Genomic DNA, 72,089 nt, shown 5'->3' with positions numbered 1-72,089 from the left:
TTATATTGTTTTAATGTAAAAGCCGAGTGTAAATATTTATATTGTTTTAATGTAAAAGCCGAGTGTAAATATTTATATTGTTTTAGTGTAAAAGCCGAGTGTAGATATTTATATTGTTTTAGTGTAAAAGCCGAGTGTACATATTTATATTGTTTTTATGTAAAAGCCAAGTGTAAATATTTATATTGTTTTAATGTAAAAGCCGAGTGTAAATATTTATATTGTTTTAGTGTAAAAGCCGAGTGTAAATATTTATATTGTTTTAGTGTAAAAGCCAAGTGTAAATATTTATATTGTTTTAGTGTAAAAGCCAAGTGTAAATATTTATATTGTTTTAGTGTAAAAACCGAGTGTAAATATTTATGTTGTTTTAATTTAAAAACCGAGTGTAAATATTTATATTGTTTTAGTGTAAAAGCCGAGCACCATAGACTGGGTTGACTCAGACAACATTTTGAACTTCATAATTGTGCCAAATCAACAAAAGTCATTGTAAACTCAATTTTTTAAATATATATTAGAGTGACTGATCGTGTGCATCAACTGCATAGCTTCAAGGAGTAAATTCTTTTATTTCTATGTAGCACATGCCCATTTTGGTGCGGTCTTAGTCTCTCTGGCATGGGATGACTAAGACCACACTATCAAATTCTCTTATAAATCTCATTAAAACTGCATGGTTTTAGTAACCCTTCCTCCCTATGGGCTGACAAAACCCTTTACATGATCAGCTTTTTATGGCCTGACAGAATTTTCAGGTTCAGAAAATGGCTAAAAAAACTAAACCAACACGGATACCATTACAACAAACAAAAATGAAACCACATATGCAGGTTTTTCTGATAAATTTACAAAAACCAAATCATAAAATGATGATATAATAACTTTAACACTGGCATCAAAAATTGAAAGTTGCAAAAATGTTCCGCCATTCAGTCTCATTCTCAGAGTTGGTTCCCTCCCCCTCAGTCAGTCACAGTTTTGTTGGCCTCGTCAACAGCCTCTCCACTTTTTGAGGCCGCTTGAGCCACTTCCTCATCCTCCGGTGCTGCTGGAGCCTCCTCCTTATTCCTCCAGTGCTCCAATGCTTTTCCCGGGAATGACATCTACCTGTCTTCGTTTTTCCACTCCTCACCATGTCAGAAAAGTCTCAGGTGGTTTAGAAATACCTCTGAGACTGAAGTGTTGACTCTGTCAATCTCCTCAGATTCTGCAGTCTTGGGCAGGCGATTGAGGATTGGCTGTGGATCCATGGGGTGAAAGCCACATTTGCAAAAGCCTGCCATTAGGTGCTCCCTTTGATTTGGGAGCTCAATCATTAATTTACAGAGCAGTTTTGGAAACCTGTCTTTAGGAACAGTGACTGCAGTTTTGCTCCCTGATTGTTTCCACACAGTGAGGATAGACCTCCACTTCCTTTTCATTGGACCAAAGAATGCCACAGCAAGGGGTTGGCACAGATGTGTGGCGTATGGGGGTATTCTCAGTACATTCATGTAAAATCTGATTATGTTGTTGATACGATCAGGGTATTTTTCACCACGTTTGTCTTGTGATTGATGAAATTCTCTGGAGGGACTCGTTCTAGTGTCCTGCTCAACTCTGCAAAATATTCGTTGATCGAGCAAACCCTAACACTAGCTCTTTTCTTTTAAATGTTTTGACACATGCGGTTCTTTATATGAACTTTGTGCCGCTTCATAAATGACTGCACCCAGTTCTCACCAGGGACATTGTCCTTGAATTTATTCACAGTCATTCGTAGATCGATGATGTCGAATGGGAATCCCTACTTTGACACAGCCAGCATGTGCTCGACAATGGCGTTCTCCATTAGGGATGAAATGATGGTCTGTCCACCTGGTGACTGCAGTAGTCTTTCACCCTAAGTCACCTGAAGGTAGTATTGCAGCTTTGCACAACTCAGGCCCTGCAGGCTTCAACGTTGATACTTTCCTCCCTTGATGTCTGCTGCAGCCTTGATGAGGTTATCAGAGTCGAAAGCTTTGTTGTAAGCCCTTGCGCCAGGTTTTGCCTTGTAATCTCTCGACATAGTGGATGAAGGTCGTTCGGTCGGTTCTTCAGTTCTTCTGGTTTTAATTGGAATGACGATGCTGAGGATATAAAAGAAAACAATATCCGGTATATTATATTCCAAAAATAAACTATTCCCCCACTATCAAACAATCATGAGGTTGCTTGCACGGCAACTGACAAGGCTAATCTGCTTGCCAGTCGGTTTGCTTCAAACTCCACGCTGAACACGGTACACCACTCCCTCCCTGATTTTCCTCTGCGAACAAACGCCACACTAGACGATTTGAAAAACACCCCTTCTCAGGTACATGCTATTATAAGACACCTAGACACCTCAAAAGCATGTGGAACAGATCTCATCCCGGCTGTGCTATTTAAAAAATGCTCTGCCGAGGTTGCTCCAGTTCTCTCCAAACTTTACAATAAATGCTTTAACGAATCTTGCTTTCCCGACTGCTGGAAAACTGCTTCTGTGGTACCAGTCTTCAAGAATTCTGGTGAATGAATTGACCCACTAAATTATCGCCACATTAGCCTCCTCCCACTTTTCGCCAAAATATTTGAGTCCTTAGTTAATCAAGCCCTAGTCCAGCAACTAACAGCTGCTAAACTCCTGACTGACAAACAATATGGATTCAGGCAAGCCCGTTCAACAGCAGATATATAAACTGTAGTTTCTGAACGTATATACCGTTCATTGGACAAAACAGGGGAGGGTAGAGCGGTAGCCCTTGATATATCGAAGGCTTTTGACATGGTATGGCACAATGGTCTTCTAAGGAAAATTAGATCATATGGAATCACTGGAAGAATTCATAACGTAATTAAATCCTTCTTAAGTAAGAGAAAAATCAAAGTTGTCCTCGACGGTCGTACATCTAAACAATATGACATAAATGCGGGAGTACCTCAGGGGTCTATCCTTGGACCTCTATTATTCCTGATATTCATAAATGACCTCCCTAATAAAATTGTTTCGGAGATGGGTATATTTGCCGATGACACCACTCTCTATAACAGATATGAGGGGAAAACAAATGAACACATATCCAAGGAAATGGCAGAAACACTAGAGGATGACCTCCAATCTGTAGTGGAATGGGGACAAAAATGGATGGTTACATTCAATGTTGCTAAGAATAAGCTTGTTTCCTTCAATAACTACAAGAAACTTCTCTACCACCAATAGCAATGGCCAAGAACCCATTGCCTGAAAGTACTTCTTTTAAAGTCCTCGGCCTAACGTTTACAGGGAATATGAACTGGAATAGATACATTGAGAGCATTGCCAAGGCTGCTGCTCGGAAGGTTGCCTTCCTCTACCGTGCTAGAAAACTACTTACGCCTGACAGTATCCTGTGCCTCTATAAGGCCACCATTTACCCATGTATGGAGTACTGTTGTCACATCTGGGCTGGTGCATCTGCTGCTTGTCTCTCGCTCCTGGACAAGGTTCAAAAGATAGTCGCCAACCTGATCGGTCCTGAACTGTCATCTTGACTGCAGCCTCTGTCCCATCGACGAGATGTTGCATCCCTCTGCCTGTTCTACTAGTACTTTAATGGTGAATGCTCTGACGAACTGCAAACACTTGTACCTCCCCGACGTAACGACCCCTGACAAATCCGACAAGCTACTAAGTCTCATCCCTTTACAGTAGAGATCCCTAGGTGCAAGAAAGCCTTTTACTCCAATAGTTTCTTCCCCAGAACTGCGGGTCTTTGGAACTCCCTTCCGGGATTCTGCTTTCCCAACTGCACTGATATGCATAAGTTCAAGTGTAATGTTAACAAACATCTTTCTACTCATCTCCCTTCATAAGGACCCTGCTAATTTAGTCCCTGATAGTGCTTCAATGTGGCATTGCGCCTTGTTTGGGGTGAAAATTGAATATAAAAACAAAAAAAACACATCTAAATGACAACATTGGTATGATATGAAGATTGAAATTACTAGGCTTTGGTAGGGATAGGACTAGGGTAAGTTTTAGGCTAAGAGTTTGGTCTAAAGTTCGGGCTTGGGTCAAGGTCAGGTTTAGGGTACCATTAAGGGTCAGAGTTACCTGGTAGTGTAAGAGTAGGGTCGTTTTTATGTCGGGACCCCCCCCCCCAAAAAAAAGAAGGCACTTTGACAGTATCCAAATAAATAGTAATTGTCTCAGTATGAAGGTCAAGGTCATATCGCAGAAATACCTTGACCTTGAGATGTGTAACAGGTTCCATTCAGTTCCTTTCATAGAGATCTATAAGTGTAGCAAATTTGAAAAAAATCCGTGTCAGAAATGGTTTGTGCTCCCCCCCCCCAAAAAAAATTGTCGATTTGATATGGAATGAGCCTAGATTATTGTTTATTTTACTTAATTGCATAATTCGTTTATCTATTACAAAATACTATGAATAATATTAAACATTTAAACAATATGAATTAAATGTTTATTTTTGTGATTTTTAAATGCTTTATAAAGTTATGTTTCTTGTTTTGTTGGCACGATTAAAATAAAAAATGATATTAAAATATTAAATTTTATTTTATTTTTTTACAGATGTTCCTGCCTGAACGTTTTTAAAGAATTTTAATGATCATCATTTTCCTAAAACATTATTCTATAGACAATTTGTGCCTTACACGGAAGACAACAAAAACGTATGCACAAAAATTTACGAAAAGTCAATATTTTAACTTTTACATTATAAAATATCTCTCATCAATTAAACGATAAATGATACAAATTAAGGCTTCTTTAAAATAAAATCAAACTCGCATCAACAACTGAATTACAATAGAATAAGTGAGGAAATAATTCTGTATTGCTTATAACTAAGTAGTGATAATCTTTTTCCAGGATCAATTCTATTTAAATATGTATGCACAGAGTAAAGAAAAGCTGCATCATTGTAAAATGTGTGGATATTTTTGTTCTAAAAAATCGAATTTAATGAAACATATGAGAACTCACGCTGAGGGAAAGACACATTTTTGTGAAGTGTGTGGCTATTCTTTTTCAAGAAAATCGAATTTAGTGAGACATATGAAAACTCACCCTGATGGAAAGCCACATTCTTGTAAAGTATGTGGCTATTCTTCTTCTACAAAATCGAGTTTAGTGAGACATATGAGAAGTCACGCGTGGGGAAAGCCACACTTTTGTGAAGTGTGTGGATATTCTACTTCTATCAAATGGAATTTAATCATACATATGAGAACTCACACTGGGGAAAAGCCACATTCTTGTGAAGTATGTGGATCTTCTTTTTCTGTAAAATCTTCATTAAAAATGCATATGAGAACTCACACTGAGGAAAAACCACATTCTTGTGACGTGTGTGGATATTCTTGTTCTAAAAAATCAAAGTTAGTGACACATGTGAGAACTCACACTGGGGAAAAGCCACATTCCTGTAAAGTGTGTGGATATTCTTGCTCTGGAAAATCCATGTTAGTGAGACATATGAGAATTCACACTGGGGAAAAGCCACATTCTTGTAAATTGTGTGAATATTCTTCTTCTGAAAAATCAAAATTAGTAAGACATATGAGAACTCACTCTGGGGAAAAGCCACATTCTTGTAAAATGTGTGGACAATCTTTTTCTGAAAAATCGAATTTAGCTACACATATTAGAACGCACACTGGAGAAAAGCCTTATTCGTGTGGAGTCTGTGGATGTTCTTTTCGTCAACAATCTATTTTAATGAGTCATATGAGAACTCACGCTGCCACACAGTTGTAAAGTCCTGTTAGGGGGGGGCTATTATACAATGCAATACAATGGTGTGTGTAAATATGTCCACTGGAAAATCTGTAAAAACTTGAATATATAATGTTGTAGTAAGTCTTGGTAATATGTTTATCAGAAAGAACAGTTGGAAATAAGTCATACACCATCTGCTATGACTATTAAACACCTACAGCTACATACCTAGAAATGGGGTTATTAAGCCTGACATAGTGATATGAGACAAGAGAGGAAAGTGGCAACCCTAGTCGAAGTAAGCGTCCCTAATGGATCTGAGTTTAGATAGAGAAAAACAAAATACCAAGAACTTATATACGACATGCAAAGAAACTAAAATCTTAAAAAGATATCCATTTTACTAGTCATTATAGGAGCAAGTGGACTAATGGAAAAGAATTTCAAAAACTATCTGGCAAATATATCCTGTGATCCAAGTGCAAGAGATGTGCAAGTGTATGGATATTCTTTTTCTGAAAAGTCATATTTAGTTATCCATATGAGAACTCACACTCAAGAAAAAAATCCATATTGTGTGGATATTTTAGTCTATAAAATCTTGATTAAGCCCCTTGATTTCTTAAAACTTAGTGAAGTATTAAACGCTGCCAAATAAGGTCTCCTCAATATGCCTATAAAATCTAGTTAAATTAACCATATAAATGCTCACAGGAGTACCTTCTGATTACTTTCCTGGTGTTCTCGCTCTGAGCTAACAGTATGAGGACGTATCACGATACGAATCCAGCGAAGACTTTCATGAAAATCATGAATATGAAGCCAGATAAGGAAAAATACTGCCGGGAAATCACTCAGTATAAAAAGGTCACCATAACACGTTTATGCACCAGCGCGCGTTAGGAAAGCTATTGTGCAACTTCTCCCAATGCTGAAGGAGGATATATTTCCACCAGCAGCAATCTACCCATGAAATATCCATAATGGGACCTACAACAGATGTAATTCCAAACATCCAGATCTTTACTGAACCACCTGACTCTTCATCATTAAACTCTGATGAGAGTGAAGATAGCACATCTGACACAGAAGATGCCATGGTTGACATCGAACCTAGTCTACTTAACAGATGACGAACCCAACCAAGACTTAATAGAGGACCATCACCACCAAGATCTTTGGATCAAAAGCTAATTATTAACCAATCAATTGAACAAGAAATAGAAGAACTTGCAAATAAAATTGAACTGACCAAAACAATGGAGATTGAAGAACGACTCAAATTCAACCATAACTGAGATAAACCATGCTAACTTCGGTGCTGCAGGTTATATGCAAATTTAAAGACTAAAAGAGGAAATGAGGAGGAAGAAAAATAGATACTTTCAGAAAGGAAGTCTCCCAAAATAATTTCCTATACTGTGAACCAAACGAAATCCCACATCTCCTAAGAACAATACATAGAATGGAGAGAAAATATAACATCAAATATCATCAGCGTCTAGAAAAGAAAGCAGAATATGAAACTTTAATTAATGGATTAGTTGAATAGATCAGGGGTAAAGACAATAAAATTAAAACTAAACAAATGAATGGCCAGTTCGATCAAAACCCCTGATTTGTGCACCGAAATCTAACGAGAACCACAATTTACCAGAGTTCAAACACCACCAAACAAAGAAGACGAAGGATGGCTCTATTAAGACCCAAAACAACATCAAGAAGCACAGTGCATTGAAAATGTGGGAGAAATCAACCAGAAAAAAACGCAGATGCCAGAAATTATTTTTACTTTGGAAAAAATAAAATTCTGCAATTTCACATCCCCTGGCATTGATAAATTGATAAATTACCAAATTTCTTCTTAATTAAGTAATATCGCTATATCCACATTATCTACTAACTTCAAAAAGAAAGAAGAGGAGACACTAATACTGGCATCACAAATCTCCTTCCCAAGACCGAAGAAACCCATCGTCCTAGAATATAACCTAATGTTAAATATATTGTTGGAGCGATTCTTATTCACAAATTCCTGCATAGATAACCAATCAAATATCACTTAAAATATATAAATCGCCTTAATCAAATTCTGACATCGGAAATATCACTTAAAATATATAAACCGCCTTAATCAAATTATCACATTGGATATATCACTTAAACTATATAAAGTGCCTTAATGAAATTCTCACATTGGAAATATCACTTGTAGAGAAATATACTTGTTGTGGTAGGGTAATTCTCCTTATGAAAAATATTTGAAATCGAGCAGAATCTTTGCAAATGTATCAAAACTATTTTAGATAAACTATATTATTTGTAGTGTGTTTTTGCCTTTTCAACTAATGAAAAAATATTTTACATTATGCAGAATGTTTGCAAGTGTATCAAAACTATTTTAGATAAACTATATTATTTGTAGTGTGTTTTTGTCTTCAACTAATAAATATTTGTTAATGAAACTTTGTCTTGTTTATATTTTTAGTTATTATTTTATCTGCAGGACACAACCTTGTTTATATTTTTAGTTATTATTTCATCTGCAGGACACAACCTTGTTTATATTTTTAGTTATTATTTTATCTGCAGGACACAAACTTGTTTATATTTTTAGTTATTATTTTATCTGCAGGACACAACCTTGTTTATATTTTTAGTTATTATTTTATCTGCAGGACACAACCTTGTTTATATTTTTAGTTATTATTTTATCTGCTGGACACAACCTTGTTTATATTTTTAGTTATTATTTAATCTGCTGGACACAACCTTGTTTATATTTTTAGTAATTATTTTATCTGCAGGACACAACCTTGTTAGAAAAAAGTGTTCAGCAATTAATTAATATTTACCTGTTTTTACTTCTTTATTTTTTCATGAATTTTGAATAAATAAACCGTATGAACGTCATTTAATATTGGCATCAGTGTTGTGTTGTTATCTCTAATAAGGGATTAGAAGAGATGACGCATATTATATATTTGTTGTATCATAAAGAGCATCGTGTGTGATCGTCTAATCAGCCTTATGTTGTGTGTGATCGTCTAGTGGTCCAGTCTATTAAATGATATGTTCATATGCCGTTGTGTGTGTGATACATGTATTTTTCAGACATACCTTCCACGTCCTGGATGTTGGTCCATCTGGAACATCTCTCATCTTTGAGGGGACACTGGTACTTGTTTTAGACGAATATTTATCCACTCCAACACGATGAATTGGTTTGATAGTTTTTATTTCACTTTCCAGATGATGGAAAGTGAATCTGGCTTGTGTGGTTCTCTTTGTCTCGTTTCTATACACGTCAGCGTCCCCCCAGTGAACGGGTGGAGACAACGGTGAAACTGTTTGTCCTTTTCTAAGCCCAAACAAAATCTCACCAATTCAGCTAACCTGATCACGTGACTCACACAATCCGATCAGCTGATCTTGACTTCCGGTCAACGGGTCTACCATATAATTTACCCTCTCTCTCTCTCTCTCTCTCTCTCTCTCTCTCTCTCTCTCTCTCTCTTGATCCATTCTCTAACAATCAGTAACGTAACAATAAAAATACTTCAATACTGATAATCTTGATATTAACGTTTAAAACAATTATTTTTACAGCCATTAAAATATGTGACTTTTCTTTACGTAATTAAACCATAAATAGATATATTGCACATATTTTGAAAATTACATATTCTTGTCATAAATTTATTCATTGTAAAAGCATTGAAAGATTATCTGATTTAATAGTTCTGTCGCAAATATCATATATTAAAGATTCTGGTTGGTTTAATCGATATGTGTACATTTGCAATATGTAATATTTCAAACGTTTTGTAATTTTTATGTGAATCAAGTGTTTATATAAACTAATAATAACAATTCTTTTGAGTCTGTGATAGTATGAACAGTTACCTCCCCTTAGCGAACTCTCTATGGAACAGAGTTTTAAATATAGAACGACTTCCGTTTAGGCAGGTTTTTCAGAAGAATAAAAAATGGAAATCATATGACTCCTTTAACTGTATCTCATGCGTTGTTGTCCTTCCATAAAAATGATCTTATTTCATGGTGGCAACGATTGTTATATTTGCGATATCCTACTGAACAGATGAATAGGTTACAAACATACGAGCAACCTAAAAAAGAAAAAAAAACGAAACAAATGAAATGAAATGGCACGCGAAAGAACCACATGGTGAAAAGTAAAAAAAAACGGACAACACTATGCTACGAACTGTGAGTAAACTTTATTTTCGTCTTTCAAATGTAAAATTCTTTTGAGATGATAAAACAAAAAAAGGTAAATTAATATATATATATATATATATATATATATATATATATAACTGAGCCGCAAAAAAAATGGATTTAGTATCGTCGCGATAAAAACAGTAAAGCAGTGGCTACAAACGAGCCGTTTATGTGGTGGACATTCGCGGACCTAACTGAAACATTTAGATTATTTAAACAGCGTTGTAACCTTTATTTTTCAGTCCAAAATATCCCGTTGGAAAACAGGTTGACCACATTTTATTACCTTCGGGAAAGGAAGGCATTTAAAGATACAACACTTGGTCATTCGAAAACGAAGACAACAGAAATAATCTAGAAATAATTTGGCAAAAATTCGAAGAAACACTGAAGCCACAATTAAATTTACACATTGCTCGTTTGTATCTGCGTCAGTATAAACAATGGGCGTCAGAAAGTTTTGATGACTTTTTAGCTCGATGTAAATTGCAGGCATTAAAGTGCAAATTCCGGAATATCCAGGAAACAGGAACAACCCATCGAGCATATCATATCTGAAACGAAGCACCCAGAACTTCAAAAACAACTTCTAGTGAAGGGTGAAGATCTAACACTGCAGGAAGCTATAAACTGTGGCAGGACATATGAAGCTTCCATAGACCATATGAGACAGCTAGCTGAACTAGACGAACGGAAAAGGCAAGATATGTATGCAGTGCGATGCCAGCATTGTAAATGAGGTGAAGGCTCCCACCCGAGCGGAAAATGTCCGGCATGGGGTACCATATGTTCATCTTGTGGACGACAAATCATTGGGCCAACGTCTGCAAGAACAAAAATGAAAAGGCAGCGAGGTATGTGCCGACACGCACAACATGGAAAGAAAAAAAAATAATGCAGCCTCCCAACTGTTGACAATCTTCAACCCCCTTTTGGAAGATTTTGTTTCCAACGGATGCCTTTTGGTTTGGTTATGTGTAAGGATATGTTCATTCAGAGGATGAACATGATCCTGGAAAAGTGTCATGGAACTCTAGGGATGATCGATGATTTCATTGTCTTTGGAGAAACCCAAGCAGACCATGACACAAACCTTAATAAGAATTGAATAGAAGGACACAATTGCACAGAAAGAAGGACTTTGTTTCAACCGTAGAAAGTGTGCCATCAATTAGAAACACATTAATTTTTAGTGCAATCTACGACCAGAATGGTGGGCACCCTGATCCCAGCAAGGTAACATAGATAAAATTTTATTTAGTCCATTGAACACTGACCTGCAGAGAATGCTGGGAATCATGACATATATGGCACCTTTCATTCCACACCTGTCAGATCTCACAGCACATTAAAGAGATCTTCAAAAAAAGAAGTGGAGTAACAGTGGACAGAAAATCCCCAGAGATCCCTCCAGCAAGTCAAGAATCTCATTTGCAAAGATATGCTTCTGTCATACTTTGACCCTTCAAAGCAAACGGTTATCCGGGTCGATGCATCGAGTAGAGGGCTTGGTGCTGCTCTTCTTCAAGAACGTATGCCCATAGCATTTGCATCCAAATATTTAACAGAAACTGAGCAACGATATCCCAACATAAAGCGAGAGCTCACTACAGTTGGTTTTGGCCGTGGACGATTCCGGACTTATATCTATGGATGTGCGTTCCAGGTGAAAAGTGATCATAAGCCTCTGGAAATGATCAACTTAAAAAAATTGGTTGCAGCTCCGCCCTCCACGCATGCTGTTCCGTTTGCAGGGATATTACATGAAAATCGTATATCGCCCTGGGAAAGACATGCCACTGGTGGATGGGTTCTCAAGGTTACCAAACAAAAAAGCTAAAGAAGCTATTGACTTGGACATGAGGGTAGATTTTGTACAATTTTCAACCCGAAAACTGGACCAGTGAAATCAAGCAACAAATGAGGATCCACACCATGGGAATTGAGGGAGATTATTTTTAGAGGATCGCCCGACACACTCAGAGAAGTTGACAAAAATATAAGACCTTATTGGCTATATCGAAAATGGCATATTATTAAAATCAAACCGACTAATAATACCTAAATCAATGCAACAAGAAGTATTACAGAAAATACATTACGGACACCAGGGGATGGATAAATGTAAACTCCGAGCAGAAAGTTGTGTTTTTTTTTTGGCACAAGATTAACAAAGACAACCTGGTACAACAATGTACCATTTGTCAGCAGCACCAAAAACGCAGAGTGCTGAACCCCTGATGCCCCACGAGATTCCGGTGAGGCCATAGCAGATAATGCCCATTGACTTATTTCAAATTGACGGTCTCAACTTTATGCTCATTGTGGACTATTATTCCAAGTTCCTATTTGTAGGATATCTAAAGGAGTTCTCCAGTTATTTGAAGAACAAGGAATTTCAGAGATTGATAAGTGACAATGATCCACACTTCAGCTATATTATTTCAGGCAATTCGCAAAAGAATAGGTCTTTGAACATTACACGTCTTCACCCAGGTTCCCGCAGTAAAATGGCTTCGCAGAGTGCTGTATCCAGACAGGGAAATCTGCATTAAAAAAACTGCTTCAAGTGGTCCTATACTAAAGGAAGCTAGCTGGGAACATCCCAGTCAAATGCACCAACCAGAACGCTAACAAAGAGAAAATAATGGCACGGCTGTATCAGAAGCAAGAAAATCAGATGTGCCACGATCAACATGCAAAATATCTGCCCAGACTGCACATCTGACAACGTGTACGTGTGTTAGATAAAGAAGCAGACAAGTGGTTCCCTGCACTTGTTACACAAATGGGCCGAGAAGCGAGGTTGTATATAATACAAACCCCTTCTGCAAAAACTACGTCAAAATCGTCAGCACCTTAAAATAGGCTCCTCTAGAAGCACGTCACGTCCAGAGGTACACTCCACTGGGGGTTTTCAGGAGCCTGCCAGAGACTGTTCGTCCAGTATAGAAACAAACAACACACAATGGCAACAGTCGCCTGGTAAACAAATAACCTGTGGGGTAACAGACTCAGACAACCATACAACCACCAGATCTGGGCGTATTATCAGACCCCCAAAATGATTTAGAGATGAAACAATTACTGATTGACTTTTCTTATTTATCTTTGATTTTGGCTCATCGGTTTATAACGATTTTCCTTTATCCATCTTTTTATCGAATTATTTAAAGAAGGGGGTGTGATAGTATGAACAGTTATTTCCCCTTAGCGAACTCTTTAACGAACAGAGTTTTAGATATAGACCCACTTCCGTTTAGGCGGTTTTTTGAGAATAATAAAAAATGGAACTCATATCATGACTCTTGTAACTGCATCTCATGCGTTGCTGTCCTTCCTTCAATAAAAATGATATTTCTATTTAATTGACTTTCTATATATAAAGAATCTACAAATCAATTACACGTAAAAATGAACGAACTACAAAAAAATCCATCATTTATACACAGCATTATTTTAATTATAATAAGTAAAAAACAAAAGTAAACCATTGAATATTTAATACAAAAAACACAAAGTAAACAAATAGTTCAACAAAATAAATAATCTTTTCTATTTTTTTAAACAGAAAACATCTTTGTGTTACCTTGTTGCTCTATAATAAAGTATTGAGTGTTTGTTGCGTCATATATTTATGTTGTATCATAAAGGGAATCGTGTGTGAGTGACATGTATTTTCAGAACCTACCTCTGCTTCTTCGATGTTGGACCATCTGGAATTTCTCGTCCTGGAGGGAAACTTGCTACCTGTTTTTGGATGAAGATTAAATCACTCCAAGATAAGGAATTTGTTCTATCGTTTATTTCACTTTTCCAGATGTCCTGCAGAAGTTGGAAAGTGAAATTGGCCTGTGTGGGTTCTTCTTCTACACACGTAAGAGTTCGTTCCCACCAGTGAAAAGGAGGAGACAACGGGAAGCCGTCCGTTATCTTCTGAGTCTAAACTAAATCTCAACGATTGAGCTAATCTGATCACATGACTCACACGCAATCAAATCAGTTGATCTTTTACATCCGGTCAACGTGTCTACACTATAATTCACCCCCCCCCCCTCTCTCTCTCTCTCTCTCTCTCTCTCTCTCTCTCTCTCTCTCCATTCTCTAACATTCCTTTCCCCCTTATTTATAAAAATGTATGACGAAGACATACATTTTTTTACTACCCACTTTTACTAAGGGAATCCTAAGCTCACCCCACTGGCAGAGGAAATGTCATACCATTATTCAGTAAATCATCAATCAAATAAAGAAAATTATATCTACAAATAATACCATGTGGCGCGAATCCTTGTGCCCTCGAAGGTCAACAACTCTCTGTAAGCCCATGGCCTTCATCTCGCATCTTCGGATCATGCAGAGATCACGATATCTCTCGTCACGCTATAACGCGTTTCCACAAGCACATGACTCATACGAGATAAAAAGATTTGTCTTATAATATTACGAGAGTATTTCCCCATGTCTCCCGCCGAATTACGCATCCGGAGAAAAATCCCACGAAAAAACGAAAAAAAAAAAAATTCTACAACCATTTCGAAAATTAGAATAAATATCGACTGAACCTTTGACTCTTCCAAACTTAAGAACTAGTTGACCCCTTATTCAACCCAGTAGTGTATCTTTTTTCTCCTACACTGCTTAAATCTTATTGCTTTCTCTTTTTTCCTATTTTATCATTATTATTACTATCATTATTGATTAATTAACAACAGTTTCTTACTTATAAATTAATCATTATCTGAAAAAATCCCACAAGGCAAAATTCACTCCTCCTCCTTCTGCGAAAAAAATACATGTCCAACAACAAGAAAAAACCTGCACAATTATGCTGTGAGAAAACATCAATCGCATGAAAATATAAATTAAAAAAAAATTCTTACAATCATTCACAAAGTCTCATCTCACCAATAAAAAGTTACAAATAGCAAAAACATAGATGCGTGGAAACCCAAAATTGTCCACGTCAGCACATTTTGAGGTCAGGTTACATAACCTTTTACAACCTCACAGAATCTCAAAAATATTTTTTTTTAATCACAGTCGTTTACAAAAACTACATAGACATTTACAATTAAAATACATAGTCGTTTCCAAACAAAAAAAAAAACGACTCACTTAAAATTTTCAGACAATCCTTCAAAAACAAAAATTCAAAACTAAAATAACAATCGAGGGAAACTAAATTTGTCCATGTCACCCAACACTTGGGATTTTCTGAAAAAAATTATCACCTTTTACTCATCCGAGTGATTTCTATTATGGCCTTTTCTGCCATTTTCTCTGCTGCCACTTATGCCACGTCAGGGGAACTCCATTTGCTCCCTTATGTTTGACAGAAATATATTTCGCTTTGCTATATTGATAAAAAAACTTTTTTCCAGGTCGGTAACCGCGACTGCCTTTCAAGGCATATAGCTCAGCGAAACATATCGGGATTCCATCCATGGATTTTTCCATGTTGATCCTACTCGAAATCATAGAATCCCATCACCCTAATACAACACTTGTGTTTTTTTTCAGTTTTTTTTTAATCTAAAAAAAAAAACATACATTTTAACATTTCATAAAACAATTTACATACAATAACATTTTTCCGCACCAGAAAAAAAAATTCTCACGAAAAAAACCCGTACAATTAGTGAAAAAACAACAATTCCACATTAGCAGAAAGTATCCATTGTTTCTTAACAAACAAACAAAAAATACACATTGTCCTTTCCCTAAAAGTACGCAAAGCTTTTACAATTTTGCAACATTCTAACTTTATAATTGTTTAACCTATAAATTCATAACAAATATTTGATTGATGTGTTTCTCGCAACGCTGACAGTCATCTCATTCACCTCTGTAACTAAAGTTTATATGTTCTATTTCTTCTTTTTTTCTTTCTTTTTGTTTTTATCAGTATGTCGATTTAGCTATCTGTTTTTTTTCTTATTCCTCTTAATCTAGCATATAATATCTAACTATACATAATTTTAATATGTCTTTTTTTCATCGTTGTTCAATGAAAGGACCCTACGTTGTTGTTGTTTTTTTTTCTTTAATTTTCTTTATCTTTTCCTTTTTTATGTGTAGTGTACACTATTTTTTCTTCTTTCTTTTCGTCGTGTCTATATATATATATATATATATATATATACATACAAATATATATATATATATATATATATATATATATATATATATATATATATATATATATATATAGTAATTTATAAAATATATATGGCGATTAAGCTACACTGAATATTCTGCGTTTCATCCAACTATAGGATTCGTCAGGCTTATGCGCATAAGCCTGACGAATCCTATAGTTGGATGAAACGCAGAATATTCAGTGTAGCTTAATCGCCATATATATTTTATAAATTACTAACTAGCTCTACCTACGTATTGAGCACTTTTGAAGTAAATACTTAAAGTTTTCGCATAAATCTATACTTTCGTATATTAAATTTATGCGAATAAATGAAGTAGTTATATAAATATATATATATAAATATATATATATATATTATGGTTCGAGATTTTTCTTTTTTTTTCACACTCACGACACCAAATGAGCGTTTGTTGTTTTCGCCCCAGGTTCGGTATCGCATCGTGTGTGCGAACTGATCAACGGACACCAAATGAGTGTTTCTGACGTTGTCTCTATAATAAAGGGTTGAGTGTTTGTTGCGTCATCTCTAATAATGGATTAGAAGAGATGACGTGTTATATTATATATTATGTTTTATCATAAAGGGAATCGTGTGTGAGTGACATGTATTTTCAGAACCTACCTCTGCTTTTTCGATGTTGGACTATCTGGAATTTCTCGTCCTGGAGGGAGACTTGATACCTGTTTTTGGATGAAGATTCAATCACTCCAAGACAAGGAATTAGTTCTATACTTTATTTCACTTTTCCCAGATGTCCTGCAGAAGGGTGAAAGTGAAATCAGCCTGTGTGGGTTCTTCTTCTACACACGTCAGCGTTCGCCCCCCCCCCAGTGAAGAGGAGGAGACAACGCTTGTCTTCTGAGTCCAAATCAAATCTCAACGATTCAGCTAATCTGATCACATGACTCACACGCAATCAATCAGCTGATCTTTTACTTCCGGTCGTCAACATGTCTACACTATAATTCATCTCTCCCCCCTCTCTCTCTCTCTCTTTCTTTCTCTCTATCCATTCTTTAACAGTAACTACCACCGACAAACCTGACTAGCAACTAAGTCCCACCCCTTTACAGTAGAGATCCCTAGGTGTAAGAAATCCTTTTACTCCAATAGTTTTTTTCGCAGAACTGCAAGTCTTTGAAACTCACTTCCGGGATTCTGCTTTCAGACTGTACTGATATGCGGAAGTTCCAGCGCAATGTGAACAAGCATCTGACTGCTTATCTCCCTTCATAGTGCCCCTGCAAACTATGTGCCGGATAGTAGCCCCCTACTTCAAAGTGGCACTGTGCCTTGTTTGGGGTGAAAATTGAAGAAAAAAATTGTTTCTCTTTTATATGAAGTAGGATATAAAAATGGGTGAGCATTTCTAGAGCACGTTTTGGACACTACTCTTCTGTAGAGCACGGTGTAGTCTTGTTCATAATATATAAAAAAGTATATACAAAAGTAAATAAACATATACAAAAACAATTTACATATATTCTTATTAATAAAATACATAAAGGCATTTGAAAAATACAAAGTGAATAAACATTTATACAAAAAACCGTTTATGCATAATCTTATTCATTAAATATAAACACATTTTCAAAAAATACATGCCATACATTTACAAAAATAAATAAACATATTTATACAAGAAATTTATTAAAAAACAGAGTACGTATATTTTATTAATTATATTCTAAAACATTTGAAAAAATACATGCTATATGTTACTTTCACGTGTGAGAAGGACCGTGTATAAGACAAAGCACATTCAGGGGTTAAAATTTAAACGAATACGCATTACACATTATTAGATGAATTCTGTCAATACAATTGCAAGTTTATTGAGCAACTATCTGACGATAACAATCTCTTTTTTAAAATAATTTTAAAGGAAAAGTCAGGGCAAATAAGAGCAATGGTAAGAGTTTCGTTCAGGGGCGGCGTTTGTTCATTTTGTTTTTATTTACGTGAAAGGAGTACAGGCGGGATTTTGAATGGCAAAGTAGAGGAAGGTCCACCATTGCTAATTTCTTGTTGCATGCAGGTTTTCAAATGATGCGTCCTGTTGTTTATTCATGGATACGTTCTTCAGTTAACTCATCTTCCATGCCAATCCTTTCTCTTTGTGGCATAGTTTTGTGGCTGTATTTGGGACTTTGGGTGAGCATCACCTGCGTGTGTTGGTTGATGGTGTCCTTTTGACTCAGACTTTTTGGTTCGTTGGTGTAATTGTCCTCTCTTGCATATATTTCATAGGACTGCCGATCAATCGTTTTAGGAATGTTGCTTTCCCCCCACGCTCTCGTGCTGGGGTTGGATAGCGGGACTCGAACATTGTCACCAGCGTCGAGGCCCTTCAGTTCTTTTTTCATCGCATGGTGTCTGAGCCCTTCTTCCTGTTTTTTTTCCATGATTCATCAGTTGAGTGTTGGTTGAGGGGCTTACGTTTTAATTCGAGAACCGGCACTGTCTGTTCACTGTGCCCTTCTAGCAGAGAGGCTATGTGGGCGCTGGTGCCTTTTCCTTCGGTCACCACGCTTCATAGATTAAACAGCCATAAGAATGATCTTCCGACCTTCATGTGGATAAAGCATTTCCTGACACATAAACTATCGAATACCAATCCGATCAAATTGATTCAGCAGATGTTCGTGCAGTTGATTGATATATTAAAATAACAACTGGGTCACATACTGCATGATTGTGATCTGGATGGAGAATGCATGTTTCAAACTTTAGAGGAAAAGAAATCCTGGTACACGTAAAAAGTCCCAGTTGGTCACTACATCCAACTTAATAGAATTTCATTGAATTTGTACAAATCTCTGTTGTTGTGTAACGCATCCGATGTAAATCATAAGCACTGCAGTGTCTTTTTGCATCATGCTGAAATGTGCGCAAGCAAAATGCCTTTCATTCAGTAGTATCCCATTGTAGTCGATCCGATGTAAACCAACTGCAGTTTCTTTACGCAATGCAGCGAGATGTGGTTGGCCATTTTGATCTACACATTTCGAGAACATTTGCTGAAATGTGTGAAATTTCATTTCTTTTGGCATTTGTGTCAACCTTAATTTTCACATCTTTGTTCTGATTGTAGTATTAAATGTGATGAATGCCTCTGAGTTTTCTTTTTAACGTGCTTCTTAGCTGAATAAACGGACATATTCCCAAAATCATCATTTATCTAGTCCTGAATGTTAGTTCTATCGGGTTTTATAAGAGTGTTCAGTATAAAGTCTGTTTTAATAGACCTGTTAGTCTGTGTCAGGGCCTTTTTTTACCTTTTTACGGACATATTCTCAAAATCATCATTTATCTAGTTCTGAACATTAGTTCTATCGGGTTTCAGTATAAAGTCTATGTTCTTAATAGACCTGTTAGTCTGAGTCAGGGTTGCTTTTTACAGGATTAACACGAGCCTCTACCAGGTGTGTTTCCATTTTTAGGGCAGCTCCCACATTTACCGCATTGTTCATCGGTCTGTGCTTTATTGTGTTTTCTTGAATTTATTTGTCATGTTTTTCTTGGAGTTCACCCATCTTTCATATAATTCACCGACGCCTTGAAACTCTTATATAAATTGAAAACTGTAAGTATTGTTTGTGGTACTGGGATATTTAAAACTAGTGGAGTAAATAAATACCTCCACAGCTTTTAAATATTTGTTATGGTATTTATTAAAACAAGAACAAGCAAATCGCCTAACATTACAATGAGTAAAATCTGATAGAAATTATTAAGATTAAGTGATAAACAAAATTCAAATCACGTAAAACAACATTATAAAGTAATTGAATAATTTTATTTAGCTTATTCAAATGAAAATAACTGGCAAATTAATTGGAAAGTTAAGAAAACAATGAAGATCTAGAATTACACAGTGAACAGTTTTGTCGGTTTTCGAACTAAAAGCTTAAGAAACAAAAACATTACAAACATTGAATGAGGCTGTCACCTGTAAATATGGAACATTACAAATATCGATGAGATCAGAAACTTATATAAATGTAACGTATTTATCGAAATTCAAATGCTTTAAAATTTTATCAAATAGAAATAAAAATATTGAATTTCAAAAGTGTGTGCAACATTGGTTCAATTATTTAAACGTTACATATTTTAATATATTAATACTTCTTACATATATTAATGGTTGTAGAAAATGTTTGGTAAAAAGAATCGAATATAGTTTTGAAAAACAAACTTCAACTCTCACGTTAATATAAATTTTAACAATCCTAAACAATTTCTGATCTAAAAATTAATATGGTAACTTCATTTGATTGACTTTATTCATTTAATGTTCTCTTTTTTAAGTTGATTCAGAGTTCATGAAAAAATAAAGAAGTAAAAAGTAAAAATATGTAAAAATCAATGAATATATGTCTCTGGCAGATGAAACAATAATTAAAATTAATATGGTTACTTTATTTCGTTATATTCATTTAATGTTCTTTTTTTATGACTTGATCCAGAATTTATCAAAAAAAAGTAAAAATCACTTAACACTTATCTCTACAAAAGTTAAGTACATGAAAAAATAAAGAAGAAAAAATATGTAAAAATAAATGAATAGTTGTCCCCGGCAGATCAAACAATAATTAAAATATAAAAAAAACACAGATTTTATTGAGAGTTTATATCCAATGTGTTATTATGTGAGTAACTAATCATTATGAACTGTTAAGGCAAAAAGACACTACATACAGTGTGGAATGATACATTTGTCGCCCTGAAAAAGACAAGATTCCATTTCCCTTGGAGGAAGAGTTTTTTTTTTTTGGTTGTAGATCATCTACTCGTTGGTCAGTTGTGTACAAATCTCAAGAGTAAAGACAGCCGTCTATCATATCTGAAAGTGACACAATGTTCAACGAGCAAGATCAGAGATGCGGCGCTGTAAAACTCATGATCTCTACTGATCGAAGTTATGACAATGGAGGAAAATCTTGATGATGGTTTTGGCAAGACGAATGTTTTTCATGAGTTTGGCAAGAGGGACCATAGATTGAAGCTCAGACGAGCACTTGCCATACTATTAAAATACTTAGTGTGAATTCTCATTAGTCCAAGCCAAGAATAGAATTCTCTGCCACTTTCTTAAATCCTGCTTTTTGGTGAGAAAACACTTCCTCCTGTTATTTAAAATGCACTACAAACAATAACTGTTCATAAATCGTGTATGTAACAAGGTGAGTAAAAAACTGTTATTTAAAATTTATTTAAACTGCATTACGGACAATGACTGTCCACAGATTGTGTATGCAACTAAGTAAGTAAAAAAGCTGTTATTTAACCGATTAATTAAACAACATCTATAATAGAATAATGAGTCTTCACTTTTTCATATAATGTATATATATATATATATATATATATGTATATATATATATATATGTTGTCTGACTATGCCTGTAACTTGCCACATAATTTTGAATTCTCAGTATGAATCATCATAAATAAACTTGATTTCTTAGAACAGGAACAGAAACAATATATACGAGCAAACCGTTAATAAAACATGTTAAAAATACTTTAAAAACATATTTAAATGAGTTAAAAAAATATTTAATCTAAAAAGGAAACACTAAATAAGTGGATAGTCCTTAATCTGCGGAGTTTCGGAGAAATACTTTCCTTCTCATCAGAGGGTAGGAATTAGCAAAATGCGGGATCGGATTTTGCATACAAAAATATTTGATGAAACAACAAGTCAAATGTTATATATATATCGGTTTAAGCAATTATTCACTTCGGTGTATTCGCTCTATTTTAAAAGGATTCATCAAGAACGGTTTTCTCAATAATGGGTCGCTTCAAGTTTGTTTTAAGTAATATTGTTTTATTTGAAGTTCTCGTTTGAATAAATGTGGCGTTTCCTTTTTTAATTATTTTTTTTGTTTTCCTATATATGTCACAAACGTTGAATTCTAATATGCCACACTAAATTTGATTTTTGATGACAAGAATATCCACAATCTTTACAAGAATATGGCTCTTCCCCAGTGTGATTCTCCTGTTTAAGTAACAGTGATTTTTGAGATAAAGAATAATCACATACTTCAAAGAATACGGCTTTTTCCTTTTTTTCCCTTCCCTTGAAGATTGTAACGCTGTGTATGTGGCAACCAAACCAGTGCAATTGTCTGGATCTCTTTTTAACTTGGTTTACCAGGAATATAAGGTGGACTTCAGGTTCTTCTTCATAAGCCTTGTGGCATCTATAATAACTGGTATGATTGATATCTTTCTAAGATTCCAGTTTCTTTTCATATCATACATGAGACCTTGATATTTAGTCTGTTTCTCCCTTTCAGCTCTGTTCAGACCTCATCATTAGGGACACTCACTTCAATCAAGGTTGCAACTCTGACTTATTCCATATAACTATATACGGTTCCACACCAGGATTTTCAAGCTAGGTTGCTGTAGGGATTATATAGTCGTAATGTATGGCATATAAGTTATTTCAAACTGTTCTTTGAAGTAGATGTTTCCAGGATTTGCTGCTATATTGGATGCTTACTTTTTTACAGATGGTCCCAGTGTGTATTCTCATATGTATCACTAAATTTAATTTTTGATCTACACCTTCCATAAGAATGTGGCTTTTCCCTTTTTTATTTTACTTCATTCGAAGTTCTCAGAAATACAATCTGAGACAAACACTAGAACTCTATGAGATACATAGAAATTTGAATGTTTATTTCTAGGGAAAAGTATCCTCATGCAACATTGTTCTGGACAAACCCTTTTACAGAGAGACCTTAGACACCCGAGGATAGTTTAGAAGGCATTCAAGTTCTCACCACAAACCTCTGTACTGAGAGACCTAAGACACTCGAGGATAATTTCTAGTAGGCATTAATGCGCTCTCCCAAGCGTGAGTTCTCATATTTCACTAAAGCTGATTTTTCAGAGCAAGAATATCTACACATTTCCCAGTGGGAATTCTCATGTGCCACTAAGGATTATTTCTGAGAAAAAGAATATCCACACTCTTCACAAGAAAGTGGCTATTCCCCAGTGTGTGTTCTCATATGTTTAACTAAAAGTGACTTTTGAGAAAGGGAATATTGACATACTTCACAAGAATACGGGTTTTCTCTTTTTTTTATTTTTCTTCCTTTGAAGATTGTAATGCTGGGTATGGGGCAGCCAAACAAGCTGCCAACATTGCCTCGCTTTTTTATTGAAACCAACCGAGAGCTCTTTTTGGTATCCTCGCTGTTCCCTTAAGTGCAATTGTCTGAATCTCTTTTGCACTTGGTTCTCCAGGAATATTAGTTAGTTTTCCCCAGTGTGTGTTCCTATATGCCTCATTTCCCCCCCCCCCCAGTGTGTGTTCCTATATGCCTCATTAAATTGGATTTTTTAGAAAAAGAATAGCCACACACTTCACAACAATATGGCTTTTCCCCAGTGTGAGTTCTCATATGTTGTACTAACGATGATTTTTGAGAACAAGAATATCTACAAATTTCACAAGAATATGGGGTTTCCCCAGTGTGAGTTCTCATATGTTTCATTAACTTATATTTTTGAGAACAAGAATATCCACACACTTCACAAGAATGCGGTTTTTCCCCAGTGTGAGTTCTCATATGTGTCAATAATGATGATTTTTGAGAACAAGAATGCCCACATACTTCACAAGAATGCGGTTTTTCCCCAGTGTGAGTTCTCATATGTTGAACTAAATCATATTTTTTAGAACAAGAATATCCGCAAACTTCGCAAGAATATGGTTTTTCTCCAGTGTGAGTTCTCATATGTTCGACTAAGTGAAATTTTTCAGAAAAAGAATATCCACACACTTCACAAGAATGCGGTTTTTCCCCAGTGTGTCTTCGCATATGCCTCACTAAAGATGATTTTACAAAACAAGAATATCCACACACTTCACAAGAATGTGCATTTTCCCCAGTGTGAGTTCTCATATGTGTCACTAAATTATATTTTTGAGAAAAAGAATATCCACACACTTCACAAGAATGTGGCTTTTCCTTAGTGTGAGTTCTCATATGTCTCACTAAATTTGATTTTTGAGAAGAAGAATATCCACAGACATCACAAGAATATGGCTTTTCCCCCGTGTGTGTTCGCATATGCTCCACTAAAGATGGTTTTCTCGAACAAGAATATCCACACACCTCACAAAAATGTGGTTTTTCGCTGTTTGTTTTCATTTTCTTTCTTTGAAGATTGTAATGCTGGGTATGGGGCAGCCAAACCAGCTGCCAACATTGCCCTGCTATTTACTGAACCCAACCGAGAACATTTGAAAAAATAAAAATCAATGTTTAGTATTAGCATTTATACATATTATGTATTCTGTTTATTGTTGCCATTATTATTGTATGGAACACACAAATTAATTTCATCCAAAACATCATAAGTGCCATTTTGGTCTCTTGGTTTTACTGGATTCCAGGACAAGAATTTATCTAGTCTGGTGGAGTATATATATCACTTGGAGAAGGTGCACCATTCCTCGGAAAAGCTGTGGGGTAGCCGTAGTGAGTAGATCTTATTTGGGCAGCAAATACTATGTGATTTTGAATATTTGGTTAGGGTTTACTTTTAGGAAAAATATCCTCATGCCAGATTGTTCTGACAAATCCCTGTATAGAGAGACCTTAGACACTCGAAGATAGTGTCTAGTAGGCATTCAAGTTCTCTCCTGTCTAGTAGGCATTCAAGTTCTCTCCCATTTTCCCCAGTGTGAGTTCTCATATGTGTCACTAAATTATATTCTCATATTTTTAACTACGGATGTATTCAGAATTCTACAGGATTGCTTTTCTCTTTTTATTTTAGTTTATTTTCATTTTTTAAGCCGGGGATGGAGCATTCTACCAGATGCCAAACCTTTTCACAGTATCTCATGTATTCCTAATATATATGTTTTAACATACTGTAATTGTTTTCCATTAAGTGATTTTTCCATTTTGATTTGTGATTCAATCTCTTATCATTTTGATTTGTTTTAAACACAAAAACTTTCACCTAAAAAATTACCTTAAAGATGTATGTTGTCACACATATGTCGTTCAATAATTGTTTATATCATCATGTTTAAATAAAGTAATATTCCATTAAAATCCAATAATCACGAACATCTGAAAAAATAAAAATAAAATATGTTTAGTATTAGCATTTATACATATTATGTATTCTGTTTATTGTTGTCATTATTATTGCATGGACCACATAAATTAATTTTATCCAAAACATCTTAAGTGTCACATAAAACATAACTATTTTCCAACTTTACATAGTACCAGTCGATACAAATATTGTGCAATTTTATACATTTTAATGCTTTATTTATTAATATTGTTGTTCTTTCTTATATATTTTTCAAATGTCTATTTATATTTGTCAATCATATTATTACATCTATGATACGGGTGTAAAGGTTTCACCTATCTTTATATATTGGTGCGAACATTTTTTTAATTTACTGAGGCGACTGATCTGGAGTAGACAGAACAGTTTCTGATGGTTCATTGTTCTACAAAAGTCCTGGGAGGTGACTGGTTCACAGTAGACAGAACAGTTTCCGATGGTTCATTGTTCTACAAAAGTCCTGGGAGGTGACGGGTTCACAGTAGATGGAACAGTTTCTGATGTTTCGTTGTTCTACACAAGTCCTGGGAGGTGACTTGTTCACAAAAGACAGAACAGTTTCCAATGGTTCGTTGTTCTACACAAGTCCTGGGAGGTGACTGGTTTGCAGTAGACAGTTCGCAAGTTGGAATCCACAGAGCAAAAATACTTCCCGTGTTGACATGAAGAAAACATATGTGAAACAGAAAGGTTTAATATTTATGGATATGGAGCAATTCTGCTTTCTGATTGGTTGGTAGCAGAACATGAATTAATTCGATTCGTCAGTTCCTAGCAGCATCGTTTATAAATAGAATCTCCCGACTGTGCAGGATCATACCCTATTATAGTGTAAAAATATTGTAACATACTCCCTATTTTTTATAATGGGGGAAGTCCCTTTGGTTCATTCTGCTAAAAAATAAAAATATATTTTTATATATTTTATTATATATTTTTATATTCAATTATCCATAACAAAATTAAAAATCATTTGAATCTTAACTTTTTAGTAAAATGTAAAAAGACGCCATTTTTAATTTTGTTCAAATGTCAAACATCTATGTGTACATAAAAGAGAAATATAGACATTTCTTATTTTTACCTTAAAAAGGGATGGCCATGTGAAAAAAAGGAACAATTTCTTAAATTTTATTATGCAGCTTTGTTCAAAAACGCATACACATATACATATAAATGAATATACGTACAAATACAAAATGTACCCGTTTTAAAAGAGAGTTTTTGTTAATTAAAACAATGCAAAAATAGGACATTTTGATAAATAAGAAAGAAAACTAATGTGCATAAAAATTAAAAGTCAATTAAAAAAAAATTTGCAAAAAGCTGATGCAAAATTATTTGTCAAAAAAAGAAAATTTACAAAGAAAATGTTTGCAAAAAAGTTACTTTTTTTACGTTTTTTATTTCACTAAAAGTATTAGTTACGCATTAGGAGGTTAAAGTGTTATTACAAACAAAATTGATGCAGTGTTTTTTTTCTTCAATATATATAGAAATTTATATACATACAGGCCTGTGAAAAATTAGTCAATCAAACCTCCTACAAGTATTGAAGTAAAACGCTTTAATTTTAATCTTTTTGCGGGTTTCATGAATACATCAGCGATATTTTGTTCTAATGATATGTAATTTAACATAATAGATTCCCTTTTTATCTCGTTTTTTATGAAATGGTATTTTTATATCTATATGCTAACATCTTTGGTTTAATATCGTGTTCTGTGTAAAGACTATAATGGCTTGATTATCACAATTAATTACTACGGGGTTTTTCATTAATTCTAGCTCTAAAATAGTCTTTAGGATATTTTTATGGTAGAGTGCTTCCTCGGTCGTGTGTGTGATCACGATAAATTCTGCTTTACACATAGAGAGATACAATCTGTTTCTTTTTAGATTTCCATTTCAAATAATAGGCCCATTTTCTGAAAGTCTGAAACAATATCTAGATATACTTTTTCGATCTTCGTCGTTTCCCCAATTTTAATCTGAAAATCATTCTAATTTTAGGGGAGTTTTTGATTTTCTAAATACTAACTTCTGTTCTTTAGTTTCTTTTAAATAATAAAAGACTTGTTTAGCTCTGTTTAAATCCTTCATTGTCGGTCTTGATTATTTTTGTGACAGTTTTGTTACTGTATAGCATATATCAGGTCTCGTCACAGTCATTAAATATACAAGACTTTCTATGATTTCTCGGTATAATTTATCGTCTATTATTTCAGATTTTGGGTGTATATTTTTATTAATATAATTTTCGACCGGTGTAGAGCGTTTCCTGCACTCTCCAATTCCAAATTGTAATAGTATTTTTTCAATGTATCTCGACTGATTCATCATAAAAAGTCTTTTAATTTCAGTAAATTCTGACCCCCTCAAACCAGGATATGTTGCCAAGATCGGTCATTTTGAATCTTTTACTTAATTTTTTCTTAACATCCGTAAACATTATGTCACAATTTGATGCGATTAAAATTAGAAACACTAGTTTGTCTTTGTATTGGGTATATAAACAGCGGTCTGCTCGGCATTGTTTAAATTGTTATTTAATCATATAATCGTGAAATACTGTATTCCAACACTGAGCACTCTGCTTTAGACTGTAGAATGACTTGTTAAGTCGCCACACGCTATTTGTATTTTTTCATTATAAATCCCTCTGGAGGGGTAATATAAATTTCCTAGTCTATTGGGGCATTCAAATGAGCATTTTTTACGTCATTTGATGGATGTTTTTGTCATATTCCGATGCAATTTGCAATAAAATTCTTATTGTTGTTAGGTTTGTGGTCGGTGCAAACGTAGAAAAATATTCTATACCGTAAATCTGAGAGTATCCTTTATCAACAAATCTCGGTTTGTACTGTTCAACGCCTGATGTTGTAGTCTTTTTTGTAAAGACCGATCTTGTAGAAATAACATGTTTATCATTTGGGAGAGGTACTACCGTTTAGGTATTATTTTTGGTCAAAGCATCTTTTTTCTTTTTTCAAGGCTATTTTCCATTCATTACGATGTTCTGAATTAACTGCTTCGTGAAAGCTTTTTGCCGTATTTTCCAAGGAATAGCAATAGTTGATTCGATAATCTTTCATATTGTAGACAACAAAAAATCGGGCCATTTTATATTTCTTTCGATTTTAACATCATCATCATCATCATGGATACTCTTGTCCCCGCCATCGTTATTGTATTCATTTGTTAATATAATTTCAAAGATAATAGAATATGCATTGAGTATTATTGCCAGATATAACAATATTCGTTTTAGACCAGGTTCAAAAGTCTTAAATCTTATAGGTCCCTTCCTAGATACAACTTTACTGTTTGCCTTCAGGTCATTGATGAAAATGCTACTAGTAACATGTAAACAAGTACCGCCTGTCCATGATCGGTTTCTTGGCGACTAAACCGGCACTCCAATCAAGCTTGCTTGATGAGGACGGTGGCCAGACAGACACCCAGCAGGACCTAAAAATATTAATTTACGTTCCAACAACAGGCCATACTGAGGAAGAGGTGGAGATGGTCTACGAAGATGTCCATAAACTTCGGTTAATTAGCAACGCCAGTCACATCATGCTAATAGGGGATTTCAATGCAAAGGTTTGAATAGGAAATACATTTGAATCAAGTACTGGTCCATAAGATTATGGACAAAGGAACAGCAAAGGTAACTTTGCAGAACACGACCAGTTAAGGATCATGAACATGTTCCTCAAGACAGAACTTTACCAGCAAGCCACACACTGTGACTGATGTTTCTGCCATCAACAGGTTAAACAAAGGAAGTGACCATCAAATGATCAGAATTTCTCTTACCATAGACACCAAGCTAGAGAGGAAAAAGCATATCAAGAACCACAGGAAACCAAACACCCAGGGTCTAGCAGACAAATCATCACAGTTCCGACAGACTTGAGACACTAGCAACATCAGAAGATCCAAACACTGACTACAAAAAATGTGATATCAGAGATCAGCCGGGCCATTCTTGAAAAAGCTTGTCAATACAAATCGCAGAAACCAGACAAACTCTCAACAATTACAAAATAGCAGAGAGAGAAGCGACAACAGATGAGAAGATGTAATACAAATGTACAGCACATTGAGTACATTTAGATATGCAAGACTCTGAGACACAGAATGGCAAAAGGAATTTCAAACTTAAATGAACAACAAATACTACAAGCCCGTGAAGTAAGCAAACGCATTAACTTCATAAAAAAGACAGCACCTCAGCAGAAACAAAATCACCTATCTCTAAGAAGATAACACTCATCCATGACCTAGACAGAATTATTTCAAGGTGAGAGGAGTTCTATGCTAACCTCTATGCCACTAGGCAGTCAGGAAACACTCCAACCCTTCATGCACTGAGCGCATCTGAGGAACATCCTCCACCCATCCTCACATCGGAAGTGAGAGCAGCTATTAAGTCAGGCAAGGCTGCAGGAGAGGATGGTGTTATTGCAGAAGTACTACAGATGTTTACAAGACTGTTTAATAAGTGACTCTCCAGTGGACAAATTCCAGATAAATCATACATAAAACGTATGGTCTCTGGTCGTGCTAAGACATATATTAGGGATACTACACAGTCAGCAACCACGAGAATAAGCAGATTTCAGAGCAGGTTACTCCACCATCGACCATGTCCAGGCTGTCAATCAACTGCAAAAGAAAGCCAATGAATGCAAGATTCCACTATGCTTTGCTTTTGTGGATTATGGAAAGGCTTTCGACTCAATAGAATTTGATCCACTTTTCACTGCCCTTGATTAGCAAGGAGTTGACTCTTCATACATCACTTTGATGAAAGACCTACCTCTAATTCAAAGCTATTTAAAGCTCCATCATGACAGAAACAAGATCAAGATGGAGAGGGGAGCAAAATAAGGTGACAACATTACACCTAAACTCTTCACAACTTGTCCCCAGGATGCGATAATCAGACGGCTTAAGTAAGAGGGTAGGGGAGATAACATAGATGGTGAACACCTGTCACATCTCGTCTTCATTTATGATATAGTACTGAGGACAAACTCTCCTCAGAACTAAATGACATTCTTAACAAAACCCCCGCTAAGATAAAACCGGTTGGCTTCAACATGCACCTTGGGAAGACCAAGTGGCACAAAGGAAGATGGAGAGGATAATGTTAGGCATCACTCTAAAAGATAGAAATACCAACATCTGGATCCGCCAACAAACAAGAGGTATTGACATCAGTACTGCCATGAAAACATCCAACCACAGATGGACAGGGCATGTAAGCAGACAACATGACAACAGATGGCCCATCAGGACAACGGAATGGAGACCACGTGAACATAAGAGGCCAAAGGAAAAACCAAGAACAAAATGGAGGGACGACCTGATAAAACACATGGGTCCCACATGACAGTGGATAGCTCGAGACAGAGATAGATTGCTAAAGTCCGGGGAGGGGTTCATTATTGAGTGATACAACCCTTGTTGATATTGATTGATTTGAAGGGAAAAACTACCAATATTGTTTCTACATTAAGTTTCTGCTCAGTGGTGATGGCCAATAAATCGGTGCTCATTTTATGCAATTTTTATAAACTAAAGTGTTTCCGATTCAACTAACAAACGAAAATCTCCAGCAACATAATAATTAAGTGCAAATGGAAAAATAAAATGTAAAAACAATTAAATATAGGGGGAAAAAACAGTTTTCGCTGTAAAAATTAGGCCAACATCGAATTAAATTATTGCTCATGGTATAAATTTTTATATCATAAATAACATTTCTTTTACTAAAATAGTTATAATTTTAACAAAATTTCAGAATGAATAATATATTTTAAGAGGAGTTTTTTTTTCCTTTTGTTTAATCGGAGATTCATACTTTGGCGTGGTTTTACTAATTGTCATAGTGCAGAGAAAGACAACTTTCATTTTCTATATATATTTTTTATTGAACCCAAAAATTAAAAACATGAAGCTGCAACAATTGTTTAACATAACAAAGTTGATAACATTAATAATACAAAATGTAGTCTTATGTAAGAGAATCGTTTCTGTTTAAATACCATAATTTATGACGCTAAAACCAACAATATTTTCATTAGATGAAAACATTTTTAAAAAGCTGCATCTTTGTACATTTTTTAATCAAAAAATAAATATTATGGTGAGGTCTTTAAAAGGATAGTCTTTAACCTAAAACAAACAAACAATAAAACTCTTTAATAAAACAAGAAAGAAACTTTTAAAGCTGCGGCAACTTTTTTTTTTAATTGTAACAAAGCTAATATTATTAATAGCACCAACATGTAGTTTTTAACATTACAAAACATGAAAAGTCGACGATAGTTGTAGAGCAATTATAATGTTAACAAAAATCTTAATTTCAGATTGAATAATATATTTTAAGAGGAGTTTTTTTTTCTTTTTAATCGTATTTTGGCGTGGTTTTACTAATTGTCATTGTGCAGAGGAAGACAACTTTTATTTTCTACGAAATTCGTTCTTTTTTATCTCATAATTTAGGACGCTTTATTTAACAATATTTTTTATTGAACCCAAACATTAAAAACAGGAAGCTGCAACAATTTTTTAACATAACAAAGTTGATAACATTATTAATACAAAATATAGTCTTATGTAAGAGAATCGTTTCTATTTTCATATCATAATTTACGACGCTAAAACCAACAATATTTTCATTAGATGAAAACATTTTTGAAAAGCTGTATTTTTCTACATTTTTTATATTCAAAAATAAATATTATGGTAAGGTCTTTAAAAAGTTAGGCTTTAACCTTTAAAAAACCAAACAATAAAACTCTTTAATAAAACAAGAAAGAAACTTTTAAAGATGCGGCAACTTTTTTTTTTAATTGTAACAAAGCTAATATTATTAATAGTACCAACATGTAGTTTTTAACATTACAAAACATGAAAAGTCGACGATAGTTGTAGAGCAATTAATTATTATTAAAATAAATGCAATTAATTATTATTAAAATAAATGCAATTAATTATTATTAAAATAAATGCAAAAAATGTTAAAAACTAAATGTTAGTGTTATTACAAGCTTTGTTCAGTAAAACAAACAAAAAATAAATATTAGCCTTTTTATCAGAATTTCATCCTGTTTTATTAAAAAGTTTTGTATGAAAAAAAAAATAATGTCCTTTCAGCGCATTAAAGACTTTAACACCACAACTAAGACTAATGTTGAAAAAAACATGTGCACTAGGGGACCACCTGAAGACTTACCTTAAAGAAGTTGATTACAGGGAGGTTGAAAATAAGAAAATGTCTTTCAAAATGAACCCCCCAACCTATCCATGTTAAGAACGGCTTTCAGAATAACACCCTTTAGAGGTTGGACAACCAGTGCACATTGATCAAACCTTTACCATAACATTTACTTTTATATAAAAAAAATGTAAAAATGTAGAAAATGTTGCTGCAGCTTCCCTTTTAAATGTTTTTATCTAATAAAAAAATATCGTTGGTTTTAGCATTATATGAAAACTGAAACAATTCTCTTACTAGTCTCGTAAAGACTACATTTTGTATTATTAATGTTATCAACTTTGTTTACAATTTCTCTACAACTATCGTCGCATTTTCATTTTTTGTAATGTTAAAAACTAGACGTTGTTGTTGTTGTTATTATTATTATTATTATTATTATTATTATTATTATTATTATTATTATAAGCTTTGTTACAGTAAAACAAAAAGTTGCCGAAGTTTTAAAAGTTTCACCATATTCTGTTGTCGCATTTTCATACTGGTGTTGTTGTTATTATAATAATAATAATAATAATAATAATAATAATAATAATAATAACAACAATAACAATAACAATAATAATAATAATAATAATAATAATAAAAGAAGCTTTGTTACAGTAAAAAAAGTCGCCGCAGCTTTAAAAGTTTCACCCTTTTTTATTAAAGAGTTTCAATTTTTGAATTTTTTAAGGTTCAAAACTAATTTATAAAAAAAAAACTTACAATCACATTTAATTTTGAATTTGAAAAAAAAAGCTGCTAAAATGTTTACATCTAATAATAATATCGTTTGCTTATTGGTTTTCTCTTATTTGTCGCGTACAAACTATATTTTGTATTTTATTAATGTTATCAATTGTGTTACATTAACAAAATTCGTCGCAGATTTATTTTTTTTTAATGTTTTGATTTAATAAAGCACATCGTTAAATCGAGCGTCCTAAATTTTAGATGAAAAAATTTACGAATCTCTTAGTAAATGAGAGTCTCGTCTTCCTCTGCACAATGACAATTTTTAAAACAGTACCGATACTTTTTATTTATGTCTGTTATAAAACATGACTGAAACAATATTCCTATTTATTTATTTATTGGATTGCAATAAAAAGAAACTTAATTTAATATTAAAGATTATTTTTTTAAGTTATTGAATGATTGTTTTGTTTTTTTTAATTTAAAAAAAAAACAACAAACAAAACAACAACAAGCGAACTTACCTTTCATTCAAGGAATTCAATACAAAAAAAATCGGGATGAATTCCTTTTTTTTCTTCTTTTTTTGTGTTAAAAACAGAAATTTTGTTTTTGTTTGTTAGGAGTTCTTTCGTAAATTGATACAACTTTTGTTTTGTGTTTCCAATTGATTAAGAAATAAAATATATGAAAATATAAAAGAATACTAATTAAAAGATGAAAAACACGATTTAAACGTGAAATTATTTAAAGAGAAAAGCAACTGCTCAAGAACAAAGAATTTAAGGTCATCGTATTACGGTGTAATCATTATTTCGTTCCTCGTGTAAAAATGTCCGTTTAAGTGTGCCAAATTGTTTTCCTATCAAATTTAGATCATATTTGTGAATGTTTAGACTTATTTTGTAAATTTCTTATTTTGTAATAAATTATGAATAAATAAAAAATATGAAAAAAAAATCAGCTTTACGTTTTATTTCTATGATTAGTCGAACGACGGTTAGCATCAGCATAAGAATAATGTAATGTTGAAATCAAAGGGAGATAATTCTCAAAAGAGTTACACGAGGAACGAAATAATAATTACACCGTGTTATTACGATGACCCAAATTCATTGTTCTTTAACGGTTGATTTTCTTTTTAAATAATTTCACGTTTAAATCGTTTTTTTTTTAATCTTTTAATTTGTATTCTTTTATATTTCCATATATTTTATTTCTTAATTAATTTAGACACACAAAATAAAAGTTGTTTCAATTTACCAAAGAAAACTTAACAAACAAAACAAAAGGAAAGGCGAATTCGTCCCGTTTTTGTTGTTGTTGTTGTTGTTGTTGTTGTTTTGGTTTTTGGTTTGTTGTCTTTTGGGAGTTTCTTTTTCGTATTAAATTCTTTGAATGAAAGGTAAGTTTATTTTTGTTTTTACATTTTAAAAAATTGGTAAATTTTCAGATTAGGTCCACCTCCACAATTTTCTTTTAAATGACAACTTTATATAGGTTTTCGACTATGCTGAATACGAAAATCGCGTTGAAATTTTGCAGAAATAAGTAGTTATCGAGATATAAAAAGTTGTATTATGCTTTGTATTCGTTGGCGGACATCTTTTTTACACGCGTGCTGTGTCAGTCAATGACTCAGTCATAGATGAGTAGATTTTTTATGGTGCGCGCACGTGCGTAAAAAAGATGGCCGCTAACAAATAAAAAGCATAATACAACTTTTTATATCTCGATAACTAATTATTTCTGCAAAATTTCAATGTGATTTTCGTATACAGCTTAGTCGAAAATCTCTAAAAGTTTTCATTTGAAAGAAAATTGGTGAGATGGACCTAATCTAAAAAAAAAAATACCTAAAAAATATTGAATAACTTTCAAAAATAATCTTAAATATTAAATAAAGTTTATTTTTATTGCATATCAAATAATTAAAAAAAAAAGAACCCTAAAATATGATTCAATCTTGAAATTTAGATTTTCTTTGCCAAACTAAATCGACAACAGACGTGAATAAAAAGTATGAATCTTCGATTGAAACAAAAAACTTAAAATATATGATTCAATATTGGTATTTAGATTTTTGTACAAAACATACCTATTTTAGTAAAAAAAATGTGATTTATGAGAAATTAATAATGTTTACCATAAAAACAATAATTTAATTCGAAGTTGGTTAAGTAGTTGAAAAACTGAGCACAAAAACCATGTATTTTTCTTTTTTTTTCGATATTTACTTATTTTAACATTTTACTTTTTTTCTGTTTACACTTAAATGTTATGTTATTAAAGTTGGGTTGTCCAGCTCGCTACACACAAATATCGCCTTTAAATTTATCGTCGACAGGTAATTTTTGTTTTAAATATAACTATTAACGAATTCAGTGTGCAATGTTATCTTCTAGTATTTTGAATTGTCCATCATGTTCATTAATGAAAGGAATTTGTTCCTTGAACATGAGCGCCGTTCGAGTTTTGCAGCAGACGACAAATTGCAACACTACTTTTACTGAATAAATTGTAATTGAAGAAAGTAGTCCTCGAAAAGAAGAATTCGACCAGCTTGCTCTTAATTTTTTTTTTTTTTTAAATGAAGAAGACTTACCTGCAAAGAGTTGTATTTTACGGGTATTAGTCACCACCTCCCCGCTGGCTTTCAGAATAAATACCCCCAACCTCCCCATATCAAAAACGGCTTTAGGAATAATCACCTCCAACCTCCCCATGTTAAGAGTTGCAGTCGGAATAAACAACCACATCCTTCCCATGTTAAGAACGACTTTCGGAATAAATACCCCTAAACTTTATCATATTAAGCACAGCATTTGTAATAAACACACATTTCAGGTAAGTTTCAGTGGGACGCACCACATTGATCCCATTTTTTTCACTTTATTCCGTATTTAGAAAAAAAATTTTTTCATTTCATTTGCACATGTACACAGTCTGCATCTAAAGTATCTGACAAGAAAAAAACTACTATAGGAAAACATTGGAGAATGAATTTCTGTTTTATATTTTGAATTAGTTGTCAGCGATATATCTATATATCCTATATATCTATATATCCTTAAAAGTGAACATTCTTAAGGTTGACATTGACACACTTAACTATTATTATAATCCGCTGTTTCTTAAAACACATGTGACTTTTTGACAAAACGTATTTATGTGTAAATCCCACAATTTGAACTGATGTATAAGATCTATTTCCAATAATCATCCGCTGTTTCTTAAAACGCATATGTTTCATTTCTTAGTGGTACAATTAAATATCACATTAGTGATTGCAAATCAGACAAGTTTTTTATACGTTATGGACAGCGTTTTAATCCAAACATGGCATCGTATCAATAACATTGATTGGATGTGCCACGTTTTGATTTTCAGTGAATTGTCTTTTTTGTCCATGGACAGAGGAAAAATGTTCTTTTTTTTCTAGAAATAAAGTTTTGACGTTTATGTGTATTTCTTACATACGTGACGTCAGATTCTTCAATGTTCTTTGAATCCTTTTTAATGTTAATAACTTGTGGTTTTGTTCGGGCAACTTTTATAGTGTCAGGTTTGACTAATTTTCTAATTTAGTTAGAACTCTTCATCGGCATTCAGAGTCTTTGGTATATATTAATCCTTGTACGTATATCAGGTATTGAAATGGTTGTATTGAGATTTTAATTAAGCCAGCCTGTCTTCCATTGTTTTTGTATGCAAAGCGATCTGAACTTTCCATATGCGTGAAAGCGAACCTAAAGTCTCCAATGTTTCTTATATTTCCCTTTCAATGCAAACTTTCAGAATTGCTTACTTATCCTTAAAACGTGTTTAGTCGTCACAACATTTAATTTTCTCTTTGAGAGAAAATCTGAGTAAAACAAATCAAAATTCCATCATACCTATTTGTTTAAATGAATTCATTGCTATATAACGTGGATATCGAATTGTTAGTTTTTGTATATTTGTTAAAATGCTATACCACGTGGGCATCGAGTTATTAGCTTTTGTGTATTCGTTAAAATGAATTAATTTTGTATACAACGTGAATGTCTAGTTCTTAGTTTGTTGTTATACAACGTGGATATCGAGTTGTTAGCTTGTTGTTTATTTGTTAAAATTAATTAGTTGTTATACAACGTGGATGTCGAGTTGTTATTTTGTTGTGTAACATTACAGTATTTTAAATGTGACTTTTCAGCAACTGTTCCCGATTTCATATTTGTGAGAACACGCGAGAAGGGAAAAATGTTTTTTTTCTGTTGGTGTGGCAAAACGAGAGTTAGTAATTCCTTGTAACAATTCTGTATTTGTTAAAATGAATTAATTTTTTATACAACGTGAATGTCTAGTTCTTAGTTTGTTGTGTATTTGTTAAAATGAATTCATTGTTATGCAACGTGGATATCGAGTTGTTAGTTTGTTGTGTGTATTTGTTAAAATGAATTCATTGTTATACAACGTGGATATCGAGTTGTTAGTTTGTTGTGTGTATTTGTTAAAATGAATTCATTGTTATGCAACGTGGATATCGAGTTGTTAGTTTGTTGTGTAATATTGCGGTATTTTAAATGTGACTTTTCAGTAACTATTCCCGATTTCATATCGCCAGTTATGAGAACACGCGAGAAGGGAAAAATGTTTTTTTTTTCTGTTGGTGTGGTAAAATGAGAGTTGGTGGTTCCTTGTAACAATTCTTAAGTTCAGTGCAAACTTTCAGAAATCTAAGTAAAAAAAAACAAATGTTCACTTCTACCTAATTATACCGCTGAACAATTTGCAAAACCAGAGTTGGTTGTTGCTAGAAGAAATCTTTCAAACTTTTAGAATTCCTTACTTATCATTAAAAGGTCACAACATATAATTCTATCTTTGAGAGAAAATCTAAGATAAAAAAATCAGATTTCACTCATACCAAACAGTTGTTTCCAATAAAAAAATCTTGTTAAAATAAATACATTCATTGCTATACCACTTTAATACAGAGTTATTATTTTGTTGTGTAACATTGCCGTATTTAAAATTTGACTTTTCAGCGTACATTCCTGAAGTCATATCACTGGTTTTGAGAACACATGCGCATTTTAAAAAATCGGTTTTCTCTCATTAATACTTCAGCTTCGTTTTCAGTTATTGGATCCTTATAAATAAAATAAAACGTGAAGAATAGGTTGGGATAGAAAGAATAAATTGTACAAATAATTGAAGTATAATGAACAGTTTTCGGTATTTTACAACTGGTAAGTCATACAATCTGTAGTCTTGCATTAGCTTGAGGCATTTTTCAATGGTAGTATTAACCTTACGGTTTATAAAATATATTAGTAGAATCTCTAATGAGTAAATGTCGATTCTATTGATAGTTAAAGTTAAACATATATTTTACGTTCAGGATTCACAAATTGAGAAATATATAAAAATGACAATAAAAACATAAAAATTATAGAATTTTACTGCAGCATTTACAACCAAATTAGTAATTATTGTCTGGAATATATCATTATGAGAAACATCTGTATCTTCGGTAGAACATATCATATTTTACTAATGTGTCTCATAGGATTTTTAGGTAAAATTAATCTATATTTTGTGAGTTCAATCAAATAAAATTGACAACAATAAACTAAGAGATGATGAATATGTCAATATAATAGTAAAAGTATTTATTTTTTTATTTATAGATGTTCCTGATTGAACGCTCGACATTGAATTTCACTGGATCATGTTTTACACAATAAACATAGTGACAGGCAGCATCGACAATGACAAAAATGCATCAGAGAATCTGAAGATATAGAATCTCAAATTGCAGTGTTTTGTGAAGTATGGGAAACAAAAGTACAAAATATCTCTTATGGAAAGAACACTTGATAATTGCTATATTCTAATTAAGTGAAAGAACACTTGATAATTGCTATATTCTAACTTAGTGGCTGGCGTTTATCTCAGAATGACATAAAATTACTACCACATCTCTAAATTTAAACAAAAACGCTATATAATCTACAACTATATTGAAAAAAAAATTTTAAAAATAAATTTTATTAAAACATGCAGGTATACACTGGGGAAAAGCGATATTCTTGTGAAATTTGTGGATATTCTTGTTCTTATAAATCAATTTATTTGGGCCATATGAGAACTCATACTGGGGAAAAGCCACATTCTTGTGAAATTTGTGGAGATTCTTTTTCTCGAAAATATCATTTAGTGAGACATATTCGAACTCACACTGGGGAAAAGACACATTTTTGTAAAATATGTGAATATTCTTGTTCTGCATCGTCAGATTTACTGAGACATATTAGAACTCACAATGAAGAAAATCCACATTTATGTATAGTGTGTGGATATTCTTCTCATGAAAAGTCAATGTTAGCGAGGCATATGAGAACTCACACTGGGGAAAAGCCACATTCTTGTGAAATGTGTGGATATTCTTTTTCTCAAAAATCACATTTAGTCTCACATATGGCAACTCACACTAGGGAAAAGCCACATTCTTGTAAAGTGTGTGGATATTCTTTTGCTCGCAGATCAAATTTAGTGAGACATATTCGAACCCACAATGGGGAGAGATAAATAAACATCATACCAGTTGTGACAAGAGCAACTGGCCTAATAGAAAAGAACCTTCAAAAATACTCTATCCCTGAAAAACCAAGCTGTAAGGAAATACAGATAGCGACCATAAAGGGAACAGTGTCTATTCTTAAAACAGCCCTCGGATATAAATTTAAACTGTAATAGAATCAAGTGTTAGCCCTTTGATCCCTTCAAACTAACAAAAGTAAAATAAAAAAGGCAAAAGTCATATTCTTGTGAAGTGTGTGGATACTCTTTTTCTAAAAATCACAGCGACACATATGAGAACTGACACCATGGATAGAAACTTGATGCCAACTATATGCTATCCTAGAATGTCTAAGATCTCTCTGTACGAGGGTTTTGGGGAACAACTTGGCTTAACAGTAATCTATTAACAGCCTAACATGAGGACACTTTTTGATAGAAATAACTCTGAACAAATATTAAAAATCACATAGTATTCGCTTTCCAAATAAGATCTTTTTTCTATTGCTAACTCATACTAGCTTTTACAAGTAATGGTACACCTTCTCCAAGTGATGTTATCACAAATAATAGCACGAAGCTCGATACTTCATCAGGTTTCTTGGGAACGAAGAGATAAAAACGAAATATATACAACATATGAAAATGGTTTATTTAGGAGGTGAAAATTATGTTCTCAATTTCTTTACTAATTCAGTGTTTGAAAGATAAAGAACTTTCATAGAACATTAGAATATTGGTATCTTGTATAGAGGAGAAGTGTGATCCCCAGGTAGTGAGTCTCTTGATTTCTGTTAAGTTCGACTGAAGTAAGATGAAGCAAAAACGGGAAAGCCACATTTTTGTGAAGTCTGTGGATATTATTTTTTTTCTCAAAAATCATATGTAGTGACATATATGAGAACTCACACCAGAAAATTCAAACTTCTTGTAAACTGCGTGCATATTTGTGTGCAAATCAGAGTTTATGACAGGAGAAATAACACTGAGGAAATCCCACGCTCTTGTAAAGAGTGTGGCTATTCTTTCTTGTTCTCAAAGATCATACTAGGGATACATATAAGAACCCTCGATAATGTGTGTGCATATTCTTGTCATTAAAAATCAAGATACTAAAACAAAAACACTGAATAAAAACATTGATTTGAAGTGTGAGGGTTTTCTTGTTCTAGAAAATCACTATTAGTTACTTACAAAAGAACTTACACCTGGGAAAAGCGATATTCTTGCGAATGTGAATTTTTGTGTTCTGATAAATCAAGTTTAGTGATGCATATGAAAAAACAATAAAGCCATATTTTCCATTTATTGAATTACAGTGAAAAATACTGAAATATTTCAGGATTGATGAAATTATTCAAACTAAACTAAATAATTGTTTAAAAACGACATAATCTCTTCCAGATACGAACATTATTATTTGGTGTAGAAAAAATGGAATAATGCTAATCTTAAGAAATACTAAAGACCAACATTTGGCAAAAAGAAAACAACAGCTACAAACACGACGACGTCATTACTGTAAAACGATAACACCATTACTTTAATCATCCCTCTTGTATATAATGAAATCAAATATTAATCATTTGCTTGAATAGGGAACCACTTTAATTTCTTAAACAAAACCATAATCTTTCACACTATGTTAATATTCTATTCACACTATATTAACATTATTAATTTCTAGTAAAGTGTTGTCATAATTAACTATGTTAATATTCCGTTCACACTATGTCAACATTATTAATTTCTAGTAAAGTGCTGTGCACATTAACTATGTTAATATTATTAATTTCTAGTAAAGTGTTGTCATAATTAACTATGTTAATATTCCGTTCACACTATGACAATATTTTTAATTTCTAGTAAAGTGCTGTGCACATTAACTATGTTAATATTATTAATTTCTAGTAAAGTGCTGTGCACATTAACTATGTTAATATTATTAATTTCTAGTAAACTGCTGTGCACATTAACTATGTTAATATTCCATTAACACGATGTTAATATTCCATTAACACGATGTTAATATTAATTTCTAGCAAATGTTCCATAATTAACTATGTTAATATTCCCTTCACACTTTGTTAATATTATTAATCTCTAGTAAAGTGATGTGCACATTAACTATGTTGTCATAATTAACTATGTTGATATTCCATTCACACTATGTTAATATTGTTCACTTCTAGGAAAGTCTTTTCATAATTAACCCTAACCCTTAGCCCACCCACCAGCTGAACCACAAATTCAGTATCTCCAACTCACTTACCAAATATAATTCAATAATATTAATAAAAATAAGAGTATTTTTCCTCATGTCAGGTATATAAGACGTTACAACCTTCGTCTGCTCTGCATTGTAGCATATTTCATATGGTACAACTATCGATAATATAAGAAATCGATTTCCCTGATAGAGATTGGATACCAACTCTAAAACTTTTTTTCTATTATATATTTTCTGCATACACAATTTTAAAATAACACTGGTCAACAGCAAATTTGATGTCTTTCTTTTGTCAACTGATTTTGAACAATTTTTATGTACTGAATCTAAAAATAACACTCATTTTCTGAGTTAGGGCGTTATTTTGTTATTTTGTTATTTTTTGAAATTTTAAATACACAGGAAAGAGTTTCTTTAACAAAATGCAGCTATGATATAAGTATTAACTGTTCACCAACTAATGTTCCATTACTGGAATGAATTTTTGAGAACTCAAAATACAAACAAGAAAACATTTGAACATCGGAATTGTTTCAGAGATTATTTTTTTTTAGTTTATGGTACCAAACTTATTTCAATACATCCATTGTTTCAGAGATTATTTTTTTTAGTTTATGGTTCCAAACTTGTTTCAATACATCCATTTTCAAGGCGGTGGTTTTCAAAAAATTAAAAACTTTCAAAATATCTTGTTATTTCTAAAAAGAAAAATGTAGTTTCTACTGTTATATGTTCAAATCCTTCTAAGTAAGTTTCTATGAAGATGTCATGACTTTAATTTAGTTAATAATATAAATTTCTAGTAAAGTGCTGTCATAATTTATTATGTTAATATCCCATTCACACTAAACTGCGGCTCCAAATGTTTAATGGAACGGTCCTAGAACAAAAATGTGATATAGACTAGAACCCATTTTCTCCAAAATAAACAGAGAGAAAAATTCTACAGCACGCTTTCCATATAGTGGTTAGCTGCATTTCCACAATATGCCATACCGGTCTACGTCTCGAAGGTCGGCAGTTCCATATCCACATAGACAACAGACCTGTTAAGCGCCATGTAGCAGCGGTAGCTCTAGATATGCCTAAGGATTTTAACAAGGTTTGACACGCTAGTCTTCTCATGAAAATCAAATCATACGGTATCATTGAACGCATTATAACATAAATAAATCCTTTTTGATAATAGAACAATCCAGGTTATCCTACACGTTCGTACATCTAAACAATATGATTTAAATGCGGGTGTACCAAAATCCAATCGCTACACAGTAGAGGTCCCTAAATGTATGAAGTTCTTCTAATCTTATAGTTTTTCCCCCCAGAACTGCTGGTCTTTGGACTTTTTTCGGGTTTTCTGCTTTCCCAACTGTACCGACATGCAGAAGTTCAAGTGAACAGGCATCTTGCTGCTCAACTTCCTACATAGTATCCCTTCAACTTATGGTCCCGATAGTAGCCCCCACATCAAAGTGGCACTGCACCTTGTTTGCGATGAAAATGGAATAAAAAGTCTTCCTCAAACAAATATTCTCCCAGAGAGATTCGCCAGATGGACTATATCCTCCAGCTTACATCGGATATCCAGCAGATGTAGAAATGGTCAACCACGCCAACACCCTCAGACAGAAGTCAGTGGACATGAAAGCATGTTTCCTTTACATGTGGGTCAAAACCTATGGGGAGGAATAGTATAATCCAGCCCTATATAGTAGAGTTAATCCACATGCACTAAAGCAATCCCGATACATAGTACTAAATTATTGTTGTTCTGTATAGTGATGTTATATTATTCTTTAAATTTGTCCATTCGTAATAAATGTGTATTTATTTGGACGATTGGTGTTAATTATTTATGTTTGTAAATATTTTTAGTTTCACTTGTTTAATCAACTATGAGACCCCGTAATACTTACAACACAGAGTTTACTTGTAATGAGTTGCACTCTCACAAGCATAAACTCATTCTTTGAGAATGAGGTAATTGTTTGACAATAGATGAAGCGGCAATGCAAACGTTTCGATTCTCGGCCGTTTATTGTCAGGTCAGTGTTCTACTTCGACTGAGTAACTATTTCCATATTAAATTACCTTGTGCCAAATCTTTGTAGAATCGTAAATAAATAGAAAATACTTCTGCTCAAAATTTATTTTTATTTTTCAATCTATAAAAATATTATTTAATTTTTTGAGTTTGCACAGGTTATATATATATATATATATATATTAAAACCACACAGACGCATTGCTTACCTGATATAAGCTATGTTAAGCTTCAATAATATAAATACCAGTGTTTATATAGCTATTTTAATTCCAACCAAAAGTTCAACACTACAGTAGAGAGTAGAGCTTTTATATATATATATATATATATACACATATATATATATATATACACGCATATATACACACACACATACACACATATATATCCACATATATATACACATATATACACATATATATACACATATATATACATATATATACACATATATATATACACATATATATATACACATATATATACATACATATATACACATATATATACACATATATATATACATACATATGCATATATATGTACACATGTATATATATATATGTGCGTGTGTGTTTGCATAAGAGAGTACAGTAAAATTAAAGTGCAGCATTTGCTTTTGTTTTGCCATGTTTCGCTTCCTTATTTTGGCAAAGTAATGCTTTGTTGATTAATATTTAGTCTCATGCATCATCCTAGGCATTAACTCCCTCTTTGAGATGGAGATGACGAATTGCCAATAGCTGAGGCTGTGTTACTTGTTATTATTTTAGGACAAAAATAACAAAGTAACTATTGTTATCTATTCTGTATTTTCATTTAACAATTAAACAAGGGTTTGCGACCTCGAGTAATTTGCCTTTTCGATGTTAAATCACGGTCGAGCATTGAACAGGTTTTTTTTTTATAAAATGCATAAACATCAATCGCGTCTGCAACAACTATGAGAATTACGATTTCTAGAATATGTGACAAAATAAAAATATTTTCCAGCGGATTGATGGTTATTCCATACTGAAAAAACATTACTTTAACAACGTTAGTGACAAGAATATATCTCGTTTTTTTTCAACCTTATTAACAATTTTTTCCTCTAAAAATGAGAGACAAAATTTCAACTCGATCATGATTCCAACAAATAAATAATAGTTGGCCGTCTTGCATTGTATTTTCTCTACAATTGTTATTTACATTAAGATTTGGGCTTCTACTCAAAAAAGTTTATGTTCGTTTTTTTCATATATAATTATAATGTCACGTGTGTCCTATTAAATCACTAGTGTTTCATGACTTATGCTTTTGTGTGAAGAAATAATATGGGAAATCACTTAAACGAAATGTAATGTGGTATTTAAATAAATTGAGTGAAAGGTTAACATTTTAAACATAGACAGACACTTTCGCATAAATACTAAAATATATAAAAACTTCAACTAAGAATTAAGTGGAAAATGATAAGTTATGCCAACACCCACTATATACAGTTTTTATTTACAGTTTATAAACAATTAAATATGGAACTTGTAAGAAAAATGAATTAAACTTCAATTTAATAAAAAGCTATTTTTAAACAATGCTAGTATATGCTTATATATTGAATATTACAAAACTGTTACCGTCTTTTTTAAATAACTGGAATTACAAGAGAAATGATTACACATTCGTAAATTTTAATATTGCATGAATAAAAAAAACAATGATTGACTTTTAATCTTAATGATTAAAACAACACAATTATATGCAGGTAAATAATTTTATTTCCAATGATTGACTTTTAATCTTAATGATTAAAACAACACAATTATATGCAGGTAAATAAATTTATTTCCAATGATTGACTTTTAATCTTAATGATTAAAACAACACAATTATATGCAGGTAAAAAATTTTTTTTCAAATGATTGATTTTTAATCTTAATGATTAAAACAACACAATTATATGCAGGTAAATAATTTTATTTCCAATGATTGACTTTTAATCTTAATGATTAAAACAACACAATTAGATGCAGGTAAATAATTTTATTTCCAATGATTGAATTTTTATCTTAATGAATAAAACAACACAATTATATGCAGGTAAATAAATTTATTTCCAATGATTGACTTTTAATCTTAATGATTAAAACAACACAATTATATGCAGGTAAATAATTTTATTTCCAATGATTGACTTTTAATCTTAATGATCAAAACAACACAATTAGATGCAGGTAAATAATTTTATTTCCAATGATTGAATTTTTATCTTAATGAATAAAACAACACAATTATATGCAGGTAAATAAATTTATTTCCAATGATTGACTTTTAATCTTAATGATTAAAACAACACAATTATATGCAGGTAAATAATTTTATTTCCAATGATTGACTTTTAATCTTAATGAATAAAACAACACAATTATATGCAGGTAAATAAATTTATTTCCAAAGATTGACTTTTAATCTTAATGATTAAAACAACACAATTATATGCAGGTAAATAATTTTATTTCCAATGATTGACTTTTAATCTTAATGAATAAAACAACACAATTATATGCGGGTAAATAATTTTATTTCCAATGATTGACTTTTAATCTTAATGATTAAAACAGCACAATTATATGCGAGTAGATAAGTTTAGTTCGAATTACAAACAAAAATTTTCAAATTCATGAGATAGAAATTCCAAAACTTTTCAATCATTCAATGAGTCAGAAATGTGCATATGATGTTGGATCATTTCTATTGACGCAAGTACAAAGTAAATTATTCAATGCCATAAAAAATATGTTGAACAAACAAAACTTCATATTGGTATTAATGTTCAATAATTTGTTGCTTCAGATTCTTTTAACTTATTCATTTTGTTTTATATAAGAACAAATTGCTAGAGATGTTGGAATCTATTTTAGGGTTATCCTCAACAACTTTAAGGTTATCGTCGCTACTGCTTGTATTCACAAAATGTAGCATCCCTCTGCCTGTTCTACAAGTAATTTAACGGTTAATGCTCCGACGAACTGCAATAACATGTACCCTTCGACGTAAATATCCCTGACAAACCCGATAAGCAATAAAATCCCACCCCTTCATAGTTGACATCCCTAGATGTGAGAGACTTCTACTCCTGCAGTTTCTTTTCCAGAACCGCTAGACTTTGGAATTCCCTTCCAAGTTCCTGCTTCCCCAACTGTACTGACATGCAGAAGTTCAAGCGTAAATGTGAACCGACATCTTGCTACCCAACTCTCCACATAGTACCCCTGTAGCGTATGTCCCTGATAGTAGCCCCCTATATCAAAGTGGCAATGTGCCTTGTTTGGGGTGAAAATGTAATAAAAAAAAGAAAAAATTGCTGGAGATGTTGAGAACCTATTTCAGTGTTATCCTCAACAACTTTAATGTTATCGTCGCTATTGCTGATGTTTAGTGTACTGCTTGTATTAGCGTTTTAACTGATAGTCATGCCATGCCTTCTACAAAAGCGATGCAATTAATAAGTCGTTGTGATACTTATTTATAATGTGTCATCAGTGCTACATCATCAGTGGAAAATTTATCACGCATAATACGTTCTGCACTATTCGTCTTTATTTGGATCAAAGTGAAACATCCATTCTTATCAACTTAATTGTTTTGCTTGATAAAGGGAGTGCGGAGCAGTTGACTCGTGTAATATAATATTTCCCTAAGTAGGGAAAAGTTACTGTTAACAATTCATTTCGCTTCTCTAAATAAACACTTTTTACCAGTTATACAAGTTCTGTAAGGAACTGCAGCCTTTTTATAACACACACAGGAACCTCCTCAACAATACTAAGTAGAGATATTAACACGGTAGTTTTTGCCGTTCCTGGATTCCTGGTCTTTCAGCGTTCAACCACTGTCTTCTCTAACCCTAACCCCCCTTTTTGATTTGAGTGTTTGCTTGGGTTTACTAATACTGACTTCAAACTAGTTTTGCTTTTCTTACACAAAATCTTTACACTTTAGAGTTGCACATATCATGACATGTGTAAACTTACGTCTCTTCAATTTTGTCAGCCGCAACAAGTCTTTAATGGTGTTTTCGTTAGCATAAATGGAGCATTTGTACAAAACTCGTCAATATTGTTGGCTATTTTTAACAACATTCATTTACGATTGTGAGTTTCTACCCCTCTTTCTCTCCAGCAATATTATTATAGTGTCTAACAAGATGACTTAATGTGGAACGATAAATTTGTCACCCTTAATCAAACAACACTCCAACTTTAACTTTTATTTGAAAACTCAATTTAGGTTACTTGATTATGTAGTAGAGCTGATAACTATTCAATGTAGCCGCTTTCAGCTTCAATCACTGCTTAGTTACGGGATCTTTACTATGAGGAAGCCTTTTCCATAAGTGTCAGCGGGAGCTCGATGAATACTCGACGGATGGCAGTAATTAGGCTGGTTTTAGTGCTGTGAGAGGTTTTGTTGGTAATTTTTGTATATTTTCAACAACAACACTTTATACCTGCTTTTTTTTATAACGGTTTTATCTTTGATTGAGTTTAACTAATTATCACAACAAGATTATATACATGCTTTGCAAGAATATAGATTTGTCAATTTTTACAACAATTTATACTTGCTGTGTTGCATATCTTCATCTTCGATTGTGACTAATTATTACATTATATTCGATCCAGCGATTCAATTAATAAAAATGTTTTGATTCTTGGCATTGCCTGCCACAGTTACAGAGATACTATGATAACAATCTTACAATAGTTTGAATGAAAATTTTTTTATTAATAGAATATATTTCTCATATGTATCACTAAAATTAAGGTTTTGGAATGAAAATATTCACATATTTTACATTTTTCCCAGTGATTTCTCATAAGTTGATTTGTCATGCACTTGACAAGATTATGGCTTTTCCTATTTTATATTTTACTTTTGTTAGTTTGAAGAGATCAAGGGGCTCCTTCCTGGGGCTAACGATTCTATTATCGTTTAAATTTATATCCGAGGGCTCTTAAGAATAGACACTGTTCCCTTTATGGCTGCTATCTGTATTTCCTTACAGCTTGGTTGTCAAGGGATTGCTTCTAGGTATTTTTGAAGGTTAATTTAATTAGGTCAGTTGCTCCTGTCACAACTGGTATAATGTTTATTTCTTCCAGAGACCATGTTGGTTTTAGATGATTTTTTAGGTCCTGATATTTTGTTATCTTTTCCCGTTCTGCTCTATTAAGACCAAAGTCGTTTGGAACTGTGACGTCGATATTGAGTGCAGCTTTTTCGGGCTTGTTCCATATTACTATATCTGGCTTGATGGCATTGTCTTTTATGTATCTGCCTTCCTGTTTGTCTTTGTCATAGAACACTGTCACTTTTCCATTTGATGTTATCGGTGGTGGTTCATATTCACAGACGTTCGACGACCTATCTAGTTGCATCTCTCCACAGATCTTCCAATGTAAGTATCTACATACTTTGTTGTGGCGAGCAATGTAAGGACCATCGGCTAGAAGCATCTTGCATCCAGACATTAGGTGACTTGGACTTTCAACAGCTGAGTGACATAATCTGCATTGGTCGGTTTTTTTGTAGACTAGCTATTTTCCTAAATCCATTTTTGAGCAAGCCTTGGTCTTGTGCAGCTATAATTAATCGTTCTTCATAAAATGGAAATTTGTCACTTTTAAGCCATTGTAGTTAGGCTTTCTTGTCAATGTAGTTCTGGTTCAGTTCTTCCACGAATCTTCCTGCTCTCTTATGTTGTTGCCATCCTAGTCTTGTCTTCAGTTCCCTTTTTGTATAGTCCTTTCTCTTCTTTCGGACGATTAGGGTTGCTGAGTTGTCATATTCTTCTATTATGTTGTCCAGTGTGTTACCACTGAAATTTTCACCGAGCTTTGTAGTTGACGTCAGCTGGGGCAAACATTTGATGTGATGTTCATTCACCATTTTTATTTCGGGGTCAGAAGAACATTTGATATATTGGCCTATGCTTACCACTGAAGCTCGGTATTGCGTGGTTGATTTCAGTGAGGCCTGAAACACCTTCTCTCCCTGGTAATTACAGCCCGTTCATGCACTGATGTTTGTAAATGAACTGTAAATGACTTTATGAAGGGCCAGCTTTTTCCGAGTTTTTACGTCAATGTTATTGATGCAGTTTTATGGTCAACTGATTATGCTAAATCAGTAAGAGACAACGGGTATTGCGAATTGATTGATGGCATTAATTTTGTTTTTCGGTGATTATTCTGATGAGAGGTTTTTAAAGTCGCTTGAAGTATTCTCCCCGCACTTTTTATCTCATCATTCCGTGTTCAAGTGTCTCATTCTCATCTACTCCCAGGTATTTATAGACAGCATTTTCTTCAAGGTCTCAAAAAGAGCCATTGTCAAGATTAAGATGTTCTGATGCTGTCTTTCGTCATTTTTCATGGTGCACTTAGCGCATTTGTCGAATCAAAACTCAATGCAGATGTCCTCTGTATAATTTTTAACAATGCCTATCAGAAAGACAAGTTGTTTCTCAGATTCTGCATAGAGTTTCAAGTCGTCCCTAAAGAATAGATGGTTTACTCTTTCATTTTCCTCCTTCTTTCTGCCCATGCTGAGATTGTATCCAGCATTGGGTCGTTTATGTAGCTTACTTAGTAAATGCACTGTAAGGCAGAAAAGGAGCGGTGAGAGGCTGTCTCTCTGGAATATTCCTTGCTTGATCTTAATGTTTGAGCTCTGTATCCTTTCTTCCGCATGCTGTAGCGTAATTGATGTGCACCATCTTGCTATTTGCTTCTAAAGGAATTATTTAATATATGTGTGCATATTATACAGCTGTACACAGCGAAGTATCCAGGAATGAGGTATACTGTCAAAGGCCTTTTTGTAATCAATCCAGGCCATTAACAGATATCTTGTCGTCTTCTGTAGTTGTCTAGTATTGTTCTAAGTTGATATTTGTGCCAAGCTTTTTTCTCGTACACCCCCTCTGCTCACTTTCAAGGTAATTGCCAGCAACCAGATAGACGTATGTTGCATTAGCAATTATCCCTGTTAGGCGATTTTTGTAAGGCAGCAGATTGATCGATATTTGTTAGCCATGTAGGTTTTTTCATTTTTGGGAATAAGTGATGTACTGCCTACAATAAGCAACTCAGGCGACTCTTTATCTCCACTGATGATTCTATTGAATGCCTTGGCATAGTGATGATGAAGCTCAGTTTTCCAGCCAGAAATTTGGTGTGGTGTCTATTCCTGGGGTCTGTAAATTACTGCATTGATACCTTTCTGCAGACAGCTTCCTTGGTAATTTTTACAACTGGCATCTTTTCTTTCTCCTTGTTCTATTCTTTGATGGTATTTATCCAATTTTTTCTGCATGTAATTTAATGTTCTCATAGTGGCCCCAGAAGTTTTCAACTTCTGCTAGAGTTGTTGGGGAGCTCACCTTTGTTTCTTCTCTAACAAGGCTCCTATTAACAATTCTTATGTTTGTCGCAAAATGTCTATTTATTCTTTTTTGCTTCAAAGTTTTTCGTTTTGTTTTTATTCGTGCAGCTAAGGCTATTATTTCAGCCTGATGTTCTGACATTTGCGCTGGGTTTTGGAGGGAATGATAAGTTTTCAACTTATTCAGCTTGGGTTTCACAGGAAAGGAATTAAGATATCTTTTGGATTTTTTCTATTTTCTGCTGGAGATTTGTTTCCAGGCTGGGTTATATGGTTTAGCCTTCATGTTTCGTCTTTTACTTGATGTTTGGATAAGAGTTTTACCTGAATAAACCATGCTGCACCGTATGTTGTATGATTTATTTCACTCAATGTTGCATTAATGGGAGTGATTCTCCTGAGGCCATCATTGACTTTTGAAACAAGCATCTTGAAGGCTTTATTCATATTACTTTTTACCAGTCTGAGCCGATCTTCAACAGACAGAACTAGTGCCACTTCCATCCTGGATGCCAACTGGTCCGCATCCACTGTCACAGGTTCAAGTGGGACATACTGTTGGCATGTCTACCCATATTTAAATTGTGTTGGATCTGTTGAGAGTGATCCTTGGTGAGATCTTTCATTATTTGATAGAGTGACACGTCGGGTATATTTATGGTTTTTTTATAGTAGGCATCTAAATCGTTGACATTGTCTCAGAGAGCTGTGTCAGGTCAGATTGTGTTGTAGTGTCTTCCTGTTAGCTTTGGCAGATCTTGGGTATAGGGATGGGATTACTTATTGGGCAAATATTGTTTTTAGCCATTTCATGGACATCTTTTTTTAGCTGTGATATTTGCTCCACAGAAAGACGTTCCTCAGAAATTTAGACTTCTGACATGTTAACTTTTCCTTCGCAATCTCTTTCTTGTTTGGGCAGTAGTGTTTAAAAATCTTTTGCCATTGATTAAACTTTCTGTTAGTTTTTTACATATTTTTTTTGCATATTACATTGACCAAATCAATGTCCATTTTTCCTCTCTACTGGGTTTGGGCAAATTCAGCAATTGTTAAATTTGGTGAAATCAATCACTGCTTCACTAAAATCTTTCTTAATTGACTCTCTAACATATTTTAGGAGATATTTATGTATTTTAGATACAATTGAAAGTAAGTCCTTAGTTGTAGTTAGTGATGTTTTTTTCTTTTGTTAAGATTTTAACTAAATTTTAATTAGTATTTTTTCCTCCCCTATTTTTCATACCTTGAATATGCGAAACAGTGAAAAATAATTTTCATCTCCTTAATAGATAACTTACTTGGTTATAGTGTCTTTTCCTAGTCTTTGTTTTCTTTAGCTGGATTTCAGGACTAGAATTTGACTTGTCTGGTGGAGTGTCCAGCTTAGTGTTGTTACTTGTGAAAACATCACTAGAAGAAGGTGCACCGTTATTTTCTCTCATATAACCCAGTACCTAGCAATAGTGTGGGATCTTTTTATTCTGGACGCCGTCCTGCCGGTTTGTTGATTTAGTTTTAATTTTCATTTAAATTTTAACATATGATCAAGTATGAGTTCTCATATGTTTTATTAACGATGCTTTTCGAGAACAAGAATATCCACACACTTCACAAGAATGTGGCTTTTCTCCAGTGTGAGTTCTCATATGTGTAACTAATGTTGTTTTTTGAGAACAAGAATATCCACACACTTCACAAGAATGTGGCTTTTCTCCGGTGTGAGTTCTCATATGTCTCACTAAATTTGAGTTTTCAGTAAACGAATATCCACACACTTCACAAGAATATGGCTTTACCCCAGTGTGTGTTCTCATATGTTTAACTAATTTTGATTTTTCAGTAAACGAATATCCACACACTCTACAAGAATGTGGCTTTTCCCCAGTGTGAGTTCTCATATGACTCACTAATTTTGATTTTTCAGTAAACGAATATCCACACACTTTACAAGTATGTGGCATTTCCCCAGTATGAGTTTTCATATGTCTCACTAATTTTGATTTTTCAGTAACAGAAAATCCACACACTTTACAAGAATGTGGCTTTTCCCCAGTGTGTCTTCTCATATGCGTTACTAATGTTGATTTTTGAGAAAAAGAATATGCACACACTTTACAAGAATATGGCTTTTCCCCAGTGTGAGTTCTCATATGTCTCCCAACTTTTGATTTTTCAGTAAACGAATATCCACACACTTCACAAGAATATGGCTTTTCCCCAGTGTGAGTTCTCATATGACTCACTAATTTTGATTTTTCAGTAAAAGAATATCCACACACTTCACAAGAATGTGGCTTTTCCCCAGTGTGTGTTCTCATATGTGTAACTAATGTTGATTTTTGAGAACAAGAATATGCACACACTTTACAAGAATGTGGCTTTTCCCCAGTGTGAGTTCTCATATGACTCACTAATTTTGATTTTTCAGTAAAAGAATATCCACACACTTCACAAGAATGTGGCTTTTCTCCGGTGTGAGTTCTCATATGTCTCACTAAATTTGATTTTTGAGTAAACGAATATCCACACACTCTACAAGAATGTGGCTTTTCCCCAGTATGAGTTTTTATATGTCTCACTAAATTTGATTTTTCAGTAAACGAATATCCACACACTTTACAAGAATGTGGCTTTTCCTTAATATATTTATTCATATTTAAACAAAATTGCTCCTGGAGCAAGATTATTACTACCAGGTTATAAACAAATTTTAATCTGGAGTTGTTGATGCAAATTAGATGCTAAATAAATTTCAATTTGTATCACTTACTTTATTTGATAAGAGATATTTCGTTGTGTAAAACTTAAAATATTCTCTTTTATAAATAAGCAGATGTTTCTGAAATGTTAAATTCGATGTCTTATGATTTATAAAAACATTAAACAAAAATTTCACAGATTTAAATCTATGTGATGTTCTTATCACTATTTGCTAAACAATCCAGATAAAATAACTCTTCACACATATATGTCTATTACAGTTGTGTGCTGCCGTTTTTGTTGTCAGTCACGTAAGGAAATAATTGTGTATAGAATACTGTTTAAGGAGGAAGATGATTCCCACATATTCATTAAAAACATTCATGCAGGAACATCTGCAAATAAAAATAAATTAAATTAAATATTTTAATATCATTGTTTATTTTAGTCGTGCAAACAAAACAAGAAACATAACCTTATAAAACATTTAAAAATCACAAAAAAACACTTAATTCACATTCATATTGTTTAAATGTTAAATACTATTCATAGTATTTTGTAATAGATAAAGGAATTATGCAATTAATAAAGTAAAATAAACAATAATATAGTAATAATTTGTAAAAACAATAAGCATACAACTACCATAGTTGCTACAGATAATAATAAAAATATATTGCTAATAATAGAAATATAATGAGTTTATAATACAGGAAAAGTGAATTTAAATATTTAGTAAATTAAAGTTAATGATACAAATCAATATATAATCTAGTTTCTTAGCAATGGATACTACTATGGTCTTTTAAAATAGCTTTCATTTTAAGTCATATGTGTGGAAAGATAGCCGCTTATTTATAATGTGTTTGCTATTACACTGGATATTTTCCTAACATTACATATTTGTTAATATTCATAATAATTTAATGCAATAGAATTAGGTTCTTATTATTTTACTTTTATTTTTAGAAATCAACAGTATTTTCATTCAACAAATTTTTTCATCCCACGCTTTTGAATGCATTATTATCATTCCCATATTTTATTATACAAATGATATAAACAGTTTTAATAATCGATTATCAGAATTTTATTTTTTTTTAATTAAAGTCTGGTAATACATATTCGTATACCATATACATTATATTCTTATTATTGTATATATTCTTAGTAGTTATTTTAATTTTTATGAAAATAATTCTTTAATTTTTCAAATTCAAGAAATTGTTACTAGCATTCAATGAATTATTTCATCCAATGTATTTAGCATATTTTATTTATTCGTATATTTTTTTAGTTTTTTTTAATGATTTTTATCCTAATTATTTTCACCTTCTAATAGTATAAATTATTAAAAGGTATTAATGTTGAAAGCTTAGTATGAATTTAAATATGGCCTGTGAAATTCAACTATTCAGCTCATCGTCTACAAACTAATCTTCTCTCTTTCTTCTGCATATTAATGCTGACTCATTCCAATTCTGTATGGCAGAACCTGCATTTGTTGTCATTACCGATACTTGTCATTTTCTTGAATGCATTGCTCATCAATCCCTCGTCTTGAGAAGTCATTATAACTCTTTCCTCATCGTGGTGAGGCCTCTTTTTTCGAGCCAAAAAATGCTTAATATGAATTTAAATATGACCTGTAAAATTAGCCTATTCAATTCATGGTCTCCAAACAACTTCTTTCTTTATTCTGCATATTAATGTTGTATCTATAACCAGTAGATATTTTACTGTCTTTTAAATCTTTTTAATTCGCTTTAAAATTACGTTTTCTTTTACTGTTTTTACTGGATTTTGGATTTTTATATCTCTTAAACTTTTTTAATTCGCTTTAAAATTAAATTTCCTTTTCGAACCAAGAAAAATAAACATTTTCTTCTTTGATGAACTGATGAAAAGTCTGATGATTTGTATGGTGTATGCAATGAAAAACGTGTAAGACGCAGTAATTTAAACAATATGTATGTGAATTTAATGTTTAATAAAGTTACATATGTTTTGAAAATGTAAATCATTTCTATTGAGTTTAATAAACCGTTGCAATTTTAATATATGTTTATTGAATAAATAGATTATAAACGTGAACATTTTCATGTAATATGTACCATTGTTATAATCAGAGGAATCTATCTAGGTTCATCAGCAAACGTTTGCTTTTTGCTTTACTAACGCACATGCATACACTTGATATAGGAATATGTAAATTTATCAAAAGTCTCGACAATTTATTAAAAGAGACGTATTTAATGCGTAAAACCTAAGTAATTCGATTGGGAAAACTACAGTAAAAATCAATACATTTATTTTTTATTAGTAATTTCTTGTTTTCCGTATATATATTTCTCAAATTTAAAGCATATTATTAAAATTTATAGATTGTTTAAGGATATCCGTTTATCGCTAATTCATCTGAACATAGAAATTGTTGTTACTACGTGTTTAACTTATCAGTGAGTTAATATTTAATCTTTATGTGACGAATTCTAGCTGGACTTACCAGCCCATTTAACGTCACTTTAACTATTGGTTAAAACAATGTGTTATTTAATAATCTGTTAATACACAATTTACATAGTAAGGATGTTACAAAGCCTGCTTATACCTTGCTAGAAAATTACATAAGAGTATCCTATACGTAAACAAAGCTAAAATTACCATATGTATTGTGTATTGTTGCCAAATATGGCTTCGTGCAACTACCAAGACCATATTTGTCTTAGACTTCTAAAAAAGTTTCAGGTATACGCTCTGCACCAACGTACTTACTCTCGACCAATCAGGCAAACATCAAAATCCAACCATTCTCCTTTGTTGATGCTTGTAAGACTTCTATTATTTGAGACAAAAAAAAGTTTAAAAATGGGGTTGAATTGTTTTATTTTAAAATATTTGTCCATTCTTAATTCATCTGAACGTTAAAATTATTTGGAATCATAGACGTTTAACTTATAAGTGAGTTTAATGTTTTATATTTAAATATTAGTAAGACAAAATATTTAAGTTATTATTAACATATAACAAACATTTAACGTAATTATATTATTTTGATTTTTAACTAAACATTTGATAACAATACAACTACCACATATAGATTAATATTTTCCTTGCTTGGGACAATTACATTTTCTATTTCCTCTCGTGTATTTCTCAATATGTGTCAATCCTATTATTCCAAACCAATGAAAAAAATATCTGTTCATCTCTAATTCAGCTTAACATATTTTTTAAAACATAATCACATGTAAGATCAGCACATTTAATAATAAATCTATAAAAATGGTTTTATGTTTAGAAAGTTAATTCTGTTTCCTATTTTTAAGGAATATAGTTTTAAGAGATTTTATAGTGAATTGTTATAGGAAATGAAAACGGACAGAGTAGAGATCCACGTCCACAGCTTTGAAGTGAAAGGTACTGGAATAATATTATGTATTATAACGAGGTACCTGAAGAGTGAATTAATTAACACTAGATCAACAAGTCAAACGAGCACAAACTTGTCATTATTATTGTTTTTTGTTGAATAAAATATTATTTCATATGATTATCATTATAATTGAGGTTTTCATTGAATTAAATAGTATTTAATATGATTATCATTATTATTGAATAACATTAATACATTCATAAGATTATCATTATTTTTGAATAAATAAGATTTCATATGATTATCATTATTATTGAGTTTTTATAGAATAAAATATTATTTCATATGATTATGATTATTATTGAGTTTTTTATTGAATAAAATAAGATATCATATGCTAATCATTATTATTTGTTTTTTATTGAATTAAATATTATTTCATATGATTATCATTATAATTGAGGTTTTCATTGAATTAAATAGTATTTAATATGATTATCATTATTATTGAGTTTTTATTGAATTAAATATTATTTCATATGATTTTCATTATTATTGAGATTTTTATTAAATTAAATATGATTTCATATGATTATCATTTGTTAACGACTTTAAAATGTTTCTCCCTTTAACATCGAAAGTTTTTAAGTGCTATATTGAAAGATATGCTAATTCCACGAACCCTGTGTATCAATATTGTCATTAAATATCATCTTTACTGTTTGTATAGCAGACTTTACCCAGACATTAAATTGTATTATGTGTAAGGAATGTGTAACAACTCACCTGCAAAATCGATTGCCCTTAAAATGTTTATTTGTTGTATCAATAGTAATTCATCTTCACATAATGATCAGACAATATATATTATGTGTTGTATCAATACTAATTAATCTTCACATAATAATAAGACAGTATATATTGTGTTGTATCGATACTAATTCATCTTAACAAAATAATCAGACAATATATATTATGTGTTGTATCAATACTAATTCATCTCCACATAATAATCAGACAATATATATTATGTGTTGTATCAATACGAATTCATCTTCACATAATAATCAGACAATATATATTATGTGTTGTATCAATACAAATTCATCTTCACATAAAAATAATACGATATATATTATGTGTTGTGTCAATATTAATTCATCTTCACATAATAATAAGACAATATATATTATGTGTTGTATCAATATTAATTAATCTTCACATAATAATAAGACAATATATATTATGTGCTGTATCAATATTAATTCATCTTTACATAATAATAAGACAATATATATTATGTGTTGTATCAATACTAATTCATCTTCAAATAATAATGAGACAATATATATTATGTGTTGTATCAATACTAATTCATCTTCACATAATAATCAGACAATATATATTATGTGTTGTATCAATACTAATTCATATTCACATAATAATAAGACAATATATATTATGTGTTGTATCAATACTAATTACTCTTCACATAATAATAAGACAATATATATTATGTGTTGTATCAATATTAATTCATCTTCACATAATAATCAGACAATATATATTATGTGTTGTATCAATATTACTTCATCTTCACATAATAATAAGACAATATATATTATGTGTTGTATCAATATTAATTCATCTTCACATAATAATAAGACAATATATATTATGTTTTGTATCAATATTTATTATATCTTCACATAATAATAAGACAATATATATTATGTGTTATATCAATATTAATTCATCTTCACATAATAATAAGACAATATATATTATGTTTTGTATCAATATTAATTTATCTTAACATACTAATAAGACAATATATATTATGTGTTGTATCAATACTAATAATTCTTCACATAATAAGAAGACAATATATATATTGTGTTGTATCAATATTAATTCATCTTCACATAATAATAAGACAATATATATTATGTGTTGTATCAATATTAATTCATCTTCAATTAATAATAAGACAATATATATTATGTGTTGTATCAATACTAATTCATCTTCACATAATAATAAGACAATATATATTATGTGTTGTATCAATATTAATTCATCTTCACATAATAATAAGACAATACATATTATGTGTTGTATCAATACTAATTCATCTTCACATAATAATAAGAGAATATATATTATGTGTTGTATCAATACTAATTCATCTTCACATAATAATAACAGAATATATATTATGTGTTGTATCAATACTAATTCATCTTCACATAATAATAAGACAATATATATTATGTGTTGTATCAATACTAATTCATCTTCACATAATAATAAGAGAATATATATTATGTGTTGTATCAATACTAATTCATCTTCACATAATAATAACAGAATATATATTATGTGTTGTATCAATACTAATTCATCTTCACATAATAATAAGACTGTATATATTATGTATTGTATCAATACTAATTCATCTTCACATAATAATCAGACAATATATATTATGTGTTGTATCAATACAATTCATCTTCACATAATAATAAGACAATATATATTATGTGTTGTATCAATACTAATTCATCTTCACATAAGACAATATATAATAGGTTTTGTATCAATACTAATTCATATTCACATAATAATAGGACAATTTATATATATATATATATTATGTGTTGTATCAATACTAATTCATCTTCACATAATAATAGGACAATATGTATATTATGTTTTGTATCAATACTAATTCATCTTCACATAATAATCAGACAATATATATTATGTGTTGTATCAATACTAATTAATCTTCACATAAGACAATATATATTATGTTTTGTATCAATACTAATTCATATTAACATAATAATAGGACAATATATATATATATTATGTGTTGTATCAATACTAATTCATCTTCACATAATAATAGGACAATATATATATTATGTTTTGTATCAATACTAATTCATATTCACATAATAATAAGACAATATATATTATGTGTTGTATCAATACTAATTCATCTTCACATAATAATAAGACAATATATATTATGTGTTGTATCAATATTAATTCATCTTCACATAATAATACGACAATATATATTATGTGTTGTATCAATACAAATTCATCTTTACATAATAATCAGACAATATATTTTGTGTTGTATCAATATTAATTCATCTTCCCATAATAATAAGACAATATATATTATGTGTTGTATCAATATTAATTCATCTTCACATATTAATCAGACAATATATATTATGTGTTGTATCAATACTAATTCATCTTTACATAATAATCAGACAATACATATATTGTGTTGTATCAATATTAATTCATCTTCACATAATAATAAGACAATATATATTATGTGTTGTATCAATACTAATTGATCTTCACATAATAATCAGACAATATATATATTGTGTTGTATCAATACTAATTCATCTTCACATAATAATCAGACAATATATATATTGTGTTGTATCAATACTAATTCATCTTCACATAATAATAAGACTATATATATTATGTGTTGTATCAATATTAATTCATCTGCACATAATAATAAGACAATATATATTATGTGTTGTATCAATACTAATTCATATTCACATAATAATAAGACAATATATATTATGTGTTGTATCAATACTAATTCATCTTCACATAATAATCAGACGATATATATATTATGTGTTGTATCAATACTAATTCATCTTCACATAATAATAAGACAATATATATTATGTGTTGTATCAATACAAATTCATATTCACATAATAATAAGGCAATATATATTATATGTTGTATCAATACTAATTCATCTTCACATAATAATAAGACAATATATATTGTGTTGTATCAATACTAATTCATCTTCACATAATAATCAGACAATATATATTATGTGCTGTATCAATATTAATTCATCTTCACATAATAATCAGACAATATATATTATGTGTTGTATCAATACTAATTCATCTTCACATAATAATAAGTCAATATATATTATGTCTTGTATCAATATTAATTCATATTCACATAATAATAAGACAATATATATATTGTGTCGAACCAATACTAATTCATATTCACATAATAATCAGACAATATATATTATGTGTTGTATCAATACTAATTCATCTTCACATAATAATAAGTCAATATATATTATGTGTTGTATCAATACTAATTCATCTTTACATAATAATAAGACAATATATATTATGTGTTTTATCAATACAATTCATCTTCACATAATAATAAGTCAATATATATTATGTGTTGTATCAATACTAATTCATATTCACATAATAATAGGACAATATATATTATGTGTTGTATCAATATTAATTCATCGTCACATAATAATAAGACAATAAATATATTGTGTGGTATCAATATTAATTCATCTTCACATAATTAGAAGACAATATATATATATTGTGTTGTATCAATACTAATTCATCTCCACATAATAATAAGACAATATATATTATGTGTTGTATCAATACTAATTCATCTTCACATAATAATCAGACAATATATATTATGTGTTGTATCAATATTAATTCATCTTTACATAATAATCAGACAATATATATATATAGCGTTGTATCAATACTAATTTATCTTCGCATAATAATCAGACAATATATATATTGTGTAGTTGTACTTCATTGTTTGGTGAGCATTGGATTAGATAGGCTTACCTAACATTTCTGTGCTGGCATTATCCACTTTGTTTGTGGTTTATAAAGTGCAGACTTAATAGATGTAAAGTTATTTAATTAGAACTTAAGCACTAGTTGTTCACGGAAGAAACTTTATAGAATTTTATGATCTCCACAGAATATGGTCTTACAAAATGCTGAAATGTGTTGGATTTTAATTTGCGATCCCAGTTTTTAAGTTTGTAACATTTGTAATTTTTTATAAGTTGTTTTTTACACAATAATTAATATATTTTTTCAAGTTTAATAAATCATAATAAATTATTATATTTTTTAGAGTCAGTGAAAATGTTACATTTGAAATTTTAGATACCTACGTTTGACTTATGCTGTTTTTTACAAAAGAGTCACCATTATTAAGGCCCAGATACCACTCGAAGATAGGGGTTAATTAGCATACAGTGGTCAATGTAACACTGTCGTCTTAATTATTGGTAAATTGGATTACTTAAGGGAGACGCATCATTAAGAACATGTTTAGGTTGAACTTGAAAATGACGATATTATAGTCAGCTGGAAAGCAGGCAAATGGAAGAGTTCCACAGGTTTGTATTCTAAGAAAGAAACTTTGTTCATGGAATCTATGTTTATGTTCAGGCGCAGATCAAGAGTCGGGGAAATTATTGATAATTTTTTCAGCTAGACGAGTGTTTCTTGTGAAAGTTTGGCAAGCGGGGCTATAGACAGATGAGGACTTACCATGAAAATAATGATCAAGCAGAGAAAGGCTATGAGAAAGAGTTTGCAGGGAAGAGAAAATTGCACCACCCACTTGAAAATATCCTATACCACTAGACTATGGAAACAACTAAAAAACTGTCAAAGGAAGGAAACATGAGTTGGAATAGATACACCGAGATCATTGCCAAGACTGCTGCGAAGAAGGTGGGCTCTCTACCCTGCTAGAGAATTACTTACACTTGAAAATATCCTATATCTCTACAAATTCTTGTACGACCTTAATGAAAATACTCGTGACAAACCCGATAAGCAGCTAAATCCCACCCCTTTATAGTAGAGATAACTAGATGTATGAAAGCCTTCTATTTCAATTGTTTCTTCCCCAGAACTGCATATCTATATAAAATTATGTATATGTATATAACATATATATATACATATGTATATATATATACATATGTATATACATAAATATATATACATATATATGCACATATAGATACATATACATATATACATACATATATATACATACAACATATATACATATACATATATATATATACATACATATACATATATATACATACATATACATATATACATATATATATACATACATATACATACATATATATACACACATATACATATATATATACACATATACATATATATATGCATATATATACACACATGTATATACATAAATGTATATACATATATACATATTTATATGCATATATATACACACATATATACACATATATATACATATATATATATATGTATACATGTCTATACACACATATATATACACACACACATATATATATATACATATATGTATACATGTATATGCACACATATATACACACACACACACACATATATATATATATATATATATATATATATATATATATATATATATATATATATATATATATATATATATATATTAAATGCCGAAAAAACAGTTTTTTGTTCAGTTGTCAAACAATTGAATCAACTTCGAATCAAATTATTGTGTTCATTATAAACATTAGGATTTTCGCAGAAATCACGTAAATTTTACTTAAATAAACACATTTTGTATTCACGAAATCAATATTTTTTATTGGATTGCAATAAAATGAAAACTTTTTGTGTTTAATATTATGTTAAGAATCAATATTTTGGAGGGAGATTGCAAAAAAAAATGTTTCAGATTATTTTAAAAGTTATTGAATGGGGATTTTTTTAAAGCGTAAAAATATAACTTACCTTTCATATTGTATCGCAATAAAAATTAAACTTATTTTAATATTTAAGATTATTTTAAAGTTGTTGAATAATATTTTTGTAAAGTGAAAAAATAAACTTATTTTAATATTAAAGGGTGCTAGTGCACTTACTGATCCGCGCTATTTTTTTAAAATCGTATTTCTAAGTTTAATTAAAGTTTTATATGCTTTTTTTATTCAATTGTAAGGTTTAAGTACAGAATAGGTACAAAACACCCTCCCCTCTCAATGTTAATGGCTTTTTAAATAATAACGTTATTATTTCAGCACGGATCAATAAGTGCACTTGTACCTATTTAAGATTATTTTAAAGTTGTGGAATTATAATTTTGTAAAGTGAAAATAATAAACTTACCTTTCATTCCAGGAATGTAATACGAAAAAAAAAATCGTTTGTCTTTTGTGTCCAACGCAGAAAATTTGTTTGTTTTTTTTAGGATTTCTTAATATAATCTTTAGTAAATTGATACAAATTTTGTTTTGTGTGTCCAATTCATTAAGCAATAAAATATATGATAATTTAAAAGAATCCAAATTAAAAGACAAAAAACACGATTTAAACGTGAAATTATTATAAGAAGAAATCAACTGCTTCAGAACAAAGAACTTATGTTCATCGTAAAACGGTGTAATCATTATTTTGTTCCTCGTGTAAAAGATTGAACATTTCATTATTATTTGGATTAGTCGAACTGCTGTTTACATCCAAGATGAGAACAGTAATCCAAATAATCCAAATATAAAAAATGCAAAACTGAATATTTCACATAAACAATTAAAAAAGGAAGGAATTGAACAAATAGCGAAGTCAATCAAATAACAAAAATAGATTTGAACCAACAAGAAACAAAACAATAATCACATGATTACATTATGAAAATTGCGAATTATTTTTATCAGATTCGATTCCGTTAACTTTACGATGATCTTAACTTATTATTCTAGACTTAAACCTGATGTTTTACATACAATCAGCATCAAACGGCTAACGATGGAAGTGTAGTACTAGCAGTGTCAGAAATTTCGTGAAAATAGTGAATAATTCCACCCCATCTTTCCAAGCTTATAACTCCTCGAAAAATGTAATTCAAGCCCTATTTTTTTTTTCAATTAAAGGAGTAAGGACCAAGGTTTTATTTTAAAAAAAACAAAACAAAACAATGTGTTTTTTTTTTTTTTAAAAAGGTTTTAAACTTCGGACTTTACAGGTAAATTTCTAAAAAACTGATTTTTTTTTTTGTTTTAAATTTGAATATATTATTTATTGACCTTTTCTCTTCAATTTGTGATATATAAACCTATTAAACATAAATTAATTATTTACTTTTTAATAGACATTTCAAAATGAGAGGCGTAAATTATTCGACCCCCTATCTTTCTAAGCTTATAACTCCTCGAAAAATGTAATTCAAGCCCTAATTTTTTTTTCAATTAAAGGAGCAAGGACCAAGGTTTCATTAAAAAAAAAAAAAAAAGACAAAAAGAAAAAATGTGTTCTTATAAAATAAGGTTTTAAACTTCGAACTTTACAGGTAAATTTCTAAAAAACTGATTTTTTTTTTGTTTTAAATTTGAATATATTATTTATTGACCTTTTCTCTTCAATTTGTGATATATAAACCTATTAAACATAAATTAATTATTTACTTTTTAATAGACATTTCAAAATGGGGGGGGGCGTGAAAATGGGGGGGCGTGAAAATGGGGGGGCGTGAATTTAAAAAAAACGTTTGTCTAAAATATTATATTCGGTTTATTGGAAAGAACATAAAATTTCACATTGACCCTGAAAATATCGTAAAAATAGAATCAATAGAAAAATTTTGATAGATTTTTAAAATTTAAAAATATTGAGTTTAAAAATTGAAAAATATTGAGTTCGGAAAATTCATTACTGTTTTTAAAAAAAATAAAAATATTTTTATTACTTTTAAAACAACTGTAATAGTTTATTTTGGAAGTATAATCCATAAAGAAAATAAATAACCCACTTTTAACAGAGAAATTACGAGATTTTTATATTGTATTCGCAGTTTCGTGTTAGGGGTGTCAAAAATTCCTACAAAAATTCTGATACTGCTAGTGTAGTACCTGTTTCTAGTTTGTGCATTTCAGCCATGTGTGTTATCACCATTCTGGCTTTACTTGTCATGTTTTGTGCCCTCCCATGTATTACCTCCTCTTTTGATAGAGAAATAACGCAATGTTGTAAAATGTCCCGACTCGCAGATGTGAATATGAGAAAAAAATATAACAGAACATAAATCGATATTTAACAACAACTGAGTCTCATGAGTTGCATTATATCGTATTTTTGCCATCAAAGGGACATAATTCTCAAACAGTTACCTGCCTTTAAAGGATAAACGCCGTGTAATTTGCTGGCACCCTTCTTGTTTTATATTGTCAGGGAAAGGTTACGACGCTCGGCTGACACCAATGATTGCCGGTCTCGTCCGATCCATGCTTGACGGGAATTCACGAGAATTCGGGTCAAATTATGCAAGCGTATCTAAAAATATATAAAAAAATATAATTTTAGTTTGCAATAACTTTTCGAAAAGGAAGAGTTATCGATCCCTGAGAAGCGACATCTGTCGCGATTCTTGAAACTAAAATACAAACATTCGCCTCATGTAACTGTCATGTACAAGTGCCGATTCTTGCTGTTAAAAACTTTATATGTTCATGAAACAGTTGCTTTTAAATCCTTCTACCTTTTCATCCTCATCACCAGATGAAATGTAAAATGCCCTGCTCGCGAGTGTGAGTATGTGAGAAAATAGAATAGAACACAAATCGATAATTAATTAAATCACATTTTCCCCATTTTATATTGCGGTTAAAGGGCAGGTAACTCTTTAGGGAATTATGTCCCTTTGATGGCAAAATTACGATATAATGCAACTCGTGAAAGTCAGCTGAATTATAATTAATGTCAACAACAAAATTATGCCTTTAAATTCCCGTGATATTAATAATGCGAAACATGGTTGCTATGAGTACAAAAATCAGAAACAGATACTACACTTTCATTTTATGGTTCTGTCTCCGGATTCATAAACGTTTCATCATGAAAACGTGTCCAGAGGCCAAAGCTGGACAGTCAAATAAACTTAGGCACCGCCAAAAATGGCCGCAAATTCAAGTTGTTGTTGTTTTTTAAAACTAAATTACATTTATTAAAATTCATTATTTCTGAGCAACTTTTTTTTTCAAGAAAGATAAAACCCTGAATTTTATCATATAGAAAACAGAATAATGTAAAACTTTTTCTACTATTTTTAATTCAATTTTAAATGTTAAATTACCCAAAAAGTTAACAATTAACATTTTTTGTCTTGCACAAAAAACGTACTTAAATATTTAAAAAAAAGGGTTTTTGAAATAATTAATTTATTAATTTATTGTCTAACTAAGATTTAGGATGATTTTCTAAGAGAATATGCAAAAATATTATAATATAAGTACCTGAATTTCAAATAATTCCACTTATTCATTATAGGTAACCAGATATTTCGCGTCGACGTAGAGTTCAGATCGACTCTGTTTACGTTTTCTTTTGATAAGAAGAAAACTATGGAAGACCAAACAGGCCAAAAAAACTTATTTTTCAGTGACGAAAATTTCAATGTATTATTAAGCTGAGGCTGGCCAGTACCAGATTGGTGACCATTTGTATGAGTTTGGTTTTTAATGTGTATGGGTGTGGGGGCCAGGCTCCCCAAAATGGGGGGGGGGGCAATTTAAAGCAGAATGAAAAAAAAATATTTCAGCGCGTTTGGTCCACCGTAGTCGAAAGACGGCAAACGTTTTCAAACGAGATCGAAAAAAATGATGCTATTTTTAACACAAAGGCACAATATTTATCGATTTTTTTTTGTATCGATTATTCAAAGCATGCTCTGTTTAATAATGGTCATGCATTATTCGGCTCGCTAAAAAAAATTGTTAATTTATTTATCAAAAATTTTAAAATGGCTTTTTTCGTATAAATATTAAAAAAAATTTTTTTTTTATTTTGCTTAACTTAAATTAATTATTTTACTTAACATATTCACCGAATTTCACACTTCAAAACTCAAAAGCGGGATAATTAAACACAATCGAAGTTCTGATATTCAGACGTCAAAATAAGGTATGCAAACACATTTTTTTTTTTAATCTATAATTCTGTCCCTTACAACAACACAATATGTTTTGTTCAGTTTCAGATGATTATTTTAAGCATATTTGTTCCCACTTCAAAACAAGGGGGGGTTGTAAGCAAATATATATATATATATATATAAATATAGTTTATGAAAAATAAGTACACTGTTATAAAGTTCATTTTTCTCCTAATAATCGCTGAAAATTTCGTATTGATCGGATAATTACCTGATTTTTGGTAGATTTGTAAAAAGACGGTCCGTCAAAAAGTACTGACCTGCCCCCCCCCAGTTTTGGCGGTAATTTACTTTGAAAATAAAGTCAAAATACTAAAACATTTTTTTTCATACATAAACCAGGAACAGATACTACATTTTCATCATTTTTTTTTTTTTTAGTTTGGGATTCTGCGAAGAATTTAGCTATTTAACTTTTAATATGAAAACATGGCCGGCATGAGTATAACTGCCGTATCTTTGCTGATTGTATGTCTAACAAGCAAGCTAATTAGCAAATTAAGTTTGAAATAATAAGGAAAGTCATCATAACTGATAAAAATAAGTTTCAAGTTTCATAATGTAATCATGAAGTTATAATTTGCTTCTTTTTTTAAATCCAAATCTATTTTTTTTTTCATTTGACTTTACATTTCGTGCAATTCCTTCCTTTTATTTGAGTTGTTCAATTCTTCCTTTTATTTAATTTGTTTTATGTGAAATATTTTTATGTGATGATTTTGGATTATTCGGATTACTGTTCTCATCTTGGATGTAAACAGTAGTTCAACTAATCCAAATAACAATAGAATGTTCAGTCGTAACAAATAACCTTTAGTTTTATATCTTCATGTGTCTTATTTATTTTAATAAATTAGAAAAAAATATGAAGAGAACTTTAAAAAAAAAATCCAACTAATGAACGGACATTTTTACACAAGGAACGAAATAAAAATTTCACCGGATTACGATGACCTTGAATTGATTGTTCTTTAGCAGTTGATTTTCTCTTTAAAGAATTCACGTTTAAATTGTGTTTTCCATATTTTAATTTTGATTCTTTTATATTTTCATATATTTTATTTCTTAATGAATTGAACACACAAAATAAAAACTGTATCAATTTACTAAAGAAATCATAACAAACAAAACAAATTTTGCTGTTTTGAACAAAAAAAAAACGAATTCACCTCACTTTTTTTTTTCGTATTGAATTTCTGGAATGAAAGGTAAGTTATTTTTTCTTCTTCTTTTTTGTTTACAATTTCAAAAAATGCATAACTTTTAAAATAATGTTAAACATTAAAATAAGTTTATTTTTTATTGCAATCCAATAAAACTATGGATTCTGCTTTTAATAAACGTGAATAAAAAAAGTATGAATCGCCGATTACTAAAAATCTCCGAAGAACATATTATTCAATCTGACATTAAGATTATTTTTTAAATCAGAAATTTGTTTATTTTTAGTAAAACTTATGTGATTTCTTAGAAAATAATAATGTTTATCATAAACACGATAATTTAATTTTCAAATATGATTGAATTTTTAGACAACTTTGCACAAAAATTGCTTTTGAAGTTTTTAATTGTTTTAATATTTTATATATAACAAAAATCTGAATAAACTTAATTAGTATGTCTCTAGAGATTTTCGTTTTATTTTTAATATTTCATCCAATACTTTATAATTAAAGAATGAGACCATATTCTTCTATAAAGTTTACATAAAATGATCACCCATTTAGTGGCCATCACTTCAAAATTCTAAATCTACTTTTATTGGCTAACAAGTTTCAATGACCTTAAAAATACCCGCAAAGAATTTTTTTAAAATTGAATTATTTAAGATTTTAGAGTATGCTATAAAATTTATCGTAAAAGGAGCACCAATTTAATGGCCAGTTTACGGTCAACAAGACATGTAATTCATTTTTATTTATTACAAACTATTATCCTCATCTTTTCTTACTTGCTTCACAACGTTTTGGCCAACTATTCCTCTGGTCTTCGTCTCCTATCCTGTGTAGTCACCAGGTACATCAATCACTCTGCTGGTCCTTGCGGCTTGCTACAAAAGGAAGACTCCTCACCACAAACAAACAGAACTCCGGTTTATAACAATAACAACTAATTATTAAGTTCATTCTTCACAATGGCTACTGTCAACATTGAGATGACTGACTATAGCAGTGATCGGTGTATGACCAGACAAGTTAGGTCATAGATTTCCCATTAACACAAGCTATCATAAAATCATAACATCAGGCTGTGCGGGCCCCAAGTCAGGAGCGCTTGATCACCCAAGCCATTCAGTTTGCTTGTTACGACTCTACTCTTTTTAAATTCCTTTTTCTAAATCCAACCCCTTTTCTCCACCTCTTTCCCTCTTCCTACCCATGTCTCGTCCACTCAACACCTCTCTCTCCCTGGGAGCTGGGGTGGTTGCTCACACTGATATGTATTGGCAGTCCCCTGGGTTCCTTTCGCCCAGCACTGTGTGTGTGTGGTGCTTTATCATCTAATAATACAACATCATCTCCTTTGACATATCGTAGATAACTCCAAATCTGTCTCCATTTTGAGACAATATACCATCTGCTTGGCCTTTAACAGGTCCATATTGGCAGTTGGTCCTATTTTCTTAGCTATGTTTTTTGCATTTCTCTGCACTCTTTCACCCCATCCCGTCTGGTCAAACACCCCCTCTCACTGCAGTATTCACCCCGCTGCATGCATTAATGGCACCATAGTATTATATAATAATAATAATAATAATAATAATAATAAATGAATAATAATAAATGAATAAATTAATTAAATTAATAGGTACGCCTGCAGAGAGTGATCCGTGCTGAAATAATAACGTTATTGTTTAAAAAGCCATTCTTAACATGGGAAGGGGAGGGAGTTTTGTACCTATTATGTACTTTACCCTTGCAATTGAATAAAAAATATATTATAAAACTTTAATTAAACGTGAAAATACGATTTAAAAAATAGTGTGGATCACTCTCTGCATTAGCACCACTTAATAATACCAACATCTAGTAAATAGCAGTTTTCGTTTAATAAAAATTACAAAACCTCTACAACTAGATTTTCCTAAAAATAATTAAAAAAAGAAGTTGACTTTTTAATCTCTCTATGATGTTTCGGCCATTTTTGTGACTGAAACTCAATTACCCGGTGATATACGGGGTTTAATACGTAGATCCTGAATTATAAATTTATTAGAACGACCTTAATAATAATTACCTATTTTAACCAATGCCGATATTTTTTAAAGTTATCCTCTCCTTTAGATTGTCTAGACTTAATTTAAACATAAGTCACTTCAGGTTTGTCAGTGTCAGGTTTTCTTCCCTGTTCTTTTCCTCCTTCGCGGTACAGGTTCGAGCCTGCCTTCCTACTACCACTTTTTTTTTGCTCAACATACACATCCAAACACGCGGGTAATGCCAGGCTGAAATGCTAGTTGTTTTAATAATTTTAGAAAATATTGAATACACTTATTTAGTATTTTTATTAATATTTTATCCAATACTTTGGATTTTTCTTAGAAAATAATGTTTATCATAAACATAAGTTGAATTGAATTTTCGTTTAAGTTTTAATATTTCATCCAATACTTTATATTTAAGAATGT

This window comes from Euprymna scolopes, chromosome 46 (assembly GCF_053919585.1).
Source record: "Euprymna scolopes isolate OS-2025 chromosome 46, ASM5391958v1, whole genome shotgun sequence".
Taxonomy (NCBI): Eukaryota; Metazoa; Mollusca; class Cephalopoda; order Sepiida; family Sepiolidae; genus Euprymna; species Euprymna scolopes.
This window is presented reverse-complemented; position numbering follows the sequence as displayed.